The sequence below is a fragment of the Dendrobates tinctorius genome, unplaced genomic scaffold (assembly GCF_039654945.1).
Source record: "Dendrobates tinctorius isolate UK_male_01 unplaced genomic scaffold, ASM3965494v1 ptg000028l, whole genome shotgun sequence".
In the NCBI taxonomy this organism is placed as follows: domain Eukaryota; kingdom Metazoa; phylum Chordata; class Amphibia; order Anura; family Dendrobatidae; genus Dendrobates; species Dendrobates tinctorius.
This window is the reverse complement of record NW_027361696.1, coordinates 24334560-24396784: the sequence shown is the minus strand read 5'-3', so window position 1 is coordinate 24396784 and position 62225 is coordinate 24334560. Positions and strand designations below refer to the sequence as shown.

The 62225-nt window shown below is 43.3% G+C and overlaps 1 protein-coding gene across 1 annotated transcript; it reads left to right on the top strand.

Moving 5' to 3' along the window:
* Positions 1–9572: 9572 nt before the first annotated feature.
* On the top strand, positions 9573–57560 carry LOC141085220 (uncharacterized). Its single transcript, XM_073570473.1, has 10 exons — positions 9573–9803; positions 11234–11282; positions 40430–40456; positions 48409–48489; positions 48771–48836; positions 50825–50899; positions 52703–52744; positions 53120–53194; positions 54505–54547; positions 57401–57560. Exons 1-10 carry the CDS (start codon positions 9588–9590, stop codon positions 57423–57425), a joined length of 699 nt encoding a protein of 232 aa, XP_073426574.1. The 5' UTR covers positions 9573–9587; the 3' UTR covers positions 57426–57560.
* The last annotated feature ends 4665 nt before the right edge of the window (positions 57561–62225 follow it).

Here is a 62225-nt window from a genome sequence, read left to right as displayed (position 1 = left end):
CACACGCTGCGAATTCTGCTGCGGAATTTTCTGCGTGGGTTTTGCAAAATCCGCAGGTAAATCTGCAGGTCAAAAGACCTGCGGTTTATCTGCGGATTAGCCTGCAGTTTGACACCTGGACAATGGAGTAGGTGAAAAACCGCTGCGGATTCCACACAAAGAAGTGACATGCTGCGGTTTTGAAACTGCAGCAAATCTGCGTGGGAAAATTCCGCAGTGTCCACTGCATTTTTTTGTTCTCCATTGATTATAATGGTACTGTACACCGCAACAGAAACTGCTGCGGATCCGCAGGACCAAAACTGCTGTGGATCCGCAGCAGAATCCGCAGCGTGTGCACACACCCTTAAAGGGATCATTGGTATGGAATTTAGGGCAAATCCACTCTGTGCTTTGGTACTGACCCCAGGCCTTTCTTAAAGGGATCCCTGGTATGGAAGTCAGGGCAATTGCCTTAAAATGCTCTGGTACTGACCCCAGACTCTCTTAAAGGCATCTCCTGTATGGAAGTTAGGGCAAATCCCCCAGTGCTCTGATTCTGACCCCAGGGTTCTATTGAAGGAATCATTGGTATGCAAGTCAGGGCAAATCCACTCAACGCTCTGGTTCTGACCCAAGGCCCCTCCTAAAGGGATCCCCAGTATGGAAGTGAGGGCAAATCCACTCTGCGTTTTGGTACTGACCCCAGGCCTCTCTTAAAGGGATCTCCGGTATGGAAGTTATGGTAAATCCCTCAGCGCTCTGATTCTCACCCCAGGCTTCTATTAACGGGATCATTGGTATGGAAGTCAGGGCAAATCCACTCAGCGCTCTGGTTCGGATGCCAAGCCTCTCCTAAAGGGATCCCCGCTATGGAAGTTAGGGCAATTCCACTCAGCTTTCTGGTTCTGACCCCAGGCTCTTTTAAAGGGATCTCCTGTATGGAAGTTAGGGCAAATCCCTCAGCGCTCTGATTCTGACCCCAGGGTTCTATTAAAGGGATCATTGGTATGCAAGTCAGGTCAGGGCAAATCCACTCAGTGCTCTGGTTCTAATCCCAGGCTCTCTTAAAGGGATCCCAGTATGGAAGTTAGGGCAAATCCACTCTGTGCTCTGGTTCTGACCCAAGGCCCCTCTTAAAGGGATCTCCGGTATGGAAGTTATGGTAAATCCCTCAGCGCTGATTCTCACTCCAGGCTTCAGCCGCGAATTGGCGTGGAATTCAAACGATGCACGCCACCCCTACCGTCAGGAGATCTGCGGCGCTAGCCGCGGATCTCCCGACGGTTGCCGCGGGTCATCTCCTGCAGTTGTATTAAGGTCTATGAGCAATAACATTTAATGATAATGTATATATTTTGCCTGGAAAATCCTCTGTATTCATTGCATTATTCTTAAATCTTCATAAATGAACTACATACATATTCTAGAATACCCGATGCGTTAGAATCGGGCCACCATCTAGTCAATTAAATAAAACCGGAAGCTGAGATCAGAGACCACTGGTGCCGACCATCTGTCCCTCATTGCACCTCCATCCCTCACCTCTGTATTTCTGCACACAGGGCAGTGAATTATTAAATGAAGCTCATAAATAATGCAGCAGGGATTTCACTGTTCTGTGCTCCACCTACAGCTGGAAGCCTGCAGCCCCTCAAAGGGACCCCTGCCCTCACTATTAATCCTGCAAAGGCCAGACCCAAAATGTACACGATCTGTGAACTAAGAAGAGACCCTGCAATGTGCTGCAGTATCAACCCCTCAATCACCAGGGATCTGCAATGCAATGCAATGCGGCACTGTTCCCACTGCAGCTGCACCGCTCAGGGAAGCACTGCACCGCTCAGGGAAGCACTGCACTATTAACCCTGCAATGGAACATCATCTGCAGTGCTGACATCTATCAGATGTGTGAAAAAGTGTTCACCCTTTCCTGATTTTCTATTCTTTTGCATGTTTGTTTTTCAGATCACCAATCAAATGTAAATATTGCAGAAATGTAACATAAGTAATCACAAAATACAGTTTATAATTGAATGTCTTTATTTTTAAGGAAAAAAAATCTAAACTTACAGGGCCCTGTGTAAAAAAGTGATTGCCATGCCCCCACCCCACCCCAAAAAAAATAACAACTGTGGTGTATTTTCTTTGGGAAACTGAATTCACATTCCCTAGCCACACACAGGCCTGATTACTGCCACACCTTTTCTCAATCAAGAAATCACTTAAATAGGACCTGCCTGACAAAGTGAAGTAGGATCAAAAGATCCTCAAAAGCTAGACATTATGCTGTGACCTAAAGAAATTCTCGAATTCTAGAGAAACAAAGGTACTTGAGATCTCTCAGTCTGGAAAAGGTTTTAAAGCCATTTCTAAAGCTTTGAGATTCCAGCAAGCCACAGGGAAAGCCATTATCCACAAATGGCGAAAACATAGAACAGTGGTGAACTTTCCCAGGAGTGGCTGGTTGACCAAATTACCACAAGAACGCAGCCATGACTCATCAAAGAGGTGACAAAAGACCACACAACAACATCCAAAGACCTGCAGACCTCACTTGCCTCAGTTAAGGTCAGTGTTCTTGACTACACCAGAAGAAAGAGACTGGGCAAAAATGGCCTGCATGGCAGAGTGCCAACATGAAAGCCACTGCTGAGCAATAAGAACATAAAGGCTCATCACAGTTTTGCAAGAAAACATGTTGATGATCCCCAAGACTTCTGGGAGAATACTCTGTGGACTAATGAGACAAAAGTTGAACTTTTTGGAAGGTGAATGACCCATTACATCTGGCGTAGAAGTAACACAGCATTTCAGAAAAGGAACATCATACCAACAGTAAAATATGTTGGTGGTAGCGTGATGGTCTGGGGCTGTTTTGCTGCTTCAGGACTTGGAAGTCTTGCTGTGGTAAATGGAACCACAAATTCTGCTGTCTGCCAAAAAATCCTGAAAGAAAATGTCCGGCCATCTGTTTGTGACCTCAAGGTGAAGCACACTTGGGCTATGCAGCAGGACACACCAGCAGGTCCACCTCTATGTTAGGTGTCAGGTTTCTGCATTTGCTCTGCAGGAATCCAGACCCTTACATTCTGCGGTCTCTTGCTATTTATCTACCGCAGAGGAGATTGCCTTGCAGCAAATCTCTCCAGGGGCTAAGTCCCTCTGCCTTCCTACTGAGCATGCTCATGAGACGATTTCCCATTGGAGATCGGGAGTCATGTGCTCAGGTCCTGCTCCAGATCTCATTGGTCCATCTCGGAGATCTGGAAGCTTCCGGCTGCTATAAAAAGCGCGCATGGCCGTTCCGCCATGCGCTAGTATAGTCTCTAGTTGCTACTGTGTGAATGATGATGGATGTATGATTCTGGTGAATGACTCATTTGAAACCCCTTCCCCCTGATATTACGTATGTGGACAGGGACTAAGCTTAGAGTCAGCACCAGCGCGCCACTACTACATCATCCACAGTTGCTAGCGTCCGACATTGCGCTTGTGTACTAGCTTTGTTGTCTTGTGGCAGTGTCCTACGCCGCGCTGCAGCCCTCCTTGGCGTCCGCAGTTGCGACGTTGCACGCACGGTAGGTCTAGACGGATGCAGTTCTGCTGTCTTTGGCTCTGCTCCTGTGACCAGATACCGTGTGTGCACTTACTCTGAGTACTGTGACTCCAACAGGCTCAGCCTTATTGTATTTGTCTTTGTTGGCACCTCTGTGACTTAACAGATTGCTCTGCGCACCTGGGTGACATTTAACCCTCGTGCGCATTTCCGCCATATTGCTCCTGCCACCACTTAGCAGCAGTCATATCATCTACTGCATGGTGAACCCCGAGCGGCGAACGCACTTTATTATTATTTTTATTTAGTGCGTTCCACCGTTCCTAACACTCTAAATGGACTAAGGAAAACTAAATTAAGACTTTGGAGTGACCTAGTCAAAGTTCTGACATTAATGTGATTGAGATGAATGAAATTAAAAAGACGGTTCATGCTCGGAAACCTCCAATGTGGCTGAGTGGCCAAAATTCCTCCAGAGCGCTTTAAAAGACTCATTGCCAGTTTTCGCAAACGCTTGATTGCAGTTGTTGCTGCTAAAGGCAGTCCAACCAGTTATTAGGCTTAGAGGGCAATCACTTTTTCACACCACAGTATATATCAATATGTGCTGTAAAAAAAGGATTTAATACACGGCTCAGCAGACAGTATCACACAGGATAGGATTAGATACATGGCTTAGCAGACAGTATCACACAGGATAGGATTAGATACACAGCTCAGCAGACAGTATCACACAGGATAGGATTAGATACACAGCTCAGCAGACAGTATCACACATGATGGGATTACACGGCCCAGCAGACAGTATCACACAGGATAGGATTAGATACACGGCTCAGCAGATAGTATCACACAGGATAGGATTAGATACACGGCTCAGCAGACAGTATCACACAGGAGAGGATTAGATACACGGCTCAGCAGACAGTATCACACAGGATGGGATTACACGGCCCAGCAGACAGTATCACACAGGATAGGATTAGATACACGGCTCAGCAGATAGTATCACACAGGATAGGATTAGATACACGGCTCAGCAGACAGTATTCACACAGGACAGGATTAGATGCACAGGATATATTAGATACACAGGATAGGATTAGATACAAGGTTCAACAGACAGTATCACACAGGATAGGATTAGATACACAGCTCAGCAGACAGTATCACACAGAAGAGGATTAGATACACGGCTCAGCAGACAGTATCACACAGGATAGGATTAGATACACAGCTCAGCAGTCAGTATCACACAGGATAGGATTAGATACACAGCTCAGCAGACAGTATCACACAGAAGATTAGATACACAGCTCAGCAGACAATATCACACAGGATAGGATTAGATACACAGCTCAGCAGTCAGTATCACACAGGATAGGATTACACAGTATACTGCAGGGTATGATGTGGATTTTTGTCTGCACTGACCAAATGATGAAATTCCAGGAGGAGGTAGAAGTTTAACAGTTCTTTATTCAACGCGTTAATACAACCCCTTCTTCAGGAGATACCACGTACAACTACAGGCTAGGATTAGATACACGGCTCATCAGACTATCACACAGGATAGGATTAGAAACACAGCTCAGCAGTCAGTATCACACAGGATAGGATTATATACACAGCTCAGCAGACAGTATCACACAGGAGAGGATTAGACACACGGCTCATCAGACTGTCACACAGGATAGGTTTAGAAACACAGCTCAGCAGACAGTATCACACAGGATAGGTTTAGATACACGGCTCAGCAGACAGTATCACACAGGAGAGGATTAGATACAGCGTCGGACTGGAACACCTTGGGCCCACCAGAGAAAATCATTCTTGGGGCCCACTATGTAGCTGCATAGAGTTAAATACCAGACCACCAATTATGCGGTAAAACACGCTAATATCTGGGTATAATATAAGGTTGTACATGTCTTAATTATGTAGCAGGAGTTGGGGTAGCCCCCTCATAGTATAATGCAGCCATCTCATAGAATATAATACTGCCCCCCTCATAGGGTATAATACTGCCCCCCTCATAGGGAATAATGCACCCCCTCATAGGGTATAATGCTGCCTCCTCATAGGGTATAATGCACCCCCTCATAGGGTATAATACTGCCCCCCTCATAGGGTATAATACTGCCCCCCTCATAGGGAATAATGCACCCCCTCATAGGGAATAATGCACCCCCTCATAGGGTATAATGCTGCCCCCTCATAGGGTATAATACTGCCCCCCTCATAGGGTATAATACTGCCCCCCTCATAGGGAATAATGCACCCCCTCATAGGGTATAATGCTGCCTCCTCATAGGGTATAATACTGCCCCCCTCATAGGGAATAATGCATCCCCTCATAGGGAATAATGCTGCCCCCTCATAGGGTATAATGCTGCCCCCCTCATAGGGTATAATACTGCCCCCCCTCATAGGGTATAATACTGCCCCCCTCATAGGGAATAATGCTGCCCCCTCATAGGGTATAATACTGCCCCCTCATAGGGAATAATGCTGCCCTCCTCATAGGGTATAATGCTGCCTCCTCATAGGGTATAATGCTGCCTCCTCATAGGGTATAATGCTGCCCCCTCATAGGGAATAATGCACCCCCTCATAGGGTATAATGCTATATAGATATATAGATATAGAGTTAGATAGAAATAGATAGAAAGATAGATGTAGAAATAGATAGATATAGAGATAGATAGTAGATAATGGATAGAAAGTAGATAATGGATAGATACAGATAGAAAGATTCATAGAGATAGATATAAAGATAGATATAGAAAGAAATATAGATAGATCGATAGGTAGATAGATATAGAGATAGATAGAAAATAGATAATGGATAGATAGATAGATAGATATAGAGATAGATAGCTATAGATAGAAAGATATAGAGATAGATAGATATATAGATAGAGAAAGATAATAGATAGAGATAGATAATAGATATAGATATACAGATATAATAATAATAATAATAATATAGACATATATAGATAGATATAGAGATAAATATATATAGATAGATGGCTATAAATAAAAATAGATATAGAGATATATAGAGATAGATAGATATAGAGATAATAGATATAGAGACAGATAGATATAGAAAGATAGATATAGAGATAATAGCTAGATATAGAGATATGTATAGAGATAGATAGATATAGAGTTAGAAAGATAGATATAGAGAGATATAGAGATAGATAGAGATAGCTAGATAGATGGATAGATAGATATAGATAATAGAGATAATAGATAGATAGATATAGAGATAGATATAGAGATAGATGGATAGATCAATAGATAGATAAAGAGAGAGAGATAGAGATTGATAGATAATGAGATATAGAGATAGATATAGAGATATAGTGTTAGATAGAAAGATAGATATGGATATAGAGATAACAGATATAGAGATAGATAGATAGATAGATATAGAGATAGATAGATAGATATAGAGATAATATATAGATAGATAGATATAGAGATAATATATAGATGGCTATAGAGAGAGAGATATAGAGATAGATATAGAGAGAAACAGATATATATATATAGAGATAGATATAGAGATAGATAGATATAGAGATAATAGATATAGAGATAGATATTGATATAAAGATAGATAGAGATAGAGAGAGCGGTAGATAGAGAGATAGATACAGAGATCGATAAATAGAGAGATAGTTATAGATAGAGATAGATAGATAATAAATATAGAGATAACAGATAGATATAGAGATAGAGTAAGATAGAAAGATATAGAGATAGGTAGATATAGATAATAGAGATAGCTAGATAGACATAATAGATAGATATAGATAGATATAGATAGAAAGATAGATATAGAAAGATAGATATAGAGATAGAGCGATAGATAGAGATAGATATAGATAATAGATAGAGATAAATAGATAGATAGATAGATAGATATAGAGATAGAAAGATAGATAGATAGATATACAGAGAGATCGATATAGAGATAGAGATAAATAGATAGATAGATATAGAGAGAGATATAGAGAGAAATAGATATAGATATAGAGATAATAGATATATATAGAGATAGATAGATATAGAGAGATAGATACAGAGAAAAGATATAGAGATAAATAGATAAAGATAGATAGATATAGAGATAGAGAGATAGATATAGAGATAGATAGAGATATATAGATAGATAGCTATAGAGATATAGAGATAGATATAGAGAGAAATAGAGATAGATATAGAGATAGATAGAGATAGATATATAGATATAAAGATAGATATAGAGATAGAGCGATAGATAGCGAGAGATATAGATATAGAGATAGATAGATACAGAGAAAAGATATAGAGATAGATAACGGATAGATAAATAGATAGGTATAGAGATAGATAGATAGATATAGATATTAGATAGAGATATATATATAGATAAAGATAGATAGATATAGATGGTAGCTAGATAGATAATAAATATAGAGATAATAGATATAGAGATAGATAGATAGATAGACATAATAGATAGATATAGAGATATATATAGAAAGATATAGAGATAGATAGATATAGAGATAGATGTAGAGATAGAAAGATAGATATAAAGATAGAGCGATAGAGATAGATATAGATAATAGATAGAGATAGATATAGAGATAGATAGATATAGATAATAGATAGAGATAGAAAGATAGATATGAGAGATAGAGAGAGAGATATATAGAGATATATTGAGAAATAGAGATAGATAGAGAGAGACAGATAGAGAGAGCGAGAGAGATATAAAAAAAAAAAAAAAAACAATACTCACCTCTCCTCCTCGCTCCCACGCTGATCCCGGCTTCAGTGTCAGGAGCTGCCCCCTCTGCCAGACACACAGCGGGTGCGCGATGTAGTGACGTCATCGCGCACTGGCTGTGAGTCAGGAGCAGAGGGGCCTGAGGGCGGCGCCGGCCCTGATTTACAGATGCAGAGCAGCTTACTGGGCTGGGGGCGGGGCCTCTGGGGGTGGAGACCTGAAATGATATTCACTGCTTCGCAGTGAATATTCATTTCTCTTTAGCAGCGGGGACAGGGGCTCCTGCCTCCTGACATCCGCTGCTGCTCCGCTGGCAGGGGCCCCCATAGCAGCTGCATGGTGTGCGACACACCACTGGCTGGGGGCCCCTGGAGCAGCGGGGGCCCTAGGCAACTGCTGGCCCTGTATGCCTGCAGGTGCCAGGGCCCACCAGATGCCAGGGCCCACCGGAGAATCCTCCGGTTCCCCGGTGGGCCAGTCCGACGCTGATTAGATACACAGCTCAGCAGACAGTATCACACAGGATAAGATTAGATACACGGCTCAGCAGACAGTATCACACAGGAGAGGATTAGATACACGGCTCAGCAAACAGTATCACACAGGATAGGATTAGATACATGGCTCAGCAGACAGTATCACACAGGATAAGATTAGATACACGGCTCAGCAGACAGTATCACACAGGATAGGATTAGATACACGGCTCAGCAGACAGTATCACACAGGATAGGATTAGATACACGGCTCAACAGTCAGTATCACACAGGATAGGGTTAGATACACGGCTCAGCAGACAGTATCACACAGGATAGGATTAGATATACAGCTCAGCAGACAGTATCCCATAGGATAGGTTTAGATACACGGCTCAGCAGTCAGCATCACACAGGATAAGATTAGATACACAGCTCAGCAGATAGTATCACACAGGAGAGGATTAGATACACGGCTCAGCAGTCAGTATCACACAGGATAGGATTAGATACACAGCTCAGCAGACAGTATCACACAGGATAGGATTAGATACACAGCTCAGCAGACAGTATCACACAGGAGAGGATTAGATACACGGCTCAGCAGACAATTTCTCACGAGAGGATTAGATACATGACTCAGTAGTCAGTATCACACAGGATAGGATTAGATACACAGCTCAGCCGCACACTGTCCCTGGTTACACTGTTGGTCTGAATGTTGGTGGCTTTTCTTGCTCGCTGTGTTCCAGCCTTCCTCACAGAGGATTAGTCATGTAGGATGTGGCGAGTGGAGGAAATTGCTCACGGCGGTACTTCCTCTAATGTTAGACGCGAAAGTTTCACGTGTTCAGAGCTCATTCTTCTCATCCTCTCTGTATATTCCCCTCCGAGCACCGTCACCCCACTAATCACAGCTCTCAGGTTACTCGGGGCCCCAGCACATCTGGACGAGTCCATCATGATTTCCTACATGCAAAATCCATGCATCAATAAGGTAAGAAACCAGCAGATGGAAACAAAGGCGACGGATACAAAGATGGAAACAATGTAACATTACTGCTCTTCTGCTTCAGTCTTAGACCTGTTTCGCACATCAGTTTTTTTGTGACAGTTAAAATCCGCCAAAATGGCGGAAAGCGGATCTGTTGCTAACTGATGTGAACGGATGCCACCGGACCGTTATTTTGACGAGAGAGAGAATTTTTTCTGTCCACCAGAAATGATTTCAGGGTTAAATCACCGGCTGACTTCATTCCTCCGGGCATGCGCACTATAAAATGCGGATCCTGCTGAATTAAAAAAACCTTGCATGGTCCGTCCAGGCATGTCGGCGGGCGCAAAAAAATTGACGGATCCGCAAAAGAACGGATCCAACGGATTGCCATCCATCAAGATCCGCCGGTAATGCAAATCAATGGGGAAAAAAATGGATCCGCCAAAAAAAATGGAGGATTTTTTTTTTTTTTGCAAAACGACGGATTTTGACTGATGGTCAAAAACGGAAGTGTGAAACAGGCCTTAAAGAGAAACACAGAAAGCACTTACATACTAGTGACAGGGACTTTCAGGGGGCTGAAGAGGTAAGCTCCACCCCCCTGACTCTTTACAGATGACATCTGTGGTTTCTAGGGTGCGGTGGCACGTACCACGAGATCTCAGGGAGTTTTGGTGTTTTATCGTGTCAGATTCCATTGTCTAGAATTTCTAGTTGTTATTTCCAATATTTGTGCTTGCTGTCAATGAATTGAACGCAACCTTGCATATTTACCGAGGATGTAAATCTACCCTCTGACGGCTCAGATATCTGTACAGTAATGATTGCATGGCGAGGACAGCCTGGTCGTCTTCTGGAGAGAAACACTGATGATTTCCATTAAATTGCAGCAAGCAGAGATATTGAAAATGCTAATGAATTGATACAAGTTAGACATTCTTTAGAAAAGGGCATAATTAATGGAAACCATGACACTTTGCCGGATCCAGGCGTCCAGCTAGGTGCCAGGTGGGGACCCAGAAAGCCCTTTTGCATTAACCAGCTAGAAAACTAGGGCCAGGTAATAGAAAACCTGGCTACCTGGATCCAAAACACCAATGGCGGCCGATAGAACCTACCGATGTTCATCGGAGTCCGTCAGCAATGTGGACAGGATCTAAAAAGGAGGCTTTAAATGTAGATGTGTACACTAGGAATCCACAATGAGATCTGACAACAGCAGCCCATCTGATTGCTGACGGTTTCCAGGTGATAAGTGCAGTGAAGAACAAAAATTACAAAATGTATTTCATTGACTATATAGTGCAGATATTCATAAATGGTGGAGCTTCTCCTGCCGTCCCCCACAAATATGGACCTCAATAAGGGACACAAAGGGTGAATCTGCCCCACAGTTGTAGTATTGGTGTAATTCTCTTCTTCCTCATCAGAGCTTCCCTGGGCTGCTGCTCCTTATTCTCATCCTCCCAGGATCACCAGGTAAGATGTCAGGATGTTCTTAAGTATATGCCCCAAAAGGGAGTTAATAAAGTTTCTTAGGTTTTCTTACTTTAGTATCAAACTTTGAACTTTTTCTGAGCTACGATAGATACAATTATAACAAACCCTCAGCTGTGAGATTTGCTCAGTTTATGCACTGCTTTTAGCCTCAGATTGTAAAGAAGGAGAATAACAAACTTTATATAGCGCCAACATATTCCGCAGTGCTTTACAGCTCATGTGCTTATTTTTTCACAGCAAGCAGAGACATTGAAAATGGTGAGAAGTTAATATTCAATGTTTGGTAGAAACTTGCAGAACTTCTCATTATGTAAAGACTAGCTTGGCCCATGTGAAATTTTCACACATTGGTCATCGGTAGAGTTGAGCGAAACGGGTCGAAAAAATTCAAAAGTCGCCGACTTTCGCCAAAGTCAGGTTTCATGAAACGAAACCTGACCTTAGTGTGAGGTCGGCCACGAGGTCGGTGACTTTAGTGCCAAAGTCGCGTTTCAAAAGATGCTTTAGCGCCCTTTTTCAGCCAATCAGGAAGAACGGACACTGTGGGCAACGTGATGACATAGGCAGCGGTCACCACCATCTTGGAGAAGGGCATGCAAGTGATTGGCTTGCTTTATGGGGCATCACAGGGGGTATAAAAGGGCGTGCACGCCGACCGCCATGTTACTCATGCTGATCTCAGAATAGGGAGAGCTGCTGCTGCTGCTGATTCTGTAGGGAGAGCGTTAGGAAGGCAAAATGAAAAAAAAAACTGCTTCTGCTGCTAGCGCTTTTCACTGTAGTTACTGTGCAGTGAAAGGTGAAGATTTTTGCTTTTGTGCAGCAGCACTGGTGGTGATTAGCCTGCCTTTTAAGGCTAGCTGCATTGCTGTGTGCACACTGGTGTTCAAACTGCTTTTTTAAAAGCACTCCAAATTGTATTGTTTTGTCCTGGTGAGGTACTGAGCGTTCATTGTTTCACGCACCGTACAGCGGTGTACGCTCCTCACACAGTACTGTGTAACGGCTGTTATCACGGCCAAATTGAAGCTATCTAAGTGTGTGACTCTGTAAGGAAAAGCCGAGGAGTTTGTCCGTTCTTACAGACCTACACCTTATAGTTTTGTCCGTTTTTCAGTTTAGTATATTTGCTGTTTGATTACATTCAAAACTAGAGAGAGACAGCGTGTGTCAGTCCGTATACAAAAACACGGAGCTTGACAATTTTACATACACCGTACAGCGGTGTACGTGTACGCTCCTCTCACAGTACCGTGTAACGGCTGTTATCACGGCCAAATTGAAGCTAAGTGTGTGACTCTGTAAGGAAATGCCGAGGAGTTTGTCCGTTCTTACAGACCTAGACTCTAGGGAGATTCCAATTCTGCCCAATTCTATATACACCTTGTAGTTTGTCATACACTAGGCAATTTCTGCCTGTCACATTGCGGTGTAATATAAACAGGGCCTGACAGAATCCAACTGTGTCCTGAAGTCTAGAGAGATTCAAATTCTCCCCACTACTATATACACCTTTCTTACACCATCCAGAATCTGCCTGTCACATTGCGGTGTAATATAAACAGAGCCTGACAGAATCCAACTGCATCCTGAAGTCTAGAGAGATTCAAATTCTCCCCACTAATATATACACCTTTCTTACACCATCCAGAATCTGCCTGTCACATTGCAGTGCAATATAAACTGGGCCTGACAGAATCCAACTGTGTCCTAAAGTCTAGAGAGATTCAAATTCTCCCCACTACTATATACACCTTGTACCTTGTTTTACAGTACCATATAGTTGGTGATTTTTTGGGTATATTTTCCCCAAAAATGAGGAAGTGTGGTGGAAGAGTCCGTGGAAGTGAGCGGGGGTTGGCAGCTGGTAATGATGGTGTTGGTGTTTGGTGGTGGATCTGCTGGTAGTGGCAAAAGCAAAATAGCACCTAATGCAGGAGGTGTTGAGCCTGCGTCATCGTCTGGCTCCACAAGGCCTCGAAGGCTCCCTTTTCTGGGAGTAGGTAAACCGCTTTTAAAGCCGGAGCTTCAAGAACAAGTTTTGGCTTACATTGCTGACTCAGCCTCCAGCTCTATCGCCTCCTCTTCTGAAGTTTTAAAAAATAAAAGCACTGAGTCGTCATTGGAGGCTCATGGTCATGAACCACACCTTTCCTTGTGTCCTTCACCCCAACCAAAATTGAAGGATGCGGCAGGCCACACTACAGTTTACTCCATAGAGCTGTTTTCACATACCATGCCTGGGTTATCAAGTCAAATCGTGAAATACCCTGGCCAAGATGATCTGACATGGAGTGCACTGATGCACAGCCACTGATAGATGATGACTAGAGTTGAGCGATACCATCCGATACTTCAAAGTATCGTATCGGATGGTATCGGCCGATCTTTAAAAAAAGTATCGGTATCGCCGATTCCGATACCGGAAGTCCCATTCAAGTCTATGGGACTTCCGGTATCGGAATAAGAAAAACCCTTTCCTGCCCTTGTACAGCCTCTCTGGGGTCTGTACGGGCCTTTCGGGGGGCTGTGCCGGCCTGCCAGGGGGTCTGTGCAGGCTCCGGTGGTCTGTGCCGGCCTGCCGGTGGTCTGTGCAGGCTCCGGGGGGCTGTGCCGGCCTGCCGGGGGGCTGTGCCGGCCTGCCAGGGGGTCTGTGCAGGCTCCGGTGGTCTGTGCCGGCCTGCCGGTGGTCTGTGCAGGCTCCGGGGGGCTGTGCCGGCCTGCCGGGGGGCTGTGCCGGCCTGCCGGGGGGCTGTGCAGGCTCCGGGGGTCTGTGCAGGCATCGTCCGATGGGACTACAAGTCCCATCTGGCGATGCCTGCTACCATGACAGTGATTGACACATTAGCCAATGATGGGACAGTAGTAGTCCCATCATCCGGCTAATGTGTTAAATGTAAAAAAAAAAAAAAAAAAAAATTACATGCTACATTCATACTACATACTACATACATGCTACATTCATACTACATACTACATACATGCTACATTCATACTACATGCAACATACATACTACATATATACTACATGCATGCTACATATATACTACATGCATGCTACATACATACTACATGCTACATGCATGCTACATACATACTACATACATGCTACATATATACTACATACATACTACATATATACTACATGCATGCTACATATATACTACATGCATGCTACATACATACTACATATATACTACATGCATGCTACATACATACTACATGCTACATGCATGCTACATATATACTACATACATGCTACATATATACTACATACATACTACATATATACTACATGCATGCTACATATATACTACATGCATGCTACATACATACTACATATATACTACATGCATGCTACATACATACTACATGCTACATGCATGCTACATATATACTACATACATGCTACATATATACTACATACATACTACATATATACTACATGCATGCTACATACATACTACATATATACTACATGCATGCTACATACATACTACATGCTACATGCATGCTACATACATACTACATACATGCTACATATATACTACATACATACTACATATATACTACATACATACCACATACATACTACATGCATGCTACATATATACTACATGCATGCTACATACATACTACATATATACTACATGCATGCTACATACATACTACATGCTACATGCATGCTACATACATACTACATGCTACATACATACCACATATATACTACATACATACAATACATTCATACAATACATACATAGACATACAGTACATATAACATAGAGTAACATACTTACCAATACTTGTCACATTGTTCCCCGAAGCCATTGTCGTCTACGGAATAAATATTAACATAACAAACCACAAAAATACTCACCCACGATCCGAAGCAGTCCACGAGTGTGTCCCACGACGATCTTGGGTAGAGAACTGCAGCATCAGCTGATGCTGCCGTTCTCTACGGGCTGCAGGAATCCAATGACGGAAGGTAGGTATCCTTCCGCACTGTATTCCTCCGCCACTTAAAAAAAAAAAAGTCCCTAGTCTCACTTTATGCCATTGCTGTGTGGGAATTTCCCACACAGCAATGGCATAAAGTGAGACTAGGGACTTTTTTTTTTTTAAGTGGCGGAGGAATACAGTGCGGAAGGATACCTACCTTCCGTCATTGGATTCCTGCAGCCCGTAGAGAACGGCAGCATCATCTGATGCTGCAGTTCTCTACCCAAGATCGTCGTGGGACACACTCGTGGACTGCTTCGGATCGTGGGTGAGTATTTTTGTGGTTTGTTATGTTAATATTTATTCCGGAAAGACAATGGCTTCGGGGAACAATGTGACAAGTATTGGTAAGTATGTTACTCTATGTTATATGTACTGTATGTCTATGTATGTATTGTATGAATGTATTGTATGTATGTAGTATATATGTGGTATGTATGTAGCATGTAGTATGTATGTAGTATGTATGTAGCATGCATGTAGCATGTAGTATGTATGTAGCATGCATGTAGTATATATGTAGTATGTATGTAGCATGCATGTAGTATATATGTAGCATGTATGTAGTATGTATGTGGTATGTATGTAGCATGTAGTATATATGTAGCATGCATGTAGTATATATGTAGTATGTATGTAGTATGTATGTAGCATGTATGTAGTATATATGTAGTATGTATGTAGTATATATGTAGCATGTATGTAGTATATATGTAGTATGTATGTAGTATATATGTAGCATGCATGTAGTATATATGTAGTATGTATGTAGTATATATGTAGCATGCATGTAGTATATATGTAGTATGTATGTAGTATATATGTAGCATGTATGTAGTATGTATGTAGCATGCATGTAGCATGTAGTATGTATGTAGCATGCATGTAGTATATATGTAGTATGTATGTAGCATGCATGTAGTATATATGTAGCATGCATGTAGTATGTATGTGGTATGTATGTAGCATGTAGTATATATGTAGCATGCATGTAGTATGTATGTAGTATGTATGTAGTATGTATGTAGCATGCAGTATGTATGTAGTATGTATGTAGTATATATGTAGTATGTATGTAGCATGCATGTAGTATGTATGTAGTATGTATGTAGTATGTATGTAGTATATATGTAGTATGTATGTAGCATGTAGTATGTATGTAGTATTTTTTTTTTTTTTTTTTTTAACATTTAACACATTAGCCGGATGATGGGACTACTACTGTCCCATCATTGGCTAATGTGTCAATCACTGTCATGGTAGCAGGCATCGCCCGATGGGACTTGTAGTCCCATCGGACGATGCTTGCACAGACCCCCGGACATCAGCACAGCCCCCCGGCAGGCCGGCACAGCCCCCCGGCAGGCCGGTACAGACCCCCACAGGGTGCACAGCCCCCCGGCAGGCCGGCACAGCCCCCCGGCAGGCCGGCAGAGACCCCGGGCAGTCCACACAGCCCCCCGGCAGGCCGGCACAGCCCCCCGGCAGGCCGGCAGAGACCCCCGGAAGGCCCGAAATGACGGCGCATCATGATGCGCACACACCGCGCATCATGATGACGTCAGGCCGTCAATCAACTGAACTTCCGATTCCGATGCCGAATTCCGATATTGAAAAAATATCGGAAGTCGGTATCGGAATTCCGATACAGCAAGTATCGGCCGATACCCGATACTTGCGGTATCGGAATGCTCAACACTAATGATGACTTATAGATATGGGACGGACCCCCACTCCATCTTAAAACCACCATAACTACAGTAAACCTAGGCACTAGAATAAACAGACATCACATTATTTTGGTTGTCAAAATGGCCACAGCTTTATTTAAATCACAGGATTAAAACAATCACAGTAGGAGTCAGGTGAAGTGCTAGTACATTGGGATTCACAAGTACTGTGATGTCCCAGCTGTCTGACATACAGAACCAGGCCAGACAGCCATAAAGGGGCGGCATGCACAGGCGTGCCATTCAAGCAGAGCCAGTAAACTTTCAGGGCACCAATGACCCTATTATCCTCACACCTGTGCTTAACCACTGTGCCCGCCCCTGATTGACGTTACCATTGCAACGTCCTTGAGGCTGGCCACCAATGCCGAGCCTGTTCACCACCATGAAGTTTTACATCCTCTATTAGTTAAAATGAGTCCACCTTAACTTGTCTGCAACTTCCACCTGACTCCTAAACGGCCACCAGAGAGGCCATTTGACACCTTAAATGGACTCGACCCCCATCAACCATGCCTAATAAAGCCATCAACCATTTCTACATGCTATGGAAAGACTGTGCACACAAGTAATAAAAAAAAATAAAATTAATCTGTCGGAGCTCTGGAATTTTATCAATGCCATGCTACCAAGTTATGATCGATTATACGGTAACTACAGCAAAATAACAGTTGCTAAACATCCTGCAATGAGGATCCCATAATGGGGAATGTGGAAAGTAAACCATAATTAAGGTCGTAGCTACAATCTGAATACCTGTATAATGACATCTGTCATGCCTCAAAGAACTATTATACTGAATGCATTGTAGCCAGCTCTAATAATTCACCAATTCACAGATTTTAGTTCTAGAAACCACCATTATTTACAGTAGCTGTGCAGTTAAATTTCTTAAACCCACTTACTATCACTACCTGAAAAGTGATGAACATATCAATAGAAAGAAATTATAAATAGGGAGTAATTAAAAACTATACACAATATAACATCAACATTATAAGTAGTAATTTAAATAAACCTAAAGCAGAAAAAGTCTACAAAGGCATTATTAATAACCCTGCCACACCATTGTTAATTGTTTTTCATGCACTTCGCTAATGCACTTGATTACTTTACCCTAGCCGTTCCCACTGGCTCAAGGGCACCGTGAGTAGGCATACTGCCCTTTGTGTTAATGCACTTGATTATACCCTTAGCCGCTCCCACCAGCTCAAGGGCATCAGGAATAGGCATACTGCCCTTTGTGTTAATGCACTAGATTACACCCTTAGCCGCTCCCACCAGCTCAAAGACATCGGGAATGGGCATATTGCCCTTCATGTTAATGCATTTGATTACTTTACCCTTAGTCACTCCCACTGACTCAAGGGCACACAGATTAGGTACATTGCTCTTCAGTTTCATGCACTAGATAACTGCATTGTCCAGACGACAACCTTGAAAGAAACATGGAAAGAAACCTGGTTTGGTCAATATAAACAGTCAAAACCATGCTTCGGCATTCTCAAGTCACATGAAAAAAAGAGAGGGTCCTTGAAGCTATTGATTGTATTGAAAAGCATGCCTACCTTGTTCTCTTCTCCCCTCCAGCTGCTGTTCCTGGCTCAGAGGAGCCTATTCTGTAGGCATGCAAAGTATGATTGCCATAACCCCAGGGACTTTACCCTAACAGGGTCCTATAAAATATAAATGCTTCTGGAGACCAGGGGGCAACCCCCCATACCAGGGGGCCATACCCGAGATGGTTACCCCCTCCACACCAGGGGGCCATACACGAGATGGTTACCCTCCACACCAGGGGCCATACCTGAGATGATTACCCCCTCAAAACCAGGGTGCCATAGCTGAAATGGTTACATTTCCAAACCCAGGGGGGTCAGCGGCCAGTTTATTAATCAACAACAAACATTTACAATAAGTATTAAATACACAATCTTATACAACCTGGGGGGGGGGATTCTTGGAGCCCCAAAAATTCTGGCTAAATATTTGGCAAAAACACTAAGAACTTAAAACTCCACGTTACCCTCAGCCGTAAACCACCAGCTCGAGGGCACCAAACATCCCATTCCGGGAAGTCCAACCACCAAAAGCTCCCTGGTAAAACCCCGTCCAGAGTCGTAACCAAAAGCCAGATCCACCGAAACAATATTTAACTGTCCGGAATTTTAACTTCCAATTCCTTTTCGCTGATTCAGCGTCAACTCCAAGAACCCCACCCCAGAGGTCCATACTTAATATGGTTACCCCTACTGACCAATTTATAAATAACTTCAAGGACCCACTAAAAGGAAAACAAATAACTTTTTTGTTTGTTTGTGTTTAATTTTTAATTCATTTTCTTATTAAAATAAACATAAAATAAACATCAAAGCATAAATAACATTAACACGCTGGGGGGAGTCCTTGAAGCTCCCAAATCTGGTGATTATCAAACATAAAATGTACCAACAATTTCTAACCAACTTCAAGGACCCCCCCAACCACCAGGCTCCAGGTAAACCACTCAGGCCTGTGCTATCCGCCATCTTAAGTAATATAAAATAAGCACTTGGTGGGTATACACCGATCCCTTTTTTTTTTTTTTTTTTTTAATTATCATTCACGCCTTTATTAAAACAAACATACAATAAAACATCAAAGCATAAATAATATTAACATGCTGGTAGGAGTCCTTGAAGCTCCCAAAAATCTGGTGATTACCAAACATAAAGTGAACATAAAATGTACCAACAATTACTCCCAGCCGTTACCCCACCAGCTCGGGAGCACCATAACCACAAGGGTTCCAATGTTCACTTGAATTTCCTGGGGATCCGACAAACCCTTGCCGAAACTCCCCTCCACCTTTCACCAGATCCAGAACCATATTAAATTCCAAAAGGAGGAAAACCATATCCCATTGGATCCCCCAGACCATATTTAACCAACTTCAAGGACCCCTCCAACCGCACAAGATGTGGCATAAGTGAGGGTGAAAACCATGCAGGTTTACAACCAAGGTATATAACAGGTTAATAATGGAAAATATCCCATCATAAGGTCTGGAAATAGACAGAGATGGGCAATGCTGTGTTATATGCTGTAACAATAAATGAGAAGCCGCCTGCTCCTCTACAGCAGTTACAGACTCTAATCACCAGCTGCGCATAAATGGTAAGAAATATGTAGGTCTAATATAAGCTGCCTGCAGCCATAGGTGTGTGAGCAGAAAACTGCAAGTTCTGTATCCCAGTCAGTCACTCTACTACATACAATAGACGAGAGACAGGGCTGAAAAAGGGGCCATGAGGTGTTTTCCAGAGCAATGTGCAGCCTCACACTAGGAGTGCCCACTCACTGCCCGCCATGTGCTGAGTTATTAGTGCCCACTCAAATGTGCTGAGTTACTCCACGATTACTTATTTTACACATGATAAAACATAAACCATTCAGGCCTGTGCTATCCACCATCTTAGGTAATATAAAATAAGCTCTTAGAAGGTATACTCGGATCATGCAACATACGAGGGGGAGGACTAAAGGCAGCAATAGCTACAGAAATCAAGCACTAAGCTGGAAGTCATGTCCAGATTATATGTACAGCCAGGAAAATGACCTGGAGACACAGGATGTCTATACCCAGCATGATCCGTATACAGCAGAGTGAGGAATGATATCATGTATACAGGCCTGTGGTACAGGTTAAGTATACAGCACAGGAATAGAGCCTTTACACATATACCACATATAGTGAGTAACCTGGTTCCACTGGATCTGCACACCCAGCATCAAAGTATGTAACAGAGATGAGGTCACATACAGATCATCAGACTCCATAACTGGGAAGGGGGGTAATCAGCACACAGCAGGGTCAGTATACAGTGCACTGACATGAAGTGCAGCCTCTCATCATCATACATATACCATCCCCCGACTGCTCCTCTCACCAGTGTCTCTAATACATGTGACTGCCCAGCTCCACCATAGTAATGGCAGACACTGTATGTGTCCCTGCTCTGTCCTATCATACATAAACCCAGAACTCATGAAGACTCTGTATAATACAGCAGTAATGTGGTATATCAGAAATGTCTGCAGGGAGGTCACACAAAAGCTGCCTCTGCAATGAGTGAGGGAACATGGCAGCGACATGAATTTCTGAGGTAATCTTGATCCCAGATATGTCAAGGGACTGATACTACCCTAGTACACACTACACCATGTCTGAGGTGAATGCAGAGTAGTATATGAAACATGTCTGCAGGGAGGTCACACAGAAGTTGTCTGACAGTCTGTGAGGAAAATGTAGCATGCACATGAGGGACATGGCAGCTGCATGAATTGCTGAGGTAATATTGATCCCATACATAATGTAGGAGCTGATACTACACTAGTACATGATGTCTGAGGTGAATGTGCTCCTATCATCTGTAATGTGAGGTGATAACCCCAGTATTATGCTCCCTGAAACTGCAGACATGCTTCCTCCTGTTCATCCTGTGCAAGAAAGAGGGAGACACAGATTTCCTGCTCTATATAAGCCCCACCCTCCTCACAGTAACCCACCAGGCACAGACATACTGGGCTTCTTCCTCTGAAAGCAACATCAATCTTGCTTAACATCTATACCACTATACCAAAAAAGCTGCAGGAGTAAAGGTCCACCCATCCCCAAGTCATGTCCTCCTCCGCCTATGGCTCCAGTGGTTCTTTCTGCTGGTGCATTCACTCAGAGCACTACATTGTCCTTGCAGTGTACTGAGCCAGAATCTGACCCTGATGAAACTCAGGTGCCCCTTCCCGCACACTATACCACCTTACATGGTGACACAGAGGAAGGTGCACATGACATTGAAGAGGAGGTGATGGATGACCCAGTTGTTGACCCAGATTGGCATTCATTGGGGGAAGAGGGTGCCGCTGCCAATAGCTCAGAAGAGGAGGAGGAGCATCCGCAGCAGGCATCGACATCGCAACAGCTGTTATCTGGCAGGCCCGGAGCAGTCCAAAAACAGGTTACAAAAACCAAAAGAGTTGCAGGACAGCTTGACCAGACGGTCAAAATAGCACAGCGTGCAAGGCCTCAAAATGTCTTCCATAGTAGGAAGAGTGCAGTGTGGCACTTTTTTGAATAAATTCCTAATGATCAGGCAAAGGTTATCTATAAGAAGTGTGCAAAGACCTTTAGCCAAGGGAAAAATCTGAGAAATTTGAATACCAGTTGCATGCTAAGACATTTAACCACCATGCACTTGCAAGCATGGACGGACTACCAAACCTCATGTACCACATGTGCAACTGCTCTCAAAGAAGGTAGTTAGCAACACTACATTGTTTCCCCCACTGTAAGCCCACCGGTTAGCACACCACCAGCAGCAAATGTTGAGTTGTCGTCGCAAGGGCAAATCAGTCAGGGAATCACACTGTTATTGCAACGAAAGACTGAATCTAGGCCATCAGAAAGAACACCAACTCCATCACCATCATCAACCCTCTCTCAGTCCACCATGTCCACCGCTAGTTCGACCATATGCAGCTCTCAAGTCCAGCTCACCCTACCAGAGACTATGAGTAGGACAAGAAAGTACTCATCCTCTCATCCGTGTGCACTGGGTTTGAACGCCCACATTGCCAAATTAATCTCGTTAGAGATGATGCCCTATCGGATGGTTGAAAGCGCAGCTTTCCGCGAACTCATGGCCTATGCAGTACCACGCTATGACCTACCCAGTTGCCACTTTTCTTGCAAAGCCATCCCAGCCCTCCACCTTCATGTGAAAGACCGCATTGTACATGCACTCAAGCAATCAGTGAGTGGAAAGGTGCACCTCACAACTGATGCATGGTCCAGTAGGCATAGCCAGGGCCGTTACGTGTCCATCACTGCGCACTGGGTTAATGTGGTGGATGCAGGGTCAACAGGGGACAGCGGTGGTGGCACAGTGCTGCCTAGCCCACGGTAAAGGAAACAGTTGGCTGTAGGCGTTCAACCCTCCTCCTCCTCCAGAAGCGAAAGCTCGTCCACAGAATGCAGTCGCACGAGCACTCCATCCGCAGCTGCCAGTGTTGCACACGAGGTGTCCCCCTATCGATCGATCAGCTAGTGGAAAGCGTCAGCAGGCTGTGTTGAAGATGATGTGTTTGGGCGACAGACACACCGCGGAGGTGCTGGCCGACTACTTTCAGCGACAAACTGAGTCATGGCTGGGCAGTCTACATCTTGAGGCAGGCAAGGTAGTTAGTGATAACGGCCGGAATTTTGTGGCAGCCATAGCCCTTTCAAAACTCAGACACCTACCTTGCTTGGCTCACACCTTGAACCTGGTGGTGCAGTGCTTCCTCAATAATTATCCGGAGTTAACAGGCCTGCTCCAGAAGGTCCGAAGACTGTGCTCGCACATCCGCCGGTCGCCGGTACACTCCAGTCGTATGCAGAAGCTGCAGCGATTGCTCCACCTTCCCAAGCACCGCCTAATTATCGACGTTGCAACAAGGTGGAACTCCACCCTGCACATGGTTGAGCAGCTGTGCCAAACAGAGGCAGGCCGTAATGCATTTGTGGGAGGATACACGGCCAGGCACTTTGAGGGCAGACATGGAGTTGACAGGTGTGCAGTGGTCGAAGCTGAAAGACCTCTGTAAAGTCCTTCAGTGTTTTGAGGAATGCACATGGCTGGTAAGCGCAGACGATGCCATCATAAGCATGAGCATCCCACTTATGCGTCTGCTCATGCAAACTTTGATGCACATTAAGGAGCAGGCGTCTGCAGCCGAGGATGATGAGGAAGAGGAGGAGGGAAGCCTTGATGACAGTCAGCCATTTTCTGCTCCGGGAACTCTCCTGGACGAGGTGGAGGAAGAGGAGGAGGAGGATGATGATGGGGATGATTATTTAGGGGAGGAGGATGCTTCTCGTGGGGCAAGAGAAAATGTTGGTGTGGCAAGGTCTGGTACAGGGTTTGTGCGTGACTGGAGGGATGTGGATTTGCCAGAAAGTGCTCCTCCACCCATCACTCACAGTGCATCATTGACACTGGGAACATTGGCCCACATGTCAGATTATGCCTTGCAGATCCTAAAAAGGGACCCCCGCATTGCCAAAATGATGAACGATGATGACTACTGGTTGGCCAGCATCCTGGATCCGCGCTATAAAGGCAAATTCCAAAACATCATGCCACAGGAGAACCTTGACCTAATATTGGCTAACAAACAAGCAACTCTGGTAAACCGGTTGGTTGAGGCATTCCCAGCATACAGCAGCGGTGATGGTTCTCACACGAGCCGTAGGGGCCGGGGTCAACTTGGAAGAGGTGTTGGTGGTGCACACATCAGAAGTGGCGTTGGAGACAGGGGTTTCATGACCATGTTGTGGACTGATCTTTCAAGTCCCGCTCACACGACTGGTAATACTGCATCGATTGAAAGTGACAGGAGACAGCACTTGTCTACTATGGTTACAAACTACTTCTCGTCCCATATCGATGTTCTCCCTCACAGGTCATTCCCATTTGACTATTGGGCTGCTAAACTGGACACCTGGCCTGAATTGGCACAATATGCCTTACAGGAGCTCGCTTGCCCAGCTGCAAGTGTGCTATCGGAAAGAGTCTTCAGTGCTGCTGGATCAATCCTGACAGAAAAAAGGACCGGTCTGTCGACCCAAAATGTGGATGATCTAACCTTCATTAAAATGAACCATGCATGGGTTTTAAAGGATTTTGTCCCACCTTCCCCTGATGACACATACTGTAGGTTGCCAGAAAAATGGCTCGCTTTTGTCCTCCTCTTCCTCAGATTTCTCCAATTCCTCCATTTGCAGCTGCTGAATGTCCAACATCAACATATGCCATTTTTTAAACCTCCCTAACTGGGCAGCCCCCCCCATGGCCGGGGTCACCACCTAGCGCACGCAACCGTGCGAGTGCCATGGCCCTGGACAGGTGGGTGGGCCGACTCTTGGGCGCCGGCACTGGCACAGGGTCCCTCATAGTGCAATCAAGTGTCTCTGACGGTGGGTGTGAACACCCGCCGTCAGACACACCGGCCCAGTGCCAGTACCGACGCCCACGAGTGGGCCCTCCTTGCTTGGGCAGGGCCCCAGCATTTGCAATATTTACCTCTCCCTGTTCCTCCGCTGTGTAGTCTGGGCTGTCAAATCCTTCCCTGGGACTGCCACTACAAATTTGGTGAACTGATAGAAGATGATGGTTAAGACGTAGCTATGCCCTGTCCCACTGGCCGGGCTCTAGCTTCAGATGATCAATGGCTTTCATTTCTTATGGACGTCGACTCACAATGAGGTGCAGTGGTGGTTTCTCATCAGCTTTCACAGTTTTCCTACCCACAAACGTGTGACATTCCAGCGCACATTTTTAAAGGGAAGGTGCCATCCAAAAAATTTTTTTTCAGCAATTGAAAAAATGTAAAGAATTAATGTTTACATTTTCTTAAAAAATATTATCATTTGTTTTTAATTTTGAAAAATAATTTTAAAAAGTTTGGCATTTCCACTTAACACTAGGGGGAGCAGCTACTGAAATTTGGCACAAAAACCTAGTGTATAACTAGCTCAGATTACTGCCCTGCAGTAATTATGGGCGGAGTCTGCTGACATGGGTGTGATGTCACTCCTTTCCTCCCCTTCTGGGTGTTTGTTAAGGGAAAAGAGAGGATGACATCTAGGAACACAGTGAGCAGCCATTTTGATGGGGCCTGCAATGTTACTGGCTGTCTTTGCATGTAAAGTCTGGATCCGAACAGGTCATCAATCAGAAGAAATGTTTCCTGGATTTCTGTGGAGCAGACAAGAAGACGGTCCATCCATGTGTATATAACACAGCGCTCTATGTACAATCCCTGGCACCGAACAGGGTGCCCCCCCATAGACCAGCACACTGCTCTCCTGAAATACTCTGTGCTCCTTCCACCATATATCAGGCCCATCGCCTCGCTTTCACACATCGCCAGGACAGGATCTGAGGAGAGGAATGGGGTCTTTGATCACTGAGGATGGCAGGCAGCAAGGATTCTGGGAGCAGAGTGACAGCAGCACAGAGTATTTCAGGAGAGCAGTGTGCTGGCCTATGGAGGGCACAGAGGGAGATATATAGGGGAGGAGCAGGGTGACAGCAGCACAGAAATCCAGGAAACATCTCTGCTGATTGATGGCCTGTTCTGATCCAGACTTTGCATGCAAAGACCCCATTCCCCTCCTCAGATCCTGTCTTGGCGATGTGTGACAGCGAGGCGACAGGCGCTGTCCGGAGTGACACTGGGAAGCAGGCTGGGGGGAAATGGAGCCATACAGTAACGATAAAAATGAGGCCCCTCTCTTCAGCTGCCTCACCAGCCCTCCCCTGACTGCACCTAACTATTACCCCTGACCCGTGTGCAGGTGCTCAGCCAGAACCACCCCAAAATGGGTCCCCTTTTAGCAGATAATACTGCCATAGTGTTCTCACATAATACCGCCATATATTTCACACATAATGCCGCCATATACTTCACACATCATACCGCCATATAGATCATACACAATACCACCATGTAGATCACACATAAAACCAGCAGGGTGACAGCAGCACAGAGTATTTCAGGAGCGCAGTATCACACGGGATAGGATTAGATACACAGCTCAGCAGTCAGTATCACACGGGATAGGATTAGATACACAGCTCAGCAATCAGTATCACACGGGATAGGATTAGATACACAGCTCAGCAGACAGTATCACACAGGATAGGATTAGATACACGAATCAGCAGACTATCACACAGGATAGGATTAGATACATGGCTCAGCAGTCAGTATCACACAGGAGAGGATTAGATACAGGGCTCAGCAGTCAGTATCACACAGGAGAGGATTAGATACACAGCTCAGCAGTCAGTATCACACAGGAGAGGATTAGATACACAGCTCAGCAGTCAGTATCACACAGGATAGGATTAGATACACAGCTCAGCACAGTATCACACAGGAGAGGATTAGATGTCCAGCAGTCAGTATCACACAGGATAGGATTAGATACACGGCTCAGCAGTCAGTATCACACAGGAGAGGATTAGATACATGGCTCAGCAGTCAGTATCACACAGGAGAGGATTAGATACAGGGCTCAGCAGTCAGTATCACACAGGAGAGGATTAGATACAGGGCTCAGCAGTCAGTATCACACAGGAGAGGATTAGATGTCCAGCAGATTGCCAAGTGTTTTGAAACAGCAGGGAGCAGCTCCTCCTATGTTTTGCAGGGGCTGCAGCTGGTCGGGTGTTTTGGAAAGAGCAGCTCGGTCTCTAGCAGCTCGTCCTGGTTCCTCTCCGGCAGCTGTATGTGCAGAGTGAACATCCAAGCCCTGTTATGCTGGAACACTACAGCATCCAGGGCTTGCAATAGAGTGTACATGGAGCTAAGAGGAAGTACGGGGCTCTAATAAGATGGCGTCTGGCCACACCTACAGCTGTGAATTGAGCCGCCCACAGAGGCGTGCCCAGTTCACTCCTGATGCAGCTGCAATGATACAGATAGGGTCGGGAGCCGACTGGTCTTATGTCCAGGGACTGCCGTAAATGAGCATGGAAAGTGTTGTTCAGCAGCCAGAGAGGTAAGTTGGCAGCCCCCAGTGGCTGCATTAATACAGTAAAAAAAAAAAAACCATACACACCACTGAGTCAAGCTTAGGGGACAATATCTTTTTATACTGTTTTCTTTTTTGCATTAAATTATGAAAAAACACGGCACCTTCCCTTTAAATGTGCCCTCTCATGCCAATCCAATTGAATCACCTACGGCCTGTGGCTTCTGTGTTTTGCACTCCAAAGTTACGTGACAGATCATGATAGGCAGTGAGCACCATGTTTACATCTCTCCCTGTGATCAAAATTGGATGGATATGAGTAACGGCATTGGGATCAACGGTACTGCGATACAGCAACACTTTCTTCACAAAGAAAGGTTTTTGCTGTCTCCACACACTAATTAATTGAGGGTCAGCATCGCCTATGAGAATTGCGACGGAAGTTTTTCCCGTAAATAGTAATTCCTAGATTTCTGCAATCACTAGACTTTATGTGAGTAATTGTATGCATCTCATTTCCTATTGCGGAGAGTCTGGACTGTCTTACTGAGACTGAAATATATATGAATATTAAAAAATACCACCAAAACTGTATACTGGTCTACGCTTCAAATACATTTCCTTTTTTCGACTTTTTAGATTGTTGTCTAATCCATACTGAGAACACGGAGATTTTAAATGTTTAAACTATGCTATATATACCTGCTATCTAGTGATAATGTACCCTTTCTCACCTTTGTACAATCTGGTCAAATCCATACTGGACCTGAGAACGTCTGAGTCTGCCTCCTGATCTATAGACATATATTTTTAATGTGCAAACTATGGTATACATACCTGTTATCCAGTGATACGGTACCCTTTCTCTCCTTTGTCCAATCACGTCTAATCCATACTGGGCCCGAGACCGTCTGAGCCTGCCTCCTGATCTATAGACATAGGTTTTTAATGTGTAAACTATGCTATATGTATGCGTGTTGTCCGGTGAAACTGTACCCTTTATCAACTTTCTCGAATCTTGTAGAATCCATACTGGGCCTGAGAACGGCTACCGAGCTGTTAAGCAAGCTACAGCACCTGTGGTTTGGACACGTAATTTTTTGCATTATTTCAGGAATGCCGGTTAGGCCTAACTCAGGAATTGCGGTTGACCTGCACTTACTGGAAAATCATCGTTTGCGGGGAATCACAGATCCCCATCACTAACGGTGTTCAGCGGGTTATCTGCACCTGTAAGCGACAAAAGCTGGTCCTTTCAGTGTAGCACGCATGCAGCTAAGGCCATGATAGACCTGTTATTGCTCGATCTCGCATGCCAGAGCCTCTCGTATCCCTCTAGTAAGCTTGACGCGTACCGCGGGGGCATGCCGGAGTCTCGTTCGTTAACGGGATAAAGCTGACAAATCGCTAGCACAACTACAAACGGACATACCACACCACACACAGAATCGACAAAGCTTTCAATGTGTGCATCTTTTCTTGAGGTGGCATGGTTGTGGCTTCCTGGGTGGAGTCCATTTAAGCTGCAGGCTCCACTCCTGGTGGTGCCCTTTTTGACATTCCTTTAGGCTGTGTGCACACGCTGCGGATTTTGCTGCGGTTCCGCAGCGGTTTTGGCCGCTGCGGACCCGCAGCAGTTTTTGCTGCGGTGTACAGTACAATGATTCCCTATGGGAATCAAAAACCGCAGTGCAGACGGTGCGGAATTTTCCGCGCGGATTATCTGCGGTTTTCAATCCGCAGAAAGAATTGACATGTCAATTCTTTCTGCGGATTCTCCTGCGGTTTGCCATCTCCTCCATTGAGGAGATGAAAAACCGCAGGGCAAAACCGCAGAGCAATCCGCAGGTAAAACCGCAGGTCTTTTGACCTGCGGTTTCACCTGCGGATTGTACAAAATCCGCGCGGATGAATCCGCACCTTTTCCGCAGCGTGTGCACACAGCCTTAAGGTTCAGCTTTGCAATCATACTGCCCCCGGAAAGCAAACACTTTGCCTTCATGGACGCTGTTTGGAGGTTTGTGGGAATAACGCCGCCCGATCGCCAGTTGGCATAATTTATTGGTGGGAAGTCCGACGGTATATGATCATGTTCAATTTCAGAAATTTTTTTTTTTTGGTTTGTTTTTTTACATTTTTATTCCAGCCTTTCTTGACTTCATAAGGCCATGACAAGCCTATATCTGTGTCTCCTCCACCTACTCCTTTTACTCCTCCACCTCTTTTGTAAATGTAGTTGCCCTTTTCCACATGTTATTTTTGTCTTCTGAGCATTTTGCAGAAATGATGTGGAAGTGCAATAAGGACTGCGCTTGCTTCTGGTAGAGTAAAGGGTTCTTTATTCAGCCAACGCGTTTCCTGAGCCTGCTGGCTCACTTCATCAGGGCAGATCTGCCCTGATGAAGTGAGCCAGCAGGCTCAGGAAACGCGTTGGCTGAATAAAGAACCCTTTACTCTACCAGAAGCAAACGCAGTCCTTATTGCACTTCCACGTCATTTCTGCAATTTTGTCCTAGGACCCTGTGCAGACTTGCTGCTGCTTCTTTAGCGTTCATGGGTGTTGTGACTTCCTCACAACCCCAATAGGTGAGCACCTTCCTTACTGTTCCACAATTTTAATTGTTTTATACGGATTTCACACAGTGGATGCGCCCTGTATCTCTCCTTTTATTTCTGAGCATTTTGTCGGCTTTGGGACACCTTTTAAGGTGTTTTGTAATTGTTTTCTATGTGTTTGTGTTTGCCTGCCATTGTTTTCAATGTGGTTCGACGAACATTCGACGAACTTGCCTCCTTTGCGACAAACCAAAACACTAGCGGGGTGGCTCAACACTACTCCTGATATATAGACGTACATTGTTAATGTTTAAACTATGCTATATATACCTGCTATCTGATAATACAGTACACTTTGTCTACTTTTTATATTCTTGTCTAATCCATACTGAGCCTGTGAGCGTCTCTGTGTGACTGATGGAATATATATGGAGATTGACAATTATCCTGTGACTGAATAGAGCTGTACGCTTCTGATACAGTGCCATATATCTGTTGTTATTTTGTGTCTATTTTGTGCTAAATTTTGAAGTTTGGTGGAAGAGGCCGTGGACGTGGGGGGGCCAGCAGGTGCTGATGGTGGTGGTGCATCTGCTGGTAGTGGCAAAAGCACAATAGCAGCTAAGGCAGGAGGTGTTGAGCCTGCGTCATGGTCTGGCTCCGGAACACCTGGAAGGCTACTTTTTCTGGGAGTAGGTTAACCGCTTTTAACCCCTTCACCCCCAAGGGTGGTTTGCACGTTCATGACCGGGCCAATTTTTACAATTCTGACCACTGTACCTTTATGAGGTCATAACTCTGGAACGCTTCCATGGATCCCGGTGATTCTGACACTGTTTTCTCATGACATATTGTACTTCATGATAGTGGTAAAATTTCATTCAAATAACTTGCGTTTATTTGTGGGAAAAATGGAAATTGGGCGAAAATTTTGAAAATTTCGCAATTTTCCAACTTTGAATTTTTATGCCCTTAAATCACAGAGATACAGCACACAAAAAACTTGATAACTAACACTTCCCACATGTTTACTTTACATCAGCACAATTTTGGAACCAAAATTTTTTTTTGTTAGGAAGTTATAAGGGTTAAAAGTTGACCAGCGATTTCTCATTTTTACAACACCATTTTATTTTTAGGACCACATCACATTTGAGGTCACTTTGAGGGGTCTATATGATAGAAAATACCCAAAAGTGACACCATTCTAAAAACTGCACCCCTTAAGGTGCTCAAAACCACATTCAAGAAGTTTATTAACCCTTTAGGTGCATCACAGGAATTTTTTTGAATATTTAAAAAAAAATGAACATCTAACTTTTTTTCACAAAAAAAATACTTCAGGTTCAATTTTTTTTATTTTACCAAGGGTAACAGGAGAAATTGGACTGCAAAAGTTATTGTGCAATTTGTCCTGAGTACACTGATACCTGATATGTGGGGGGGAACGACTGTTTCGGCGCATGGCAGAGCTCAGAATGGAAGCAGCGCCGTTTGACTTTTTCAATGCAAAATTGGCTGGAATTCAGATCGGATGACATGTCACGTTTGGAGAGTCCCTGATGTACCTAAACAGTGGAAACCCCCTACAAGTGACCCCATTTTGGAAACTAGACCCCCCAAGGAACTTATCTAGATATGTGGTGAGAACTTTGAACCCACAAGGGCTTTACAGAAGTTTATAACGTACAGCGGTACAATTAAAAAATCATATTTTTTCCACAAAAATGATCTTTTCACCCCAATTTTTATTTTCCCAAGGGTAACAGGACCCTAAATGTTATTGTGCAATTTGTCCTGAGTACGCTGATACCCCACATGTGGGGGTAAACCACTATTTGGGCACATGGCAGAGCTCGGAAGGGAAGCAGCGCCATTTGACGTTTTTGGCTGGAATTGAGATCGGACATCATGTCGCGATTGGAAAACCCCTGATGTACCTAAACAGTGGAAACCCCCCACAAATGACACCATTTTGTAAACTAGACCCCCCTAGGAACTTATCTAGATGTGTGGTGAGCACTTTGAACTCCCCAGTGCTTCACAGAAGTTTATAACGCCCGGTCGTAAAATAAAAAATTCGTATTTTTTCCACAAACATGATCTTTTCACCCTCAATTCTTATTTTTCCAAGGGTAACAGGACCCTAAAAGTTATTGTGCAATTTGTCCTGAGTACGCTGATACCCCACATGTGGGGGTCAACCACTATTTGGGCACATGGCAGAGCTCGGAAGGGAAGCAGCGCCATTTGACGTTTTTGGCTGGAATTGAGTTCGGACACCATGTCGCGATTGAAAAACCCCTGATGTACCAAAACAGTGGAAACCCCCCACAAATGACACCATTTTGGAAACTAGACCCCCTAAGGAACTTATCTAGATGTGTGGTGAGAACTTTGAACCCCCAAGGGCTTCACAGAAGTTTATAACATACAGCCGTACAATTAAAAAATCATGTTTTTTCCACAAAAATGATCTTTTCACCCTCAATTCTTATTTTTCCAAGGGTAACAGGACCGTAAAAGTTATTGTGCAATTTGTCCTGAGTACGCTGATACCCCACATGTGGGGGTAAACCACTATTTGGGCGCATGGCAGAGCTCGGAAGGGAAGCAGCGCCATTTGACGTTTTTGGCTGGAATTGAGATCGGACACCATGTCGCGATTGGAAAACCCCTGATATACCTAAACAGTGGAAACCCCCCACAAATGACACCATTTTGTAAACTAGACCCCCCAAGGAACTTATCTAGATGTGTGGTGAGCACTTTGAACTCCCCAGTGCTTCACAGAAGTTTATAACGCCCGGTCGTGAAAATAAAAAATTCGTATTTTTTCCACAAACATGATTTTTAGTCACCATTTTTTTATTTTCCCAAGGGTAGCAGGAGAAATTGGGCCCCAAAAGTTGTTGTCCAATTTGTCCTGAGTATGCTGATACCCCATATGTGGGAGAAAACTACTGTATGGACACACGTCGGGGCTCGGAAGGGAAGTAGTGACGTTTTGGAATGCAGACTTTGATGGAATGGTCTGCGGGTGTCATGTTGCCTTTGGAGAGCCCCTAATGTACCTAAATAGTGGAAACCCCCCACAAATGACCCCATTTTGAAAATTAGACCCCCTAAGGAACTTATCTAGATGTGAGGTGAGCACTTTGAACCCCCAAAGGCTTCACAGAAGTTTATAATGCCAGGGCATGAAAATAAAAAAATTGTATTTTTTCCACAAACATGATCAATTAGACCACAATTTTTTTATTTTCCCAAGGGTAACAGGAGAAAATGAACCCCAAAAGTTGTTGTCCAATTTGTCCTGAGTACGCTGAAACCCCATATGTGGGAGAAAACTACTGTATGGACACACGTCGGGGCTGGGAAGGGAAGTAGTGACGTTTTGGAATGCAGACTTTGATGGAATGGTATGCGGGTGTCATGTTGCCTTTGGAGAGCCCCTAATGTACCTAAACAGTGGAAACCCCCACAAATGACCCCATTTTGGAAACGAGACCCCCTAAGGAACTTATCTAGATGTGTTCTGAGCACTTTGAACCCCAAAGGGCTTCACAGAAGTTTATAATGCCCGGGCATGAAAATAAAAAAATTGTATTTTTTCCACAAACATGATCAATTAGTCGCCAATTTTTTTATTTTCCCAAGGGTACCAGGAGAAATTGAACCCCAAAAGTTGTTGTCCAATTTGTCCTGAGTACGCTGACGCCCCATATGTGGGAGAAAACTACTGTATAGACACACGTAGGGGCTCGGAAGGGAAGTAGTGACGTTTTGGAATGCAGACTTTGAGGGAATGTTCTGCGGGTGTCATGTTGCCTTTGGAGAGCCCCTAATGTACCTAAACAGTGGAAACCCCCCACAAATGACCCCATTTTGGAAACGAGACCCCCTAAGGAACTTATCTAGATGTGTGGTGAGCACTTTGAACCCCCAAGGGCTTCACAGAAGTTTATAATGCCAGGGCATGAAAATAAAAAAATCGTATTTTTTCCACAAACATGAACAATTAGTCACCAATTTTTTCATTTTCCCAAGGGTAACAGGAGAAATTGGACCCCAAAAGTTGTTGTCCAATTTGTCATGAGTACGCTGACACCCCATATGTTGGAGAAAACTACTGTATGGACACACGTCAGGGCTCGGAAGGGAAGTAGTGATGTTTTGGAATGCAGACTTTGATGGAATGGTCTGCGGGTGTCATGCTGCCTTTGGAGAGCCCCTAATGTACCTAAACAGTGGAAACCCCCACAAATGACCCCATTTTGAAAATTAGACCCCCTAAGGAACATATCTAGATGTGAGGTGAGCACTTTGAACCCCCAAGGGCTTCACAGAAGTTTATAATGCCCGGGCATGAAAATAAAAAAATCGTGTTTTTTCCTCAAACATGATCAACAGTGGAAACCCCCCACAAATGACACCATTTTGGAAACTAGACCCCCTAAGGAACTTATCTAGATGTGTGGTGAGCACTTTGACCCCCCCAGTGCTTCACAGAAGTTTATAATGCCCGGGCGTGAAAATAAAAAATTCGTATTTTTTTCTACAAACATGATCTTTTAGTCACCATTTTTTTATTTTCCCAAGGGTACCAGGAGAAATTGGACCCCAAAAGTTGTTGTCCAATTTGTCATGAGTACGCTGACACCCCATATGTGGGAGAAAACTACTGTATGGACACACGTCGGGGCTCGGAAGGGAAGCATTAACATTTTGGAATGCAGACTTTGATGGAATGGTCTGCGGGTGTCATGTGCGTTTGGAGAGCCCCTGATGTACCTAAACTATTGAAACTCCCCACAAGTGACCCCATTTTGGACACTAGGCCCCCCATGGAACTTATCTAGATGTGTGGTGAGCACTTTGAACCCCCAAGTGCTTCACAGAAGTTTATAACGCTCAGAGGTGAAAATAAAAAAATCATTTTTTTCCACAAAAATGATATTTTTGCCCCCCAATTTTTTATTTTCCTAAGGGTAACAGGAGAAATTGGACCCCAAAAATTGTTTTGCAATTTGACCTGAGTAGGCTGATACCCTACATGTGGGAGTAAAACACTGTTTGGGCGCATGGCAGAGCTTGGAAGGGAAGGAGCACCATTTGAGTTTTTCAACTCAGAATTGGCTGGAATTGAGTTCAGACGCCATGTTGCATTTGGAGAGCCCCTGATGTGCCCAAACAGTGGAAACCCCCAATTCTAACTCCAACCCGAACCCCAAAACACCCCTAACCCTAATCTCAGCCCTAACCCTAACCCTAGCCCTAACCCTAACCCTAACCCTAGCCCTAACCCTAGCCCTAACACTAATGGAAAAATGGAAATAAATACATTTTTTTTATTTTATTATTTTTCCCTAACTAAGGGGGTGATAACGGGGGGTTTGATTTACTATTTATGGCGGTTTTTATGTTTGGCAGCTGTCACACGCTAAAAGACGCTTTTTATTGTAAAAATAGTTTTTGCATCACCACATATTGAGAGCTCTAATTTTTCTGTATTTTGACCCACCGAGTCATGTGAGGTCTTATTTTTTGCGGGACGAGTTGATGTTTTTACTGGTACCATTTTCGGGCACGTGACATTTTTTGATCACTTTTTATTCCGATTTTTGGGACGCAGAATGAACAAAAACCAGCGTTTCATGAATTTCTTTTGGGGGGGTGCGTTTACACCGTTCCGCGTGCGATAAAATTGATAAAGCGGTTTTATTCTTCGGGTCAGTACGCTTACAGAGATACTTTATTTAGGTCGTTTTTTTATGTTTTGTCGGTTTTATGGAATGAAAACTATTTTATATAAAAAATAATTATTTTTGCATCGCTTTATTCTGCGAGCTATAACTTTTTAATTTTTTTGCTGATGATGCTGTGTGGCGGCTCGTTTTTTGTGGGACAAGATGACGTTTTCACCGGTACCATGGATATTTATATGCGTCTTTTTGATCGCGCGTTTTTACACTTTTTGTTTGGCGGTATGATAATAAATCATTATTTTTTGCTTCGTTTTTTATTTTTATTTTTTAAGGGGTTCGCTAAAGGGGTTAACTAATGGGACAGCTTTATAGGGCGGGTCATTATGGACACGGCGATACCTAATATGTGTACTTTTATTGTTTTTTTTTTTATTTCTAAAAAATGGATTTATTTGGGGGAATATTTTTTTTTTTTTTTTTTCTAATTTATTTGGCGATTTTTTTAAATTTATTTTAACACTTTTTTTTATTTTTTTTTACTTTATTAAATAGTCCCAGGTGGGACATCACTGTCCTGTGATAGATCGCTGATCTGTCACATCACAGATCACTGTGACAGATCAGCGATCTGTCACAGGCACTGCAGAAGGCTTCCTCATGCCTGCGCTTTGCAGGCACTGAGGAAGCCAGCTTCCTGCAGGCCCCCGAAGGCCCCCGTCGCCATCTTGAATTCGGGGGCCTGCAGGAAAGGAGCCCAGGTCCCATGGACGGGATAGTACGTCTCATGTCAGGAAGGGGTTAAATCCAGAGCTTGAGGAACTGGTTTTGGCTTAGGCTAGTTTCACACTAGCGTTTATGAGCGCAGCGACGGCCTGCGCACGGCCGTCGCTAAGCCCCGCCCCCTGCCGCACCTCCACCGGTAGCTCCGCCCACCGGCGCATGACGCTGCATGCGCCCTGCGTCCCCTATCTTTATCACAGGGGGCACAGGCCGTGCGCAGTATGCGTTTGGCGGCGCATGCACCTTTTTGACGGTGCGCCGATGCAACCAAACTGCAGCAGGTTGCGTTTGGCGCAGGTCGGCGCACCGTCAAAAGGACGCATGCGCCGCCAAACGCATACTGCGCACGGCCTGCGCCCCCAGTGATAAAGATAGGGGACGCGGGGCGCATGCAGCATCATGCGCCGGTGGGCGGAGCTACCGACGGAGGCGCGGCAGGGGGCGGGGTTTAGCGGCGGCCGTGCGCAGGCCGTCGCTGCGCTCATAAACCCTAGTGTGAAACTAGCCTTACATTGCCAAAACAGATTACAGCAAATATGCCCTCCTCTTCTGAAGTTTCAAAAAATGCAAGCACTGAGTCGTCAAGTGCTGGCTCCTGGTCAGGAAGAACCCCTTTCCTTGTGTCCTGCACCCCGACCCAAAGTGAATGATGCAGCAGGCCACACTTCACATTAGTCCATGTAGCTCTTTCTATCATACCATGCCTGGGTTATCAAGTCAAATCGGGAATTCCCCAGTTCAAGATGAATCTGACATGGAGTGTAGGTGGCCAGCCAGAGCAGTGGGGTTAATCGGTACTGGGCCGATGTCCACAGGGATATGTCACGGTGGTGGTGATCCGTTCCGTGGCCCTGGGCGTCCATGCAAAGGGGTGAATTACGTTTATAGGTGAATGATACGTGATGCCACCTGTGGTTTCTGATCAGATTGACCAGCGCTGCAGTGTCGCTTCTCTGGGACAGATGTTGTGGTGCAGCTAAGATGTAGAAGCCCTGCACAGGTAGGGCCGTAGTCGCAGGGCAGATGAAAGAGTTTGGTGTGCAGTGCAGGATATAGCAGAGCTGTGTGCCAGGCGCAGGAGAAAGATGACAGACCCAGTCGTGCAGTTCCTTTACCTGTACTTGGTAAGTGCCGTCCAGGAACCAGAGTACAGATGGAGAAGGAGTTGGTCAGCCTGGAAGCCAATTTGTATTCTCTCTCTGCAGATAGGTAGTGTGGCCTCCGTTCTAGCGCTTATCTGAGGTACTCGCAGTGCTGAGTTCAATGAAGTTCCCCCTGTTGACTCTCTTTTGGAACTTTCTCATATGGCAGGCAGCAGTAGCCTTTTCCTTCTGGCTCCCACACGTCGCTGCTGGGGTCTCCGAGCCTTAGTTGGGTACAGAGCATTTACAACTGCTACTTCCTCTGGTTTCGGCTGCAGGAACGTCAGTGTCCCTACAAACTCGGAGACTGGAATCCGGACCATGCGCTCCAGCTAGGAGTGAGCCTTAACTCTGCTCATCCTCCAGTTCCCCTTCTCACGTCCACACACTTCCCCTTCCCTTCACAGACTGCCCTAACTTCCCGACCACAGACAGCAGCTCCTCAGCAGTCAGGTTCAGAGGTCTCCCTGCTGGCCTGGAGTGGGAAATGTGTTGTGTGTTGGTTTAACTGCTAGAGAGATCCTTCGTTGCTCCCAAGCATGACATCACACTCCCTAAGAGGAAGGTAATGCCACTGTGGCGACCGTACTCCTGGGGGTACCACAAGTGCACTGATGCCCAGCCACTGCTAGATGATTCTGCTGGTACATTGACCCAGACCACTACATTCCCCTCGCACTCTACACAGCCTGAATGTGACCCAGATGAAACTCAGGTTGCCCTTCCCATATACTGTACCACCTTACACGGTGATAAAGAGGAAGGTGCAGATGAAAGAGCAGGTTCGGCCCACCGCCATCAGACACACCACTGTACTATCAGGGGCCCTGTGCCAGTGCCGTCGCCAATGAGTGGGCCCCCCCAGCTTGTTCAGGATCACAGCACTTGCAAAGTTGAAATACATACCTCTTCCTGCTCCACTGCCATGACGTCTTCCGTGTTTCCTGACAGTGATATTCTGATCAGAGAGTGCAATATCATCACATCTGTACGCCCAGACTAGTGCAGGGATTCCCTAGCGAGGAGACTTATTTGAGGAGACTTATTTAATTGTTTTCAATGTTGGGACAGCAATTTTTGGGGAGCACTATACTCTGGAGAATGATATATGGGGCCCACCATACACTGGAGCATTACAAAGGTGGACATCAGACACTGGAGCAGCATTTACAGGGCCCATTATACACTAGAGCATTAGAAATGGGGTCCATTATACATAGAGCATTATTTGGGCCCATAAGACAGTGCAGCTTCATCCATGGGGACCAACATATACTGTAGCATTATGTGGAGCTCATCATATACTGTTTCAAACATTATATGGGACCAATGATTCTGTATGGAGAAATATATGGGCCTCATTACTCTGTATAGCGCACTATGCGGTGGCCATAATACTGTATGGAGTAATATACTGTGCGTTTTTGGAGCTATTGGAGAATTTAAAATGGATATCAGTCATGAGATGTAAAAAGTGAAGTATTTTTCATTGTACTATACCGCTATTTCTCTGCCGTATCAGAGGATCATGAGTTGTGCTATGTGTTAAAGGGGCACTCTGTGGCCCAGGGCACATGAAAACCTGGAGCCAGCCCTACCCCCCACAAATTTAGCCAAATAGCCCCCATTTTTCAGTGTGTAACTAGTATTATGAAGTAAATTAAGGTTGAAATGCTTCAGTAATAAGAATTGATGTTTTTGGCATTCAAAAGGGCACTGTAGGTGTGTTTCCTGTCCTCCACTCCCTGCCGACTTTGCTTCCCCATTGACTTGCATTGGGTTTCGTGTTTCAGTCGGCCTTCGACTTTTCACAAAAATCGGCCGATTTCGTTCGACCCAACTTTTGCGAAAGTCGGGTTTCATGAAACCCGACTCGACCCGAAAAAAGGCAAAGTCGCTCATCTCTAGTCATCGGGGATGCAGGCAATTTCAGAAAAAGCAAGCTGGTCAAATGTAAATGTATTTCATGAGCTGATGAATACAGACAGGTATTTATATATGTAGATTGGTAATACAATAAATTGGTTTGATAAGTAGAGGCTAAAAAATGTTTTCCGATTGAGGTGCCACCTGCAGGTCATTGTGTCTTTCTGCAGGCTTATGAAAATGAATGTTTAAACTGTATTTAGTGATAAAATTGTGAATGTCTGGTTTGATTGGCTGTTTTCTTGCTGAAGGGGGCAAGTTTACCTTTCAAATGGTGTATCATGTGTGTGGGGGGGGGCAAAGTAATCAGTGAAAAAGCAGTGCATGTTTACAAATGTGTTGGTAGTATGCTTTGGGGTACTGTGGTGCCACCTGCAGGTCATTTTTCCTTACTGCAGGTTTATGAAAATTAATGTTTAAACTGTATTTTGTGATCAAACCATGGATGTGTGGTTTGTTTGGCTATTTTCTTGCTGAAGGGGGCAAGTTTACCTTTCAAATGTTGCATCATTTGTGTGTGGGGATGCAGTATGCACGGGGATACAAAGGAATCACCAAGAAACAGAAATAATAGAATAGATATAACTGGACTGGACCCTTAACTGGGGCTGCAAGAACCTCAGTATCTCATGTGTTATAATTTAGGCTTAGCAGATACCACAGATATAAAAGTATACACTGTATAATAATCTAATCTATCACTGGTGTTTCCCTGCAGCTTCTGTTACCGTCACCAGCCCAGCAGGTAAGACCGGAGTGGAGGGAGGAGCAGGGTGAACAGAGATCAGGATGTTTACTATCTGCGCAGAGTACACAAATACAGAAAAATAATAAATAAAATACAATGAAATACACATCATATCTACAGTTATGGCCGAATGCCCTTAAAATTGTTCCAGTAATTGCAGTATTTCTCCCACACAATTATTGCACTTACACATGTTTTGTTATACACATGTTTATTTCCTTTGTGTGTATTGGAAGAACACAAAAAAGAGGGAAAAAAGCAAATTGGACACAATTTCGCAATAAACCCACAAAATGGGCAGGGTAAAATTGTTTGCACACAATGTCGTTTCCAGAATCTGATGCTTGTTCACACTCACCTGTGGCAAGTAACAGGTGTGAGCAATATGAAAATCACACCTGAAGCCAGATAATAAGGGGAAAAGTTAACTCAGTCTTTTGCATTGTAAGTGTGCTTGTGCCACACTTAGCACAGAGAACAGAAAGAGGAGAAGAGAACTGTCTGTAGTTATTGTTCAATAATTTTACCTCTCAAGTCCCCAATCTCAAGGTTACACTTACAACTTCATCTCCAGAAACTCCACAATGTGCAACATAATAAAGAGGTTTACAACCCCTGGCACTGTATCTAATCTCCCTGGATGTTCAACGACAGAGAAAAATTGATGGAAGGTTGCAACGCAGGATAGTCTGGGTGGTGGATAAGCAGCCCCAATCAAGTTCCTAATAAATTTAAGCTGTCCTACAGGCTCAGGGTGCATAAGTGTCAGCGCAAACTATCAATCCACATGTGAAAGAAATGCTATTTCAAGAGACGCAGAATGACCCCATTGCTGACACAGAGATGTAAAAAAGTTAAACTGCAGTTTACCAAAATATAGACGAGTAAGTCAAAATCCTTCTGGGAAAGTGTCTTGTGGACAGAGGAGACTAAGATAGAGCTTTTTGATAAAGAACATCATTCTACTGTTTACCAAAAATGGAATGGGGAAAAGAACACAGTACCCACAGTCAAATATGGTGGAGGGTCAGAGATGTTTTGGAGTTGTGTTGCTGCCTCTGGCACTGGGTGCCTTGACTGTGTGCAAGCCGTTATAAAGTCTGAAGATTACCAAAAGGATTTTGGGTGGCAATGTAGTGCCCAGTGTCCAAAAGCTGGGTTTGCATCCTAGGTCATGGGTCTTCCAGCAGGACATTGACCCAAAACATACTTAAAGAACCCCCAGAAATGGATGAAAACAATGCACTGGAGAGTACTCAAGTAGCAGCAATGAGTCTGTGTCATGTGCCCCGTCCTGAGTGACACGGCCAGCAGGCCGGTAACTGATACAACAGGACGCGGCACGTGTAATTGTCCTATGTGACGTGGCCCGCAGGCCGGTAACTAATACAATAAGACAAAGGGAATAGGGAAAACCTGGGTAACAATGACAATGGTGGCCCTGCGATAGGGAAACGGGGAAGTGAAGACCTCCTGCCCTCCCCTGAGTCAGTGTCTCAACACTCCTAACGTTCCCTAGGCCGGTTCCGTACCGGGCGCCAATCAGGAACCTCAAAACCCTGACTCGCCCTGCACCTAAACCCTCACTAGGGAATTGGTCGGTGCGGAAACTAATCCCACCACTGCACTAAACACACATAAGGAAAAGTGACAAAACAGGGGAACACCACTTAGCTTTGCTATGTTGCTTACGCTCCCAGCAACAGAGCCCACCACCTGCGTGCATCTTTTCCTCCACCGTGTTCGACATCTGGGTGCACTGTCCAGAAACAGATCTTCTCTGCACCATAGTGTAGCCTTGGAGCAAACAGAGTCCACACCTGCGTGCAGCTGTCAAGAAATAGAGTCCCGCAAATGAGTCCAGCTTTTCTGCCAAAAAGTCCAGCATGCTTTAGTCCAGCTCTCAGCAACATCTACCAGCATTTTGAGTGCAGCTCCACACCATAGCTGCCACTCCACCAATCCATGCACGAGCTCCTTGCTGACACCATAGCTGCGACTCCACCACGCCATGCCAGCACTCCTTGCAGACACCATAGCTGACACTCCAAGAATCTCACTGATCTGCCCGTGAATCTCCTTTAGCTCCATCCTTCACCCAGGCTTGCTTGCAAATGAATACCTTATCACCAACAGTGATTAACACACCTGATACTCTCTTATAGAGCTATCACACCTGTTACATAATTACAGTTGTGGCCAAAAGTATTGACACCCCTGCAATTCTGTCAGATAATACTCAGTTTCTTCCTGAAAATGATTGCAAGCACAAATTCTTTGTTATTATTATCTTCATTTAATTTGTCTTAAATGAAAAACACAAAAGAGAATGAAGCAAATCATTGATCATTTCACACAAAACTCCAAAAATGGGCCAGACAAAAGTATTGGCACCCTCAGCCTAATACTTGGTTGCACAACCTTTAGCCAAATAACTGCGACCAACCGCTTCCGGTAACCATCAATGAGTTTCTTACAATGCTCTGCTGGAATTTTAGACCATTCTTCTTTGGCAAACTGCTCCAGGTCCCTGATATTTGAAGGGTGCCTTCTCCAAATTGCCATTTTTAGATCTCTCCACAGGTGTTCTATGGGATTCAGGTCTGGACTCATTGCTGGCCACCTTAGAAGTCTCCAGTGCTTTCTCTCAAACCATTTTCTAGTGCTTTTTGAAGTGTGTTTTGGGTCATTGTCCTGATGGAAGACCCATGACCTCTGAGGGAGACCCAGCTTTCTCACACTGGGCCCTACATTATGCTGCAAAATTTGTTGGTAGTCTTCTGACTTCATAATGCCATGCACACAGTCAAACAGTCCTGTGCCAGAGGCAGCAAAGCAACCCCAAAACATCAGGGAACCTCCGCCATGTTTGACTGTGTTCTTTTCTTTGAATGCCTCTTTTTTTCTCCTGGAAACTCTATGTTGATGCCTTTGCCCAAAAATCTCTACTTTTGTCTCATCTGACCAGAGAACATTCCTCCAAAACGTTTTAGGCTTTTTCAGGTAAGTTTTGGCAAACTCCAGGCTGGCTTTTTTATGTCTCGGGGTAAGAAGTGGGGTCTTCCTGGGTCTCCTACCATACAGTCCCTTTTCATACAGACGCCGATGGATAGTACGGGTTGACACTGTTGTACCCTTGGACTGCAGGGCAGCTTGAACTTGTTTGGATGTTCGTCGAGGTTCTTTATCCAACATCCGCACAATCTTGCGTTGAAAACTCTTGTCAATTTTTCATTTCCGTCCACATTTAGGGAGGTTAGCCATAGTGCCATGGGCTTTAAACTTCTTGATGACACTGCGCACGATAGACACAGGAACATTCAGGTCTTTGGAGATGGACTTGTAGCCTTGAGATTGCTCATGCTTCCTCACAATTTGGTTTCTCAAGTCCTCAGACAGTTCTTTGGTCTTCTTTCTTTTCTCCATGCTCAATGTGGTACACACAAGGACACAGGACAGAGGTTGAGTCAACTTTAATCCATGTCAACTGGCTGCAAGTGTGATTTAGTTATTGACAACACCTGTTAGGTGCCACAGGTAAGTTACAGGTGCTGTTAATTACACAAATTAGAGAAGCATCACATGATTTTTCGAACAGTGCCAATACTTTCGTCCACCCTCTTTTTTATGTTTGGTGTGGAATTATATCCAATTTGGCTTTAGGACAATTCTTTTTGTGTTTTTTCATTTAAGACAAATTAAATGAAGATAATAATACCAAAGAATTTGTGTTTGCAATCATTTTCAGGAAGAAACTGAGTATTATCTGACAGAATTGCAGGGGTGTCAATACTTTTGGCCACAACTGTACGTGCACAACTAAGGTAACCAAAGTGCAATGACCCTAATGGCCACCGGGGGAAAAACTACAACTGAAATCACCACAGTGGAATGACCCTAATGGCCAACGGGGGCAAAACCACCTTTGGCACACAGTCAAGGAAAAAAAAAGGTTACTTTGTGCATTTACTCTGTCAGATCCAACCTGGATCATGACAGTCTGGATCTAGATAACATTGATCACCTGTGAATATATCATAGATTTGCTATTGGGAGAAGACGCCTTCACATGAGACCAGGAGCAGATTATAAGAAATGTCATCCAAAATTCCAGAAGACATGTGTAGGAAGCTTGTGGATGGTTATAGGAATCAATTGATTGCGGTTATTTATTCCAAAGGATGTGAAACCAAATATTAAGTTGAGGGTGTCAACAATTTTGCTCAGCCATTTTTGGGGTTTGTGTGAAATTATGTCCAATTTGCTTTTTTTCTGTTGTTCCAAAATACACAAAGGAAATAAACATGAGTATAACAAAACATATGTAATTGTAATAATATTTTAGGAGAAATACTTTTTTCTAGAACAACCTCAAGTTGCCAATTTTGGCCATGACTCTATAAACAGATTGTGCACTGCCTGTGACATGATGTGTAAAAAGGGTCAACTTATAGGGGTTGCACAAAATAATGGAAACACCTGTAAACATCAACAAAAGTTAGTATAATATGGTGTAGGTCCACCTTTTGCGGCGATTACAGCCTCAATTCTCCGAGGTATGGATTCATACAAGGTGTGAATTGTTTCCAAAGGAATTTTAGCCCATTCAGTTAAAACACCCTCCAGGTCTTTGAGCGACGATGGTGGCGGAAATCGACGTCTAACTTGAATCTCTAAAATCGGCCATAAATGATCAATAATGTTGAGGTCTGGGGATTGTGGGGGCCAGATGAGATGCTCAACTTCATTAGAATGTTCTTCGTGCCATGCTTTAATGATTCTAGCTGTATGAATTGGTGCATTATCATCCTGAAAGATGGCGTTCCCCTCCGGGAACAGTGCTTAAACCATAGGATGCACTTGGTCGCCCAAAATGCCGAAATATTCGAGACTGTTAATTCTTCCATGAAGGGATATCATTGGCCCGGCAGATCTCCACGAAATAGCACCCCAGATCATCACAGAACCTCCACCATGTTTTACTGATGGGAGAAGGCAGTCTGGATGGAATGCTTCTTTCGTCTGTCTCCAAACGTACACTCGGCCGAAGGTCGGAAATAGGGTAAACGATGATTCGTCTGAGAATATCACATGTTTCCACTGCTCGAGGGACCAATTCTGGAGGTTTCTACACCACTCTAAACGCTTGGAAACATTTGTCATTGAGAGCAGCGGTTTTCTAATTGCAGCTCTTCCATGGAATCCAGATTTGTGCAGCTCCGGACGAACAGTTTTCGTGGAAACTGGGTTCTGTAGGTGTTCATTGAGCTCAGCAGTGATTTTCGGAGCTGTGGTCTTGCGATCCTCTCTCACAATTCACTTTAGAGTCCGACCGTCTCTCTCAGTCAACTTCGACTTTCAGCCGGACCTGTGCTTTGCTGCGGACGTTTTTCCTTCTCTTTCAAACGCAGTAATTACTTTGGAGACAGTACCGCTAGACATGCCAAGCATTCGGGCACTTTCTGTTACACTAGCGCCAGCCATATGAGCACCAACAATTTGGCCTCTTTGAAAATCCGAGAGGTCTGCCATTGGTATCAGGTTCTCATCAATGTTCTTACAATTCTGCAAAACAAACAGTTAATTTACATATCACATAACACAAATAATCAACTACAAAACATTACCATATGTCACGGTTTGCATGTTTATAACTTGTTCGAAGATTATGATGCCAAAACGTTAGGTGTTTCTATTATTTTGTCCAACCCCTGTATGTCTTTTGCATTGGAGCCCAGGACTGAAGGCTGAAATCTACATTGGTGCACAGTGCCCTCTGGTGGCTAGTTGATAAAATATGCCAGAAAATGCACTATTTCCTGCAAATATTCCACGACCAGAGGTGCAACCCGACTCTGGCAGCACCAGGGGCTTCAACTCAACTCTGGCAGCACCAGGGGACGCAACCCGATGACAGCAGCACCCGGGTGCGCAACCTGATGACAGCAGCACCCAAGGGTGCAACCCAACGACAGCAGGACCAGGGGGTGCAACTCGATGGCAGCAGGACTAAGGGGTGCAACTCAGGCTTTTACCAAATAAGATGCTAGTTTGCATCAAGGCCTGGGAGGTGCAACCCAATGGAAGCAGGACCAGGGGTTGCAACCTGACGACAGCAGGACCAGGGGCTTCAAACCGATGGCAGCAGCACCCAAGGGGTGCAACACATGGGGGTGCAGCCCAACGTTGACAACACCAGGGGGCACAACCCGACGGCAGCAGCACCAGGAAGCGCAACCCGATGGCAGCAAGACCAGGGGGCACAAACCTGATGATAGCATAACCAGGGGGTGCAACCCAGGCTTTTACCAAATAAGATGCTAGTTTGCATCAAGTCCAAGACCATCTGTAGGGTCCGTCTCATTACAGGCTTATTTTCCCAGATCTGTACATTATATACACAAAACAGTTATAGCACGCAGCTCATGCAGTGTCTGTTGAATCACAATAGTAGACTTTCTTATTTATAGTGCAGATTATCGGCTCACGTGACCAATCCTATTCATGTCCATGGTGAAAGCAGAGATAGTCAGAATCTATTGCTTTCAGTATGCTGGTGGTTACCTATAAAATCTTATAAATACCTAGGACCACAAGCCCAAAGTAGAAAGGAAATGTCTTTATTGAACATATAAATATATAAATATTTAAAAAGGAAAGTATCCAGACACAAGCAGAGCCGCACAGAAATAATCTTCCCAAACAGCCAAAAGAATCATGGAAAACATTGACCGTAAGAATTGGTGTCGATATATAATAATAAACAGCACTCCCCATAAGATATCAGAATAAAGTAGATACACGGTGGAGCAAAGTCCTACCACACTAGTATATAGGTATACAGAGAGTCCAAATAAGGATGAATATAGTATATCACCAAACCTGATGTCTCTGAGCCAAATATCAGAGGATCACCGAGATTAGAATGAGGCAAACAAATTGCTCAAAGAATCTAGCCAAAATGAGGAATAAAGATGAATAAATACAGGCAGTCCGATGTACAAGATGGCTGAAAAACCAAAGAAGTGAACCGATGTATAATAAAGTAAGAGAAGGTAAAATAGACCTGTGTGGCAGCCAAAGCAGCACCCTGACGCGCGTTTCGCATACAGCTTCATCCGAGGGGTGGTGTCAGAGTGTCATATGGTTTTTTTTTACAGTAGGGCTTACCAAAAGCGATTATGCACGCGGAGGGTTTTGAGGCATTTTTTTGTAGCAGGTTTTCTTTAAAAGAAAAAAAAACAACACATAACAATGTGTGAAAGACTTATGCTATTTTTGTTTGATTGCAAAAACACACTTTGCAGTTCATATGAGGTTTTTTTTCCTCGCTGATGAAAATTGCTTCAAACTGTGAGCTGTCCAGTCAAAAGGCTGCAAAGACCCGCTTAAAATCTTTCCTAAGGATATGTTCACACTTTGCGTTTTTGCTGCGTTTTTTTTTAATACAAATTTTAAGCTGCGTTTTACAGCACCAGCAAAATCGATTTCAGAAATCTGACTGAATTGGAAAACTGCTGCATTTTTTAAAACTGCAGCACGTCACTTCTGTCAGTGTTTTTGAAGCGTTTTTCACCCATAAAAACCAAGTGCAAAAACGCCAATTCCAACGCCAACAATGCAGGCATCAGGTTGTTGCTGCGTTTTTGGTGCAAAAACCCAAGGAAGTTGCATCATGAGGTTTTGAAGGCGCTAAACTTTATCAGTATGGACAAGACACAACAAAAATGCAGCAAATATGTTTTTTTTTTTTTTTTTAAAGCAGCCTCTTTGCAGTAAAGAGAGCAGGTTTTGCCTGCAGAAAAATGTGAACACTAGAAAACATGTCGCTTTTGGCCACCTCAAAAAAAAGAAAAAGCCTCTGTGTGCACGAGCCCTTGTATCCCGGAGGCAAGACTAGAATGATCAGTGTCCATTTCTTTTACTAATCTGATTTCTATCATTATTAGATTCAGCGTTTGCAGCGCCAACGATACCAGACAGTTCCAGACCGAGAGAGGAGGATTCAGGAGCGCAGAGAACGACACTGGGTAATATAAATGCAAACATCGCTAATAGGTAACAAACTTTTTCACTAGCTAAACCAGCCCCTTCTCTGTGTGTGCATTGTCCCAGACTGAAGGGGGCTGGTCTAGCTGTTAAAATGAGCAGTGCCACCCAAACACAGAGAAAGGCCGTTACTACATAGTGGATGATGGGTGATGAAAACAAGAATATATTAGTCAGTTCTTTATAATCATATAATTAATAAACACTACGATACAATTAATAACTGCAAGTTAATTGTTGGTGATGTCTTTATTTTATGCAGTTTACCGGTCACAAAACAGCAGCAGTGATGACACTACCGACCCCCCAGAAACTACAGCAGGTACAGGTAAGACAGATATGAAGTCGTTATGGACACTAATGAAAAGTTCCAAAACTTACTAAAACTTTTACTTCTGTCTATTCTAACCTTTTATAAGCCCGTCCTCGCTGTTAATGGAGAGAAACATTCTTATTTGTACCATAAAGAACTAAAACTTCTCGACAATGAGACCAACATCCTGAACTCCAGACTGATACATTGTTGCAAACTGGAGAGGACAGAGATCTGTGCTAATCCTCACAGAGGATTGTCCTCTAGGCAAATGGAACAAACCTTCAGCTTTAAATAGTATCGGATATTAGTGGGTTTTTATTAAGGTGTGAATAAGCATTTTTCGGTTAGCTGACAACAAGCAGAGATCTTAAAAACACTGGTCACCACAACAAAAATCATCAGCAAGGGGAATATGTCTCTTTTCTATAGTTTGATGTGCTGATACCAAAAATATGCTTAGTTTTGCTCTATCACATAACGTTTCTGAGACAGAAGTGTTTTTGTTATTACGTTATTTCTGCATTTTCGATGTATGTGGTTTTTCCTATGTTATTCCCATTTCTTTGCCTGTCTTAATCGTGAATTTTCTTACAAGGACAACAGTAAAGGTTTTAGTGAGTTTTATGGGAAGGAGTATTGACAGTACAGTCAACTAATGACTGCTTCTCAGAAAGTCACATGTTATGGGGATGAGCTGTTAGGCTGTGTGCACCCGTTGCGTGTTTTTTTGGTATCTTCGCTGTGTTTTTCCGCTGCAGAATCGCCACGAAAACGCAAAGAAAACGCATCCCATGCGATTCCTCAATGCTGTGCTAATGCTGCAGATTTTTCCGCTGCGGAATCGCATAGCGGAAAAATACGCGGCATGCTCATTCTTTTTGCGTAATCACAGCGATTCTGCACCCATAGGAATGCACTGAAACGCTCACTTTACGGATGTGGCTATGTCCACCACGTGTGGACGCTGTGAGTAATGGCTGCAAGTGCCTGAGAGTTCCCTGGAGGGAATTAATGTCTGCAGTATGGAGAAGCAGCCATGAGAGAACCCTGACGGGGTGAGATATAACTGTGAGGCTGAAAAGCCTGCGTATTGGACATTGCTAGAGTGAAGCTCTGTCATGGACGCTATGCCGTTTATATATTGCTGGTCATGGTTTATGATGTTTAATTAACTGCATGGACTATACTGGTTTATGGAAAACCTGTGCCTGATCTTATTTTGTGGCTGCCAAGTGAGTGATCCTCTACTTAAATGACAGCGCTACCTCACACATGTCACCTCTTATATTTTTGTAAACACTGCCTATTTTTCTGGAGTAAATCTATAAATTTTACTAGTTTCGTTTTCCATGCTCTATAACGCACCACCACGTTCCCCACGCTAAAATTTACGCTACCGTGTAGGTTGGCTCCTGACCTGATATTGATTTTTATATGAATGATGTGCTGGTTGTAGCACAGTGTTCTGGGGATTTGAGAAAACTCTGGCAATGATAGAACGGAGGTTTTGTGTGTGTATTAACCTCCCTGGGTCTGGGGACATACATACCGCCCTCTCTGCAGAGTGCTCAATAGCCTCAATAGCCAGTACACGGCAAGGCAGCTTTTCTGGTGACTACTTATCCTAGGTGTAGTTCCCTAACTGACCTGAGGCTAAGGTGGACGCTAGAGAGTTGCAAGTTCTAAAACTGGAATGGAAGGTGGAAACAAAAGTTGTGGGTGGTTATATGACCCATGACCACTAATAAATAGTAAATTTGTGACAACTGGTGGGATATAATAAATCCCTGACTACTGGGAGCAATCTCACACCCAAAGTTCATGACAACAGCACAAAATAAAATGATTGATTTAGTTGGACTGTACTAATGATTTGAAGCCTTTTATCGGGATTATTAATTCTATGTTTCATAATCAATGTGAATTGAGCAAGTTATAACCACTTGTTGGCTGAACACGAGCTGTACATTGTATGATTAATGTGTTCTCACTACTTACAGAAACATCTACAATGTTCACGTCCCCAAACAGAGGCAGGAGCCCAAAATTTACCATGACCACCAGGAGGATGCCAGGTGAGAGGCGACTCGTCTTATAGCTCCCACTATCTACGCTCTATAAACACGTGGATGTCAAGAGGATAAATAAAAAGAAAGTCAATGCGATAAACCATCATTATTGGTTATGAATGACGATACATATGGTGCTGATAAAAAATATTTATAGAAGGGGGTGGGGAAAAATTATTTACCAAATAATAAGGAAAGTTTGCAGGATAGGGAATAACTTGTGGATTCGAGAACTAGATCTGCGCCGGCATTGGCTCTGCAGCCCCATCCAGAGATCTGGATGCTCAAGCTCTGCTTCATTCATTGAAAACTAAAAGCAAAAAGCACAAATATCCTGAAATAAAAAGTAAAAAATAAACTGCAAATAATGTATAAAGGTAATAATAATAATAATAATAATAATAATAATAATAATAAGGGTATTTAGTAAACATAATTTTGATCAAAATAATGTACAAGCCATCCCGCCACGTCATCCTGCCCGCCATGGCCTATGCTTTTACTAGTGGTTCACATTCACATCATTTGGCAAGTGAAAAGGTTTTAAATACTAGAGTAGGACTGTCCCACAAGGGTTGCCGTGACATGGCGGGATGGCTTGTACATTATTTTGATCAAAATTATGTTAACTAAATACCCTTATTATTATTATTATTATTATCTTTATGCATTATTTGCAGTATATTTTTTACTTTTTATTTCAGGATATTTGTGCTTTTTGCTTTTTGTTTTCTCTGGTTAATGGTCATGTGTTACTATGCACTTACATTGTGAATACACATTAATTTACTTTCTCAGTTCAGACTCCAGTTTTTTATTTTTTTCTGCTTCATTCATTGTATATGGGACTGGTGGAAATAGTAGAGCTCTGTACTCTGCAGCCCCATCCAGAGATTTGATGCTCGGCCTCCCTCCATTCGTTGTGTATGGGACTGATGGAAATGGTGGAGCTCTGTACTCTGCAGTCCCATCCAGAGATTTAATGCTCATCCTCCCTCCATTCATTGTCTATGGGACTGATGGAAATAGCGGAGCTCTGTTCTCTGCAGCGCAATAGACAATAAATGGAACAGAAGTCGAGCCCTGTTTTCCTATGGGTTCAGGAAGTTATCGCCCATCGTGTGGATATGGAGTAGCTCCAAAATAATGATTTATCATGTGACATGCTAGCAGAATTAATAGGTTCATCTGAACTCTCCATATGATGTGATTTGGATGATTACTGAAGTAAACCATAGAATCATAGAATCGTAGAGTTGGAAGGGACCTCCTGGGCCATCTGGTCCAACCCCCTGCCCAAAGCAGGATTCACTAAATCATCCCAGACAGATGTCTGTCCAGCCTCTGTTTGAAGACTTCTATTGAAGGAGAACTCACTTCTCGTGGCAGCCTGTTCCACTCATTGATCACACTAACTGCCAAAGTTTTTTCTAATATCTAATCTGTGTCTACTCTAATACAGTTCCATCCCATTCCTTCTAGTCTTTCCTTGTGCAAATGAGAATAAAGATGATCCTTCTACAATGTGACAGCCCTTGAGATATTTGTAGACAGCTATTAAGTCTCCTCTCAGTCTTCTCTTTTGCAAACTAAACATTCCCAAATCCTGCAACCTTTCCTCATAAGACAGGGTTTGCAGACCGGTCACCATTCTGGTCGCTCTTTTCTGAACTTGCTCCAGTTTGTTGATGTCTTTTATAAAATGTGGCGCCCAAAACTGGACACAGTACCGGTAAATGGACTATATGACGGCTGAAAGGAAAATAATTAGGAGCTATTTAAAAAATAAATCTATTTGTTACATTTCAGATGAGAAATTAAGAAAGGAATATTTCGAGATTTTCGAATACGGTGAGTAAAATTAACTAATCTCTCATGTAGCAAAACATTATTAGAAAGTAACTAAAACCTCGCATAACATCATAGTAATAGTATAGATATTGTTATGTGAGGGGTCGTCCCTCCTCGAGCATTTATGGTTAATACTCAGGCAGGACGCTGAAGGTTGCTGCACATTCACAGCTTACTCTTTCCTTTCTATAAAAGTCCTGGATATAAAGTACTAAACTCTGATAAAAAAAACAAACCATAAATATTTACCGTAATTACTTCTAGCACGGATATGTCAGTGTTAACCCCTTAGAAATCGTCTCTTAAGTAAATCACTAGGGTAACATTGTAGGACATTACTTGGTAATTGATTGTTACATTGTTTCCACATCGCAGATTACAAAAGTCTGAGAAAGTGGGGTCTGATCTGTGCGCTGATCCTCTGCATAATCGGGATCCTGGTGCTGACATGTGAGTATTTGTTGTGATGATGCAGCTCTTCGAGGGTGTGTATATGTGAGGTGCGCAGGGGGTAGTCATGGGTGGCGGGCTGTGCTTCTCCCGCACCCTGGTACCTCACACATAAATGGGATCCCAGTTCCCATGTGCTGTAAGTGCAGTGCAGGATCAGTCACGTTTCGGCTGTTATTTCCACGATATTGGATCCAGGGTCAGCCATACATTCAATAGGGGACACTCGATTAGATTTAACAAATTTGACTTTAATTATCAGTTCAAGTGTGGCCATCTTTAAGAAGCAATATCCGACAAAGTACCCTCCGCTACTTGCTTCCTCAACACAGAGCATCTCACTCCTGTTCTCACGTCCACCACGGATTACCCCTACACCTGATTCTCCTGTCAGCCCCAAGGTTTCCCAATCCAGGTCCACAACGTTTCCCTCACTTGGTTTCACCCCCATCTTCCCCTGCATGGAAGGGTTGTCCGAGCTCTCCATAGCCCCAGACTCGAGCCTTAGGCTTTGGACATTACAGGAACGTCTCTGCCCATGCCGTGCGTAACCCACTGCACTTTGAACTGGCCATACCAAATGCTACCAACAAACTACTTCTCTAACTAAACCAGAAAGTCGTAGCCTTTTACTGGCCCTAACTCCTCCCACTTTAGGCTGGACCAATTACCAACAGTCTCCTTTCCCTGTCTGACCCAGTAGTCAGTTGCTGGGCAGACCACCTTTCACCAATTTCACTTTAGTTCATTACATCCTTCGAGTATGCATTTATCTTCCTGTACTGAATGTGCCGCCAACTAAATCTTCCTTCTTTCTAACTTATTCCTATGTTATGCTTTACATACTCTAAACTTAACCTTAGACATACCCTCTACTTATACATGAATAACATTATACATTACTCACAATACATTACACTATGTACATTCGTGCCTATGAAACTCTATGCAGATTCACATATTAATAGAGTCACAAAAATCCAATAAAACCATACACTTGGTACAAACCCTGTTTAGAGAGGGGGAGGCACAGTACAGCCTCTGTCACACCCTTACATATACGGGATGGGCATGTACTTTATTTGCAGCACTCATACATGCCACTCCGTTCATCAGTGCAATGAAGTAAAGTGTGACCGTGACGGTGACAGCGGCCCACTAAAGGAATGCTTCATTGCAAAGAAACAAATATAAAAATTGGTTACACACAAAGCAAAGATGAAACTATGAGATGACAGAAAGATGCAACATTATACAAGTATTGTGAGAACAGGTCTATTTTCTCATAACAAAACTGGTATTATTTACAGGTGGAAGATGTCGAGGAATGTCCTGCCGAAAACGACAAAAGCGGTAAGTTTCCATTTGTAATAATTGTTGTGGACAATAAAGGGTAAAAGACAAAAGCAAATTTCATTAGGCTTTGGGGTATTCGATGCCCCCTCTGACATCACTCCCCATTTTTATTTGTACAGTTACTTCGCACATCCAGCACATCCAGAGCTGCACTCACTATTCTGCTGGTGAAGTCACTGTGTACATACATTACATTACTGATCCTGAGTTACATCCTGTATTATACTTCGGAGCTGCACTCACTATTCTGCTGGTGCAGTCACTGTGTACATACATTACATTACTGATCCTGGATTACATCCTGTATTATACTCCAGAGCTGCACTCACTATTCTGCTGGTGCAGTCACTGTGAACATACATTACTGATCCTGAGTTACATCCTGTATTATACTCCAGAGCTGCACTCACTATTCTGCTGGTGCAGTCACTGTGTACATACATTACATTACTGATCCTGGGTTACATCCTGTATTACACTCCAGAGCTGCACTCACTATTCTGCTGGTGCAGTCACTGTGTACATACATTACAGTACTGATCCTGAGTTACATCCTGTATTATACCCCAGAGCTGCACTCACTATTCTGCTGGTGCAGTCAATGTGTACATACATTACATTACTGACCCTGAGTTACATCCTGTATTATACCCCAGAGATGCACTCACTATTCTGCTGGTGCAGTCACTGTGTACATACAATTATATTACTGATCCTGTACTGATCCTCAGTTACCTCCTGTATTGGGCAGCACGGTGGCTCAGTGGTTAGCGCTGCAGCCTTGGGTTCGAATGCCACCAAGGACAACATCTGCAAACAGTTTGTATGTTCTCCCCGTGTTTGCGTGGGTTTCCTCCCACATTCCAAAGACATACTGCTAGGGAATTTAGATTGTGAGCCCCATTGAGGACAGTGATGATAATGTGTGCAAACTGTAAAGCGCTGCAGAATATGTTAGTGCTATATAAAGATTATTTATTATTATTATTATACTCCAGAGCTGCACTCACTATTCTGCTGGTGCAGTCACTGTATACATACATTACGTCACTGATCCTGAGTTACATCCTGTATTATACCCCAGAGCTGCACTCACTATTCTGCTGGTGCAGTCACTGTGTACATACATTACATTACTGATCCTGAGTTACATCCTGTGTATTATACTCTAGAGCTGCACTCACTATTCTGCTGGTGCAGTCACTGTGTACATACATTACATTACTGATCCTGAGTTACATCCTGTGTATTATACTCTAGAGCTGCACTCACTATTCTGCTGGTGCAGTCACTGTGTACATACATTACATTACTGATCCTGAGTTACATCCTGTATTATACTCCAGAGCTGCGCTCATTATTCTGCTGGTGCAGTCACTGTGTACATATATTACTGATCCTGAGTTACATCCTGTATTATACCCCAGAGCTGCACTCACTATTCTGCTGGTGCAGTCACTGTGTACATACATTACATTACTGATCCTGAGTTACATCCTGTATTGTACCCCAGAGCTGCACTCACTATTCTGCTGGTGCAGTCACTGTGTACATACATTACATTACTGATCCTGAGTTACATCCTGTGTATTATACTCCAGAGCTGCCCTCACTATTCTGCTGGTGCAGTCACTGTGTACATACATTACATTACTGATCCTGAGTTACATCCTGTATTATACTCCAGAGCTGCACTCACTATTCTGCTGGTGCAGTCACTGTGTACATACATTACATTACTGATCCTGAGTTACATCCTGTATTATACTCCAGAGCTGCACTCATTATTCTGCTGGTGCAGTCACTGTGTACATACATTACTGATCCTGAGTTACATCCTGTATTATACTCCAGAGCTGCACTCACTATTCTGCTGGTGCAGTCACTGTGTACATACATTACATTACTGATCCTGAGTTACATCCTGTATTATACTCCAGAGCTGCACTCACTATTCTGCTGGTGCAGTCACTGTGTACATACATTACATTACTGATCCTGAGTTACATCCTGTATTATACCCCAGAGCTGCACTCATTATTCTGCTGGTGCAGTCACTGTGTACATACATTACTGATCCTGAGTTACATCCTGTATTATACTCCAGAGCTGCACTCACTATTCTGCTGGTGCAGTCACTGTGTACATACATTACTGATCCTGAGTTACATCCTGTATTATACTCCAGAGCTGCACTCACTATTCTGCTGGTGCAGTCACTGTGTACATACATTACATTACTGATCCTGAGTTACATCCTGTATTATACTCCAGAGCTGCACTCACTATTCTGCTGGTGCAGTCACTGTGTACATACATTAGATTACTGAGTGGGGTTCTCATCTTTTGCTCCTCTCCCCTTCTTCCTTCCTGGCAGTGATGGCTCTCCCTTCCATGACACTCTGTAGCAGCAGTGCTTACGTGCCGCTGGCTCATACAGTGCCCTGTAATATTGCAGTCAGTGGTAGCTTTGCCTCTGTGGCTTCGGGGCAGTACAGGGGCGCTGGAGCTTGCTGGATGCCTTGATCCGTCCATCTCCAGAGCAGCACTTACAAGTTCTAGAATAAAATAAATTCCATAGTTTCTTGTTTTTACAAGCATTTTGCAATTTTAACCATTCATGATGAAGATACTAACCCTCTACAAATAAAGACAGGCTGCCACGTAATAGAAAAAAGTGTCCATATTGGAAGATTTAGCTTTACTCTGAATAATCTTTCTCTTTCCGCTGTTTTAGAAAGAGCAATTATTGCCTTTGTAGTAGTCGATCAGACTTTTTTTTTCTTTACTGGCTGCTGCATTTTTCTCAAGTGTAACATTTCCTGAAAATGTCCTTTTATTTACTTCCAGGAGATACAATGTATCAGGGATCTAGGCACTCAGACATGGAGTGATAATAACCCTGGACAGATTGGACGACGCCACACATTTCTTGTGAAAGAGAGAAAAACCCACACTATTTGTTTCTTTTCACACACTTGGATAATAAACTACTTTTATTTTACATCAATGATTGTTTGCTGGCGCCACCTGCTGTTTATAAGTATAAATGCAATTTACCGTGAAAGGGGTCAGTGAGCGGTTTTAATGCAGAAAAAAAACATGATTAAAAACAATAAAAAAAAAAATGATGGATCCACAATGATGACTAATGACCTCACAACTGAAGTACAGATGTAATAAACAGAAAATAATATAACGGCAGGACGAAAACAAACTCGCACAAGGTGGAGGAGCAGCTGAGACTTGGGTCATGCAAGGGAGAGGAGAGCTGGAATCAGGATCCAGGAGCAGCACAGGTGGGAGGAATCCACATCTCAACTCCTTCCTGACCACAAACTGCTCTACTTCTAGCGGCAGACATATAATGGAAAATGCCAGGCAGAAATGATACATTGTGTTTAACGGGTTACACAGGATTAGAATCACTTGGCTACTTTCTATCAGTAAAAGCACCACCCCTAATTGTAGGTGAAGTCTGGTATTGCAACCCAGCTCCATTCATTTTAATAGGTCCGAGTTGCAATACCAGACACAACCTATTGTTAGGGGTGGTGCTTTTGCTGAGGTAAAGTAAGCTATGGTTTTCGAAGAACACCTTGAAGCCTGATGTATTTAATTTAATGGGTTCATCACTCCCCAGTGACAGAAAAAGAGAGATCTAATAATGGCTAGGAAGCAAAAAATGTGTAAGTGCAAATAAGGGGCACAAGATGGAGTACGTTTAATTATTTCACCAAACAGGTAATAAAATGATGCCACTATACATAAGACAAATAATACTGCCACTCCATGACCACATATTATCACCACATTCATCATCTGCGATTTATTTAAGTTATTTTTCTTTTTTTCTTTACCTTGTCTTATTCACTGAGGATTTATTCGCATGAATTTGTCACAAAAAAAAACAAAAAACTGCTCTTCTTTTTTGTCTTTGACCAATTGTGGCAATTTTTTTTAGCAATAAAAGTAAAAAAAACTTTGTTAAAGCAAGCACCAAATTGAAAAAGTTTCCAAAATCTTTAAGCCAGGTTGTCTGAATAATACAATTACTGAATAAAATCCACTCTGGAAAGACCAAAAATGCTGCCATACATTGACCATGTAGTGGTAGATACCAGTTATGCAGGCGATATTACAGTATTCATAAGTTCATTAACAGCCAGTGAAATTCTTTCCTAATTAGAAAGATTCATATTACTTATGTTTTCCACCTGGCCCTGACCACCATGAACACCTCTGTTTTACAACTTGTGTCTGCAGAATTTACAACACCCAAGTCTTTGGCGCTTCACTTTTTCAGCATATCGCCATCTCCCCCTGATGCCAGTAATCTCATGCTACAACAATTACATTGTGCATGGCCTACAAAGCAGAAGAGGTGCCAAGTAGTATATGGATCCAGTGCTCCCTTCTGTCTGCCATGATATACATATGTGGCTGTTGGACCAGGAACCTGTGTCTCAATCATCTCACGTGACGAGCATTCACTTCAGCAAATTTTGGACATAGTCATACCTCTTTCTCAAAGTCACTTACATTCCACACCTCTCCAAACCCCGTTCCCCACCTTCCAATCTGATTATTTGGCAGGTATGGGCCTAAAACTGTTTTTGGCTTAGGAGAAAGTGTTAAAGAGCCAGTAACATTCTGCTCTACCATAGAATTTATTCGAAGATGTAGGTGCAAGTTATTCTCACCTGGGAATAAGGGTGGGAACAACTATAAAAGTAATACATTATCAGGCGGGGAAGTGTTATCAACATTATCATCTATTTGACATTGCATTGAGTTTATGCTTAACTTCAAGGGTAGAAAACTCCAATCAATGACGTCAGTGAATTAAAAAAGTTTTCAAAAACTTTTTATCATTTACAGATTGAACATTATGAAGTCATGACAACAATAATATAATAGTAAATTTCTGAGTATCATCAGGCATCATCTGAACTTCAGCAAATTACAAAGGCTTGTGAACGTAGAGGTTCAGAGTACAGAGACATAATAGGTGGTTTTTGCCGGGACTAAAGTCTTTGTACCTGGACTCAACCAACAATGGGGAAATAATGTGACCCATCATCTTTGTGGAAAGATGAGCACATTGACGATTGTGTATCCTGATTCTCAGTCATTACTCAGCTGCCAATGTGTGATTGTGTTATAAATGGAGTGAATCTTAAGTCATAAAGCTAAGCTTGCATGTTTATAAATTCAAAAAGACTAAAAAAGTACGTTAAGATGTCCTCAAAATGTATATAGGATGCAATAATTCTGGTGATTTCTGGTGACAGTATCCGGAGTCTTCAGTAACTACATCCTGAAAAAAAAGGTGACAGATGACTCTGTATGGATCACAAATTTTCAACTAGAACTACAGTGACCAGAGAGAGTTTTACAGAAAATAGGCAACAAGAAAATTTAGATACAACTTTTTCCATTTTTTATACATTTTTTTCATCTATTTTTCAAAAGTTGCATAAATAATACCGCCATACAATACCCAAGTAATACTAAAGCCTTATCCCTTGTGAAACTGCTGTATATTTCTAATACAATATTGCTATTTTTTTATTCCATTTTTAAGTATTTTATGAAAGTCTAGTGATTGGGATTTCCAAAAAAGAAACAATTGTCAGTTTTGCATCCAGGTACATAAATAATACCACCATAACAACACCCACATAATACTATTTTGATATCCCTTATAAAACTCTTGTATATTTCCATAACAATATTGCTATTTATTTTATTCCATTTTTCAGCATTTTATGAAAGTATTGTGATTTCCCAAAAAGAGACAATTGTCCGGTTTGTTATCCAGATGCATAAATAATACCGCCATACGATACCCACGTAATACTACGTTCATATACCTTATGAAACTGCTGTATATTTCCATTACAATATTGCTATTTATTTTATTTCATTTTTAAGTATTTAAAAAAAAAAAGTCTTGTTATTGGAGTTCCCAAAAAAGGGACAATTGTCCAGTTTGCCATCGCCTAAAACTGGAAATAATGCGTCGTAAATTACAAGAGATTCAAAAAAGTGTTATACAGCTTGACAATGGCGTCCTATGCAATTTATAGGTTTGATCGAAAGGGTTAAAGTGATAACGTGCGTATTTTATTTGGAAGCCGGACTTGTGACATTTTTTACCGACTACAAAGTTAACTCTGACTCCACAGAAAAGTCCAAAAATGCCCCCCAAAATGTTATACCTACAGAAGTGTGAAGACTGCCAGCGTCACGTGTCCTAAGAGAATGACTTCCCAAGCTGCGGAAATAAATCGTTACAGGCACAAAAATGGAAGGTTTACTAAAGGCAAAAATCGTTACTTTTCTACGACTGGTGTAAGAAGTAGGACGAATGCTCAATAGTGTAGTCTACAACTAAAATGAGGACACCGGACTGACACAGATAAAAGACTAAACTTATGGATGTCTCACTACTAGTAAGTTCTCGATACAATGTGACCTACATGCGCTATGACATAGAGGAGAAGTAACCACAAGATACAGATTCAGAACCCACAGGAGGGTTTGCCGTGACGTGTGGGCTTATACATTTTGATCAATATGATAACTAAGAACGTCATGTTAGGTAAAAGTTTTGTTTTGCTGCAGTAGATCAATGTGTAACATTTGTGCGATCCATGTCTATTGCCGACCATCGGTAACGTCATTGGCCCTGATGTAAAGCTCCAACGTGGCCCCAAATTATTGCAAGTCTTTAATACAACCCCTGGCAAAAATTATGGAATCACCGGCCTTGGAGGATGTTCATTCAGTTGTTTAATTTTGTAGAAAAAAAGCAGATCACAGCCATGGCCCGAAACTAAAGTCAATTCATATGGCAACTTTCTGGCTTTAAGAAACACTAAAAGAAATCAAGAACAAAAATGTGGTAGTTAGTAATGGTTACATTTTTTAAAATAAGCAGAGGGTAATAATTATGGAATCACTCAATTGTGAGGAAAAAATTATGGAATCATGAAAAACAAACCAACAAAAAAACACTCCAACTCATCACTAGTATTTTGTTGCGCCACCTCTGGCTTTTACAACAGCTTGCAGTCTCTGAGGCATGGACTTAATGAGTGTCAAACTGTACTCTTCATCAATCTGGCTCAAACTTTCTCTGATTGCTGTTGCCAGATCAGCTTTGCAGGTTGGAGCCTTGTCATGGACCATTTTCTTCAACTTCCACCAAAGATTTTCAATTGGATTGAGATCCAGACTATTTGCAGGCCATGACATTGGCCTTATGTGTCTTTTTTCAAGGAATGTTTTCACAGTTTTTGCTCTATGGCAGGAAGCATTATCATCTTGAAAAATGATTTCATCATCCCCCAACATCCTTTCAATTGATGGGATGAGAAAAGTGTCCAAAATATCAACATAAACTTGTGAATTTGTTGAATATGTAATGACAGCCATCTCCCCAGTGCCTGTACCTGACATGCGGCCCCATATCATCAATGACTGTGGAAATTTGCATGTTCTCTTCAGGAAGTCATCTTTATAAATCTCATTGGAACGGCACCAAACAAAAGTTCCAGCATCATCACCTTGCCCAATGCAGATTCGCGATTCATCACTGAATATGACTTTCATCCACAGTCCACAATTGCTTTTCCTTAGCCCATTGTAACCTTGTTTTTTCTGTTTA

Bases quoted from the DNA above. Each gene is read 5' to 3' on its own strand.
- LOC141085220 (XM_073570473.1), top strand. From the start codon at position 9,588: ATGTGGCGAGTGGAGGAAATTGCTCACGGCGGTACTTCCTCTAATGTT. The intron at 9,804-11,233 runs GTAAGAAACCAG...CTTCCTCATCAG, and splicing joins AAAATCCATGCATCAATAAG to AGCTTCCCTGGGCTGCTGCT. The intron at 40,457-48,408 runs GTAAGACCGGAG...TATCATTATTAG, and splicing joins TACCGTCACCAGCCCAGCAG to ATTCAGCGTTTGCAGCGCCA.